The sequence below is a fragment of the Glycine max genome, chromosome 1, assembly GCF_000004515.6.
Source record: "Glycine max cultivar Williams 82 chromosome 1, Glycine_max_v4.0, whole genome shotgun sequence".
In the NCBI taxonomy this organism is placed as follows: domain Eukaryota; kingdom Viridiplantae; phylum Streptophyta; class Magnoliopsida; order Fabales; family Fabaceae; genus Glycine; species Glycine max.
Genome location: NC_016088.4, coordinates 36,451,879 through 36,523,967, shown reverse-complemented (window position 1 = coordinate 36,523,967; position 72,089 = coordinate 36,451,879). Strand labels below are relative to the sequence as shown.

At 34.4% G+C, this 72,089-nt stretch overlaps 3 protein-coding genes and 1 long non-coding RNA gene across 7 annotated transcripts; 3 read left to right on the top strand and 1 right to left on the bottom strand.

The window, feature by feature from the left end:
* Positions 1–23,455: 23,455 nt before the first annotated feature.
* LOC102664770 (uncharacterized) lies at positions 23,456–26,822 on the bottom strand. 4 transcript variants are annotated; one of them, XR_412811.4, is made up of 6 exons: positions 26,609–26,822; positions 26,465–26,508; positions 26,189–26,368; positions 25,802–25,908; positions 24,427–24,522; positions 23,456–23,860 (listed from the first exon to the last, which is right to left on the bottom strand). It is a non-coding gene; the product is annotated as an uncharacterized lncRNA (long non-coding RNA). The 4 variants fall into 4 exon arrangements; XR_412813.4 differs by having other exon boundaries at positions 26,189–26,349; XR_001387780.3 differs by having other exon boundaries at positions 26,189–26,508.
* A 22,349-nt stretch (positions 26,823–49,171) lies between these two features.
* On the top strand, positions 49,172–50,215 carry LOC121174691 (uncharacterized). The gene has a single exon (XM_041014491.1). It carries the CDS (start codon positions 49,172–49,174, stop codon positions 50,213–50,215), a length of 1,044 nt encoding a protein of 347 aa, XP_040870425.1.
* A 609-nt stretch (positions 50,216–50,824) lies between these two features.
* On the top strand, positions 50,825–51,625 carry LOC113002374 (uncharacterized). The gene has a single exon (XM_026129544.1). It carries the CDS (start codon positions 50,825–50,827, stop codon positions 51,623–51,625), a length of 801 nt encoding a protein of 266 aa, XP_025985329.1.
* A 17,120-nt stretch (positions 51,626–68,745) lies between these two features.
* LOC100499951 (uncharacterized) lies at positions 68,746–70,118 on the top strand. Its single transcript, NM_001251560.1, is given in 4 exon segments — positions 68,746–68,980; positions 69,129–69,238; positions 69,412–69,530; positions 69,956–70,118. Coding segments are annotated over 4 exon segments (495 nt in total). The 5' UTR covers positions 68,746–68,805; the 3' UTR covers positions 70,047–70,118.
* The last annotated feature ends 1,971 nt before the right edge of the window (positions 70,119–72,089 follow it).

Genomic DNA, 72,089 nt, shown 5'->3' with positions numbered 1-72,089 from the left:
GTATGTTCAAATTTGCAGAGGTTTAAGTCGTGCTTTAAGAAGAGTTATAGAAGAGCCCTGGGGAGAGAAGATAATTGTAATTCAGATGAAGCTCCTCAGCGGCGAAGGCCCACAACATCCACACGTAAGCAACGAGAAGCTGCCGATGTTGCTGAGGATGCTCCTCACGTGGATCACGCAACTGAAGAGGTCTTCAAACAACACAAAGAAGCAGTCGTTGATGACCAAGGTTTTCCAGGCAGGTCATGTGACACATCAGTTTTGACTGCCTATGGTGATCATGTTGCAGCCATTGTTTGAAATGGAGAGGTATTTATAGTTTTAAATTAATTATATTTCAAGAATTATTTGTTATTATTGTTTAAATTATTAAAATTGTGTTAATTTTTTTTAGGAACGTCCTAAATTGAAGCTATCCTCCCATGGAAGGAAGGTTCAAAAATTTGGGAGGCCTGCTGCTGAGATTGAAGGGTTAGTCGTTGTCATAGGATTAAGTCCTTTGATTGCATGTTCATTGGACACTAGCAATCGGGAACTTTTATCAGCTTTTATGGAGAGGTGCCATAAGGAGACTAGGAGTTTCCATCTTCCAATAGGAGAGGTCACCATCACCCTCGATGTTGTGGCCTCTTTACTTCATTTGCCCATCATAAGCGTATTCCACAACTTCAAGACTCTTCATGTCGATGAAGCGGTGTTGATGTTAGTGGAGTTACTTGAAGTTAGTGGAGATGAAGCCAGAGCTGAGATAGTACAGTGTCATGGGGCATATGTATGACTATCTTGGTTACGAGATATTTATTATAGCAAGTGTCAGGCCGGACACTGGACTGTAGCAGCTTTAGCTTATTTGCTACATTTGCTAGTTTGCACTCTTTTTGCTAATAAGAGTGCAACACACATGCATGTGGTGTTCTTGGATGCCTTTCGAGACCTCAATCAGAGTGGAAGCTATGCATGGGGAGCTACCGCCCTTGTGTATATGTACGATAATTTGAATGATGCTTGTAAGAGCAGCGACAGACAACTTGCTGGATTTATCACACTATTATAGGTAATTGTCATTGAATGTTATTTATTTTTGTTTTCAAATTTTTCTTACGTGTTCATTTTATTTTATTTTTTGTTTTGAAAATTTTTGTAGTGTTGGATTTATGAACATTTTCCTTCTATTGCTGAGGCTTTTACGGATGAAGACTATGATGAAAGGTCACCCCGTGCCTATCACTGGACCTCTATGAATGCATTACCATCATTGACGTATCGAAAGCGTCTAGATCGACTGACGACTACTGAGGTTTGCTGGATGCCTTATGGTGACCACCGTGCAGTTAGAGAGTTTGACCTGATTTCATGTTTTTCTGGACATATCCAATGGGGTTCTGTTGTTGTCATACACCAACCAGAGAGGGTTATGCGACAATTTGGGTATGTTCAGACGATTCCTCCACACTCTCTGGGTTAAAGATTATGCTTGGAAGATATTGACGACAGATGGATGCATTTCTCTTATCACCTTGCATCGGTGGGCCAGATTTGTGTTGTGCCTGGACAATGTGCATCGGACTACATCGACTGGTTATACATGATTTCACATCCATTCATGAGGCTGACATAGCTCGGGTATCCTCCCAAACATCCACCTGCCGTGCAAGATGAGACATATGTGGAACTAGATATGCCTCAGTACCCGGTGGTGGCAACAACTATGGAGGAAGCACCTGCACATGCACCTTCTGATGTGGAGCAGCCTAGACATGTAGGGGTAACATTTATATTCATCTTACTCTTAATTTCATTTAATCTAAACATGCAATCTGGTTATACCTAATCCGTTGTTGTGAATGTCATAGAAGGCTTGCCAAGCAATAGCTGAAAGGTTAACCTTGTTGGATCAAGTGGCCTTGGAATAATTAAGAAGGGGGGGTTGAATTAATTATTAATGAACCTTTACTAATTAAAAAACTTATCCTTCTTAATGTTACTAGATTCAATTATGCTTTTACTATAATGTTAAGAAAGTAAAGAACAAAAATAGAAACTTAACCAAAAGTAAAGGCGATAATTAAAGTGCACAGCGGAAATTAAAGAGTGTAGGGAAGAAGAAGACAAACACAAGAGTTTTATACTGGTTCGGCAACAACCCGTGCCTAAATCCAGTCCCCAAGCGACCTGCGGTCCTTGAGATTTCTTTTCAACCTTGTAAAGTCCTTTACAAGCAAAAATCCACAAGCGATGTACCCTCCCTTATTCTCTTTGAACAACCTAGTGGATGTACCCTCCACTAGAACTGATCCACAAGAGATGTACCCTCTCTTGTTCTCAGTCACAACAACCCAAGTAGATGTACCCTCTACTTGTACCACAAAGGATGTACCCTCCAATGTGTTAAGACAAAGTTCTCAGGTGGTTAGTCCTTCGAATCTTTGTGAAGGGGATACAAAAGATATCTCAGGCGGTTAGTCCTTTGAAATCTTTTGTATAAGGGAAAGGGAAGAATCAAAAGAATTCTCAGACTGTGTCGTATTGAATTCTTTGACAAGGGAGAAGGGAGACACAAAAGAATTTAGGCGGTTAGTCCTTCGTTCTTTTGGAAAAGGGAGAAGAGAGACAAAAAAAGAATTCAGGCGGTTAATCCTTGGCAAATTCTTTTTGGCAAAGGAAAAAGAGAATAAAAGATATAACACACTTCTGTTTTCAAGGTTTGGAAAACCAGAAAACTTAAGAAAAACTTTTGCAAAGGAAGAAGAAGAAGAAGAAGATGTTCAAAGAGATTCAAAGGTTGTAAAAGAATATGTGGAAAATTTGTTTGTAAAGGTTGTAAGTAATTTTTTTTAAAATGCAAATTAAGGTCTTGCTTTTATAGACTCTTCAAGTCTGGTCAAGAAAACCATTGGAAGAGTTATAACCTTTAGAAAAATCTGAAAACCATTAGAAGAGTTACATCTTTTGTTTTTGTTTAAAACTTGTCACTGGTAATCGATTACCAAATCCTTGTAATCGATTACACAAAGCATTTCATGAAAGGATGTGACTCTTCACAATTGAATTTGAATTCCAGCATTCAGATACACTGGTAATCGATTACCAATATCTTGTAAACGATTACACCATTTTGAAATCAATTGGAACGTTGTAAATTCAGTTAAAAGCTTTTGAAATCAAACTTTGCCACTGCTAATCGATTACAGGAAATTGGTAATCGATTACTAGAGAGTAAAAACTCTGGTAACTTAGAAAATTTTGTGAAAACTCTTTTGAAAAAAAAATTGTGCTATGTTTGTTTTTTGAAAAATCTTTTCAATACTTCCCTTGTGAAGTCTTCTTGATTTCTTCTCTTGGAACTTGAATTCATCTTTTCTTGAATCTTGAAATCAAACTTCTCTTGATTCTTGAATTTGTTCTTGATTTAATCTTGAAATCATTCTTTAGGCTTTTTGTCAACATCTTTGTCATTATCAAAACTTCTTGAATCAACTTGATTCATCATCATGAAGCTTGCTTCTACAATCTCCCCCTTTTTGATGATGACAACCCTGAAATCAAGAAACACATACACATACTTTTTCCTAGTCGATCACTCACTTAATTCTCCATATTCTCCCCCTTTGTTTTTGAGTTTAAGCTTCACTTGAAATTAAGTTATTTTATTATGTGAGTTCTTGAATCCCTATTTCTCTCCCCCTTTCGCATCAACAAAAAGCCAAAGTATGTAACAAATATAAAACATACATAAATAACTAATCATTCACAAGACATTCATTGAAAAATCTAAACCAATCATGAAGCAAGAAACATGAATAGTTCAAATATATAAAAACCACATAGTCATATAACATAATTCATAATTGTTCAGTCATATTATGAAAATAAAAGAAATACTAAATTGTTCAAATGTCATAATAATATAGCCAAATACAAGGCTAGAAATCAAAGTACTAATAATATTAATCATAATAGAAAACTAAGATGATGGTGGCGGTGGTAGTGGTAGATCAAAGCTTGTATGGATGTAAGAGACATCTTCTTCGACCTTGGTAATCCTTGACTCCATCTCATCGAATCGCATGCCCACTTGTAACTCCAAAGTATCAAACCTTTCACCAACAAAGGTTTGAAGACCATCGAACCTTTCCAAAATCTTTTGAAGAATAGAGGAATCTTCTCCACCTTGTAAATGTCCTTCTTCATCAATTGGTTGAGCACCATTTTTCACCCAAGAGCCATCATGCTCTTTTCGATAACCAAAGGATGCAATCACAGCAGCGCCTATTAGAAAGGATCTCTTGATTGGAACATAAGGTTCAGAATCAAGAGGGATGTTAAAGTGTTGAAAGAAGAGAGTGACTAGGTGTGGACATGGCAATGGAGCATTTAATCGCAATGCCTTATGCATGCGATATCGGACTAAGTCTGCCCAATCAATTTGTCGGCCTGTGTGAAAAGCCCACATGACAATAAGATCTTCTTCAGAAACATGTGCAAGGTTTGAAGATCTTGGAAGCAAGATATGCACAATGAGATAATGAAGGATGCAGCTTTCAAAATCCAATGAACCGGCAAGAAGCCTTCCGGTCATATCCGCTTGGTTGGTGCAAACCAACTGGCGGGCATCATGCACAGAGAAATCAAATTTCTAATCATCATTTAGTGTACCTTCAAATGGTACACCTTCACTAGATAATTGGGTCAAGTCATAGAATAGGGATTGGTCAATGACCATTTTAATCCCATAAACTTCAGAAATCAAAGTGCCTTCTTGAATTTCTAGGTTATAATAGAAGGCTTTAACCAATTCAGTGTAAATAGGAAATTTTAAAGACATGAAAGGAATGAGATTGGAGTTTTCAAATGCCTGAATGCATTCACAACTCTCATTGGAAAAGAAATCCATATCAATGAATTTTGGATCAATAATGGAAAAAGAAGAGAAAAGGTTTGTGTATCGTATCCGTTGTTCTTCGGATGAGAACAATGAGGAAGAGGAAATGGAGGAGGGAATCTGTGTCTCCTGAGTCTTGGAATGCCGTTGACTTTGACTCGAAACACCCTTTCGCTTCTTTGATGGTTCCGCCATTTGAAGGGGTTATTTGAAATTTTAATCGGTTCAAATGAAAGAGAATGAAAAAAGGTGAAGTTTGGGCTTTGTGGGGAGTGATTTGGACAAGAAATGAGTGAGATATGGCAGAAGGAAGAATTGGGAACAAGGGTTTTCGAAAAAGTGAGAAGTTGCAGATTTTTGATTTTGAATTTTGAATATATAGGGGCAGGGACGCGTTGTAATCGATTACAGTATTTGGTAATCGATTACACCTTTCTTAACTTCCTGTAATCGATTACACTAATGTGGTAATCGATTATCAGAGAGCATTTTAGCCAAAACTAAATGCTGATTGACTTTTAAGGGAAAAAGGGATTTGAATGAATATCAAAATACTTTCTTAAAGAAAATATATATTAAAAATACTTTATGAATGAATCTTAATCAAGTAATTCACATATCATATTCAAAATCATACATAATTATTTAAAGGGAACATATATATATATATATATATATATATATATATATATATATTCAATTTTATCACAATAATCATCACAAGTATTGAAGAATAAAGATCATAAATATTATCAAAATATTTAAAAGGAGACTTCATGCTTTGAGAAAGAAAAATAACTCAATCAAGAACATTTAACCACATAATCACAATTTCAATCAATCAAGACAAACAAATAAAAATTTGTTAGTCATCATAATCAAATTAATTGAAAGGAAAATTTCAACCAAAATAAATTTTAAAAAGAGAATGGTTTTGATGTTACCTTTTTCATGATAAAAATGTCTAGATCTTCAAAGATGGAAGTCATACTTTTACTTTTTGTTTAATCTTCTTGAGAAATATTCTCATCACTCTCATAGTCCTTGGTTAGAAGGTTGATCTCCTTCTCTGAACCGTCGGATGAGTCATTGTCATCCCATGCAATGTAGGCTTTCTTGGTCCTTCTTTCATCATACCTTTTCTTATCACTTTTCTCAGGCCATTCTTCATTTGAAGGACAATTTGCTTTGATGTGGCCAAGTTGGTTGCATTTGTAGCATCTAAGAACTTGAGAGTCTTCTTGAGATATTTTTCCATTGTTGAAGTTCTGACGCCTTTTGATTTTTCTCTTCTTGACAAATTTTTGAAACTTCTTCACAAAGAGTGAGAAGTCTTCTTCATCTTCTGATTCACCTTCTTCATTTTCTTCTTGCATTGATAAAGAGGCTTTAAGTGCTATACTTATTTTCTTTTTGTCAGTTTCTTCATTATGATTAAGACGTTGAAGTTCCATCTCATGTTCCTACAATTTTCCAAACAAAGTATCAAGAGACATAGAGGAAAGATCTTTACTTTTAGAAATAGCAGTTACCTTGGGCTGCCATTCCCTACTTAAGCATCTTAAAACTTTATTAATTAAATCTTCATTAGGAAAGATTTTTCCTGAAAAGGCAAGATGGTTGACTATATGTGTGAATCTTTTCTGCATGCTATGGATGTTTTCATTAGGGTTCATCCTAAGCAATTCATATTCATGTGTAAGGGTGTTGACTCTAGATCTTTTCACATCAGTGGTGCTTTCATGTGTAAGTTGGAGAGTATCCCACATCTCCTTGGCATTTGTGCAAATAGACACTCTAAAATACTCATCTATTCCTAGGGCTGAAGTAATAATGTTTTTGGCTTTAAGGTCATACTGGATTCTTCTTCTATCTTCTTCAGTCCACTTATCTCTAGGTTTTTGTGTTGTGGTGCTAGTACTTACATCTACTACAGTGGGTATGTAAGGTCCTATTTCTATTGCTTCCCAAATGTTTAAATCTATGTCTTCAATGAAAATCTGCATACGGGTTTTCCAATAGTGGTAACCCTCACCATTGAAGATAGGTGGCCTATGGAAGGAATTTCCTTCAGGAAACAAAGAATTTGAAGAGGCCATGAATCTTGAAGTGATTAAACTTTCTACAAGATACCTGCTCTGATACCACTTGTTGGATCAAGTGGCCTCAGAATAATTAAGAAGGGGAGGTTGAATTAATTATTAATGAACCTTTACTAATTAAAAAACTTATCCTTCTTAATGTTACTAGATTCAATCATGCTTTTACTATAATGTTAAGAAAGTAAAGAATAGAAATAGAAACTTAACAAAAAGTAAAAGCGATAATTAAAGTGCACAACGGAAATTAAAGAGTGTAGGGAAGAAGAAGACAAACACAAGAGTTTTATACTGGTTCGGTAACAACCCGTGCCTACATCCAATCCCCAAGCGACCTGCGGTCCTTGAGATTTCTTTTCAACCTTGTAAAGTCCTTTACAAGCAAAGATCCACAAGGAATGTACCCTCCCTTATTCTCTTTGAACAACCTAGTGGATGTACCCTCCACTAGAACTGATCCACAAGAGATGTACCCTCTCTTGTTCTCAGTCATAACAACCCAAGTAGATGTACCCTCTACTTGTACCACAAAGGATGTACCCTCCAATGTGTTAAGACAAAGTTCTCAGGTGGTTAGTCCTTCGAAACTTTGTGAAGGGGATACAAAAGATATCTCAGGCGGTTAGTCCTGTGAAATCTTTTGTATAAGGGAAAGGGAAGAATCAAAAGAATTCTCAGACTGTGTCGTTTTGAATTCTTTGACAAGGCATAAGGGAGACACAAAAGAATTTAGGCGGTTAGTCCTTCGTTCTTTTGGAAAAGGTAGAAGAGAGACACAAAAAGAATTCAGGCGGTTAGTCCTTGGCGAATTCTTTTTGGCAAAGGAAGAAGAGAATAAAAGATATAGCACACTTCTGTTTTCAAGGTTTGGAAAACCAGAAAACTTAAGAAAGACTTTTTCAAAGGAAGAAGAGGAAGAAGAAGAAGATGTTCAAAGAGATTCAAATGTTGTAAAAGAATATGTGGAAAAGTTGTTTGTAAAGGTTGTAAGTATTTTTTTTTAATATGCAAATCAAGGTCTTGCTTTTATAGACTCTTCAAGTCTAGTCAAGAAAACCATTGGAAGAGTTATAACCTTTAGAAAAATCTGAAAACCATTGGAAGAGTTACATCTTTTGATTTTTGTTTAAAACTTGTCACTGGTAATTGATTACCAAATCCTTGTAATCGATTACACAAAGCATTTCATGAAAGGATGTGACTCTTCACAATTGAATTTGAATTCCAACGTTCAGATACACTGGTAATCGATTGCCAATATCTTGTAATCGATTGCACCATTTGGAAATCAATTGGAACGTTGTAAATTCAGTTAAAAGCTTTTGAAATCAAACTTTGCCACTGCTAATCGATTACAGGAAACTGGTAATCAATTACTAGAGTGTAAAAACTCTGGTAACTTAGAAAATTTTGTGAAAACTCTTTTGAAAAACAAAACTGTGCTATGTTTGTTTTTTAAAAAATCTTTTCAATACTTCCCTTGTGAAGTCTTCTTGATTTCTTCTCTTGGAACTTGAATTCATCTTTTCTTGAATCTTGAAATCAAACTTCTCTTGATTCTTGAATTTGTTCTTGATTTAATCTTGAAATCATTCTTCAGGCTTTTTGTCAACATCTTTGTCATTATCAAAACTTCTTGAATCAACTTGATTCATCATCATGAAGCTTGCTTCTACAAACCTAAGGATAGTGACTGAAGGCACTGAAACATACAATGTCATGCAAGACTGCCTAAGGATCGCTAGAGGCGTCACTGTGGATCGCAATGTATATGTGCGGTCACGAATAAGGCAATGCACGGATCACGCATGAAGACATTTAGAAATTTTTAGGAAAATTTATAGACTATGTTTATCATATAATTTTATTTGGCAACATTTTTGTTTTAACAAATTTATTTGAATTTTTTTTATATTACTATTGACAAACGTAAATTATTTAACCCTAAAGAATAACACTAAACCCTAGTCTGCAAAACCCATAGTTTTTTTATGTTCTACTAAACTCTTGTTTTCACGTCACAATTAACACTAACAACGCATGTAACACTAAACCCTAAGTATTATAGTAACCCTAAACCATTTTAATGTAAGGTATAACACATAATTATGTGAATTTCCAATGAAACATCTATATATTATTGTAGTACATGACAATGTCATAGGTAACTAAATGTTCACTCTTCACTTAAATCAACATAGTCTCTTTTCAACATCATCAAATTTCTATACTGCTACATTCTACTAATATATGTAGTTGGTCACTCCCTTGCCCGAGGATGACAATTATTAGACCATAACAAAGCTAGAGGCGGTAAGGGACAACGGTGTCATAAATATACTTGTTACACATGCACAAACAATTTCAAGTTATGATAACACAATTAATTTTATAAAATTAAAAACAGGATTATGATGAATCTACCTGAACAAAAAGATTATCATAGACGTGACCAATACATATTACACGATGCACAGAAGAATCTGTTGGTGGTTGACTTCTGAGAGGAAAAAACGTCATGCTTTGTTGCAGAGACAACGATACAAGGATAACATTATATCTTAATGCAATGACATATCCCATGTCGGTTATATCCATCCACTTATCCATAGTAACCTGCATGAACCAGTTATACAGATTACATTTAGTTAAACTAAATTTTAAATAAAAAAAAAACAAAACATAAATTACATACCATGGATAATCCATCAACAAGTAGGGACATCTTTAATTCCTCAAATTTGTCTATGCCACCAAGGAGGTTGATATACTCATCAGATCATTTAGCAAGTTCTTTAAGCAAATGGTTGCACACCAACGACCATGAATCTTTACCCATACCTAATAAGACAACAATTGCATGATATCCACAGTTATCGTCATCTTTGACATTGACAATGTTTTCAATGAAATCGTGAATGAACTGATGAAATTGATCCAACATCGGCATAATCCTTCTTGGAATTGTCTGGTCAGATGATGATGCACTATGTTTGATAGAAGAATTACTATTTTGCACAAAATATAAAGCATCTACATACTCCCAGTAAGACGGATCACGCTTTGTTGACCTTTGATGTTTGGTCATCGGTTTCTTCTGAGCACCTTTGGTGTTGACCTTTTCTGGAGGAGGACACAGACTTTAGATCTAGGTAGGCAATTTCTCGGAGTTTACTCTTTAGAGTAACTTTGCCACAAACATCAAGCTCTTCAAATTGCTTGGATATGGTTTCCATATCTTCGGTTATGGTCTCTTGGGGCTCAGATAACCCTTGATTTGAAAAACTTAGCCTCCGCCAAAACATATGGATTGTCTCAAGTGGTATGGTACCAAGAACATATTTGGATAGCTCACATGCACATGGAAGACCATGAGTAGTTCTCATGACACATCCACAACAAGAAGGGTTTTTGCTAACATAATGTACATGCTCAAACTCAGCAGCAATCTAGTTTAAAGCATACATTGATACCATGTCAAGTAGCCTTTTGTATAAGGTAACTTTAAAAACATGTCCAACCACATATGTACTTGTCTCAAAGGATGCCTTAATTTTAGTGTTTTGCACCATGATCATGGTCTTCATGGCTTCCCCAACACTACATAGGTCTCCAAGGCTATTATGTAATAGTCTTTTTAAAACCCAATGAACAGATTCAACCCTGCATATGAAATACACAAAAAACAATAAACAAATACAAGTATTTTTTCCATTAATTCCTATACCCCAATAAAGAAATGAGAATTTTCATACATGTTTGTTGTTGTGTTTTCTAAGTGCATCACCTTATTCGTCCAGGCTTTAACAAATTTTTCTTTGTGGGGAATTATCCATCTTCAATTGACAAAGTCAACAAACATTGGTCATGGTGAACAAGCAATTTCAAACTTTTTAAGGCAATCATCGAACTAATCCTCAAAAGAACAATCAACCAAACTCCCCCAGGCATCCATGACATAATCCCATGCATTTTTTTGACCAATTAGGGATTTACATTCTGCCTTGACATTCTTGTCGATGTGAAACCTACACAACAAGTTGGTACACTCAGGGAATACAATTTTCACTACATTTATCAATGATAGGTCTCTGTCGGTAACAATAACTCCAAGGAGGGCATCATGCCTAAGAAAATGACCTCAAAACCGTTCTAGAGCCCAAACCACATTATTTAGACGTTCTCCCTCCAAATAGGCAAAACCAGCAGAGAATGCCATCCCTATTGGTGTCACACCAACAAAGTCAAGTAATGGGAACGTGTACCTGTTTGTTTTGTAGGTATTATCTATCAAAAATACCAAGTTACAGGCATTGCATAACTTCACTACTGAATCAGGATGACACCAGAATATATCACGTATAATGTCTTTATCCTTTAATTTATGCCAACGAATATATTGATCTCGTTCAAGAAGTTTCATTAGATGTTGCATTTCAGTATCACTGCCTTTTATCGAAGAACAGTATGCACTTCTTGCATTGTATATTTGTTTGATTGTTATACAACTATTGGCATTATGCTCCTTTAGCGTTAGCAAAATATTTCTTGGTTTCACCATTGACTTTTTCATATCAGTAATAATTGTCTTTTCTTCCTTAGTCAATTGACCAATGTATGGATGTCCAACTAATGACTTTGCCATTTCATGATTGTGACTCCCACACATTAACTTCACCATCCATCCTTGGCCTCTAACCACTAGTTTCCCATCAAACTTAAAGGGACACTCACATTTCCTACTGCCAGTATCTCTTCTTACAAAATCTTTCTTCCTATACCTATATTGATCACTCCTTTTACAACCAATTAAGACAAATGAAGTCCTTCCTCTCATACTAGCGTTTGTGTCTAGCCTCATAATCACATCCACAAATCCAATTTCATAAGCAACAAATAGAGCCTATTGCAAAACATAATCTCGGGTAGCAAACACCTACAATGCAATCCACACAAGTTTAGTCTTCAAAGGGACATTCATTTTATTAATTTAATAACAACAAATCACATTAATATCTGAGAAGTATTGAACACTTTAGAACAACCAACATGTTCTTCATTCACACCAGCTTTCTCTTCATTTTGTTCATTCATATCAACTTCTTCAGACATTATACTATAACGACCTGCCTCATCGCTACGATATCACCACTCTAAACTGCAAAAATTTCAATTTTTAATTGAAAAATAAGTTAATTTGCTTATGAAAAATGAAAGTAAAATTTTTATGATATACATTCACCAAACAACGCACCATTACTTAAATGAATACACACACACACACATATAGGTATAGTAACTCAGTATACATCATTCACATAATGGAAAGTAAATTTGTTCATACATATAATTAAATCTGTGATTTACATCCTCAATTCAAAAAAAGAATTATGGAACCAGCTACAGAGGAGTTGATTAACAAAACACAACTGGTTCGTACAAAGGTTCGTGATCATGCAGGTACCAATCACACGGTACAAAAATTTGCGAGGGGTGAGTTTATTACAAAAGAAATTAATACAAAAATCAAATAACCATAATTAGTAAGAAAACATTAACAAATACCATAAGCATACACAAACATCCATTAATCCAACATACACTCAATAAGTAGTCATCATCCATCCATAATTCCAATCAATCATGCTTAGTATGATGCATGCACCTGACCTCAACTCTCAAATGCAATGTGGTACCATTCATCAAGGAAATAACCTAAGTGTGTCCACACAACACTCTCACTTAGGAAAACTAGGCAGTAAGTGTCGAGGTCACCTTGTCATGCACAGGCAAGTCCCCCCTCCCCACAGTAATCAGTCTGAGTCTCAAGGGAGTTCCAAACCGAGTGGCATGCCCCCAAGTACAAGTATTCCTCCTCATGAGAAACTACAAGTACTTACTGACAAAGTTTATAATATTTCCATGCAATATGAAGTATGAAACATGGGCTCCATCAATGCATTGATTGTGGATAATTAAAGATTCTAAGCCACCCCCCTCCAGAGATGCTTAAAACTCTTTAACCACTCTATTTCCCCCACCAGGGATATCCAACATGGTCACTGCACCCCCCATGTACGTACACAACATACATAATCACAATGACATTTTTAACATCATCAACATCTCATCTCAATATCATTATCAACATCAACATTGTCTCATCTCAATGTCATTCTCAACATCAACATCATCTCATCTCAATATCATTCTCAACATCATCATCATCTCATCTCAATGACATTATCAACAATAACAATGTCATCTCATCTCAATGACATTATCAACAATAACAACATCATCTCATATCAACATAATCATCAATAACAACATCGTCTCATATCAACATAATCATCAATAACAACATCATCTCATATCAGTTAATATCATCAATAACAATATCATCAGTAAATCACATTCCACATATACATACATATACAGTTCATGCCTGAGATTCACACTCCCCAGGTCTTCAGACAACACAAGTCTAATAAAAACAATAATGTCATTGATGTTTCACTATTTTCTCCTATTTCTTAACCTTTTTTGTCACCATTTTAATTACTGATTAGCCTTAATTGTCAAATTAATTATGCAATTTTATCATTTGGGTCTACTTGACTAATTTTGTGTTTTTAATTTAATTTCAGGAGAATTATAAGCAATTGGGCTTGAATCCGGAATTGGGCTTGGACTTGAAGAGTGCAGACAATTTTATTTTATCAAATCTTATCTTATCCAGATTTTATTTCATCTAGATTTTATTTCGTCCAGATTGTATTTCATCCAATCTTATCTTATCTTGTCCAGATTTTATTTTATTTTGTTTATGGGCTTGGACTTAAAATAGATTTGTAAGCTTTGGGGTTGAGAACCTATATAACAGCACCAGAGTTTTTTGGAGAGGAGAATAATTCTAAGGTTTTAGAATTCTAGTTTTTACTGTTCATGCGCACTGTTCACGTAGAATAAAATTTGTTTTCTGCAATTTCATTTCTGCTTCAATCTACAATTTCGTTTTCTACTGATTAATGGAAGGCTAAGTCTCCAGTGTTGTTTTCTCTTGAGGATCAAGTACAGCTCTCTTTGAGGTTTTGTTATTACTATTGAATTCTGATCAGTTTTTCCTCTTCACCAATTACTCTGTATTTGTTGTTATTAATCCATGCATGCTTAGTGCTTGATTAATTGTCTATGTGCTTAATTTACATTCATGCTTAATGATTAGTTTCATTCATGATTAATTGGTGTATGTGTTGCTTAATCACATAATGACAGCCTTATGTTAATTTTCGCTTAGTAATTTAATTTTGGGTTGGATTAAGTGGTTGAACTGATTAGGGATAAATTCTCATAACCTAGGATAAGAGACTTTCTTGTGAATCAAGGGGAAACAACATGTTTTAATTCTGCTATTTCTATAATTCGAATTTTCTCGCTGTTTAATTTACAAAAACAAACAAACCCCCCCAATTCATTACTGATTTATTACTGTCTGCTATGAACGTTTGATTGACCATTGCTCGTTGGGAGACGACCTAGGATCACTTCCTAGATACTGCATTTTTAATGTTTATTTGATTCGGGTACGACCTCGATCAGTCATTTATCAATAACAAACATATCACATCCCATTAGTCAAAACATTATTTTTCTTGAAACCAGCATGCAACAGGGACAAGAATACATCCCCATTGTTAGGTTCCCTGACCCCAGCTATGGTATCCAAAATAGTAAATTATAATAAAATCCTCTCACCTATCGTGAGCTCTACGCCAGTTCCTCTTTGCATAGCTCAAAGACCTCCCTCGTTCACATTCGTCAGTCCAAACTCAAGGTTCTATATACCAAATTGAAGGAAATTTGGTATAGATTTCAGAAATAAGGTTAATATTTCACGCTGAAAAACATATTTATAATTTGCAGATATCGCTTAGTGAGCTCATCTCGCTAAGCGAGAATCTACTTTTGGCGCTAAGTGTGACAATTCTCATTGAGCGCAATTCCTCTTGCGCTAAGCATAACAATTCTCGCTTAGCGCAATTCCCTCTCAGGTTGGAATTGTGCTTAGCGCGCTACTCGTGCTAAGTGAGAGGTCAAAATTTGTTTTTTTAATATTCTCAACGGTAATATTGTGGGGACACATGTCAGGAACCTACAATCAAAATTTGAAGACGATCCAATGGTTAACGAATCCAGGATCATGATTTTACTTGAATAGGTTTAGGTGAAATTTGAAATCTCATAATTTCAACTTAGGTCAATAAAACTCCACATAACTCAACATACACATCAAGCAAATCATACATGACTAAATTTGACCATACTTCAACTCATTCAAGTCAATTATAAAATCAAATAACACGATAAATACAATTAAACATCGATTTATGATTAGCGATATTTCAGGGTATTACATATATTGTCATACATCCATTGATCTTCGTCTATCTTAACAACACATTCAAAAGTTTGAGCATCACAAACAGACAACCCACTGAACCATACATATACTATCACACAAAACCTTACGTAATTTTTTACTGCATATAATATTATAAAACATTAAATTTCATAACCCTATATTTTAAAAACCAATAACATAAAGTTTTTCTACTTACAATTCATAACCATATAATAAATAAAAAATTATAACCAAACCATATGTAGTAAAAGAAATTATTTTAATCAACTTAATTCTAATTCATAAAATTATGACCACACAAAACAATCAATTTTAGACCACAACAACTTAAATAAATTATACATAAATTACAAGTGTAAATTGTCTTACAATTAATACCATTTCCAAAATATAAAAATAAGTAATTACAAATTAATTATCAATGTACACTTATTTAAAAATATTTAAAACAATAATATGAATTACATTTCAAATACACAAATCAACAAATAAATATTTTATACATATTAATTTAATTTTTTTAACAATCATAATAACATATTTATAATTTAAAAAAATTATAAATTTAATATTTTTTAATTTTAAATAAAAATTAAAGATCCGTATGACTTATACGGATTTGGTAATCCGTATAAATTATACGGATTAGGTAATCTGTATGACTTATATGAATTACCTAATCCGTATATGTCACACGGATTAACTAATCCATATGAGTTATACGGATTAGGTAATCCGTATAAGTCATATGGATTAGTTAATCCGTAAGTTATAATAAAACTTATGGATTAAGTAATACGTAAGTTATAACTTACGGATTCTTTAATCTGTATACACAACAAAAAATAACGACAACGTATCTCTAAAGTATCTCCTTTAATAGCCAAAGTAACCACCGCAACAACCACCACCGGCGTAACTCCCTAACACTATCACCTTGACCAAAGTGGCACAATGCACCTCTCATGACAATGAAAAAACTAGTTGAAACGGACCGAGAAAATGAAAGAATGATTGTGTAAAAAACTTAAAGGGAAGAAGAAAGAAATAAGGGCATTTTCAAAATTAAATTTTTTTGCTGGCTGCACTAGCAACAACAACCTGTTGTGTTTGATGACAAAAAAGAAAACTTTATTTTGTGGATAAAAAGAGTCATATTTTAGACCGAGAAAAAGTTATAAAAGGCTTAAGGGTTTCTTCTTCTTCTTCTTCTTTTTCAGCTCTAAATACTAGATCAATTTTGGTTTTTTTTCCTCTCATTATGTAACCTTTATGTTAATGTTATATATTAAGTCTCATTTCAGAATAAAAATATATATTAACTGAATTTTGATAAATAATCTAATTAAATACTTAAGTAACAAAAACTTCATATATGAGACTTATAGTTTATTTTATTCTACTAAACTTTACACCCGTGAAACTTATTAAAATATATAAGGTAAAAAAAATATAGGTTAAGAGTATCTTTAGCAAAGCACACTTAAATGCTTTTACAATGCGGCCAAATAAACATTATAAAAAAAACTATTCCTAATACTGCTTTATCTATATAATTAGACTCTTAATTACTTGTGTGCAAGTGTTGCTTCTTTCTAGCGGTTGCAAGCAATGTAGCGCAGAAGTGCATACCAACAAAAGGTGCACTGGCACTTAAATCTGTCGCAACCTATCCTTCGGCGGGTGTGTAAAAAGGCCAATCCGTTTGTCTCCAAGAGAGAAAATGAGCTGAGTCGCCACCAACGTTTATTCGAAGAAAACGTTAGAAAAACCAAAAAGACCAAGGTCTACGAATTTTGAAAATGAGGGTTCGGGAGTTGTTTACGCATGGGGAAGGTATTAACACCCCACGCGCTCGTCACATGGGACGGCGGCCTCTAATCGAGTGTGCAAAACATGACTTCAAAATTATGTATTTTCCCTTTTTATGTTTATTATTATTATTATTTCTTTTTATGTTTTTTTACTTTTTGGGATCGACAAGGGTATTGTCCTCGCTCCTACATATCCTCAGGTGTGATGAGGAATTCAGACCTACATAGTTCTTTAAGTCTGAAAGTTTGTGTGTTACATTGATTTTAAGTTTTTTGAAAGATTGATTTTAATTACGAACAAAATTCATTTAAGGCTTGGACCTTGAAACGATATTTTAAACTTATTCGAAAAGCGGAGAGAATCGTTAAGGCGTTGGACCTTGAAACGATCTTTTGATTTTTTTTGAAATGAAGAAGTTTATGAGTTGGTTTTATTTTGGTTTTTTTTGTTTATTAACCTTCAATCTTCTTCTTTTTTTTAAAGATAAATTGCCGCACTAACGATCGGTTAAAACTCACTTTACAAAAGAAAAGCGATCACCAATGATAGGAGACAGAGATAAAGATGCACAAAACAATAGAGAGGACCCCTAAGGGTCCATGAATCATGTTCAAATCCTTAAAGGCAAACACTAACCAGATGAAGAACGAAGAACGACCGAAGAACGATGTAGAAATTGATTGCAGTTGCGATTCAACGGTGATTTAGCTTCTTTTTCTCTTCTTCCTTCTTCTTTTCTCTTCTTTTTCTCCAATCCTTCACCTATGGACCTCTGAACCTCTCTCTCAGTCCCCCTTCACGCTTATTTATAGCAAAACAAAGCATTTGGGGTCATGACAACTCGTCCAGGCGAGCTGTTACTTCATTTTGAAGCAACCTTGCTCGCCCAGGCGAGCTAGTTACTTCACCATGAAGTTATTTGGTGGCCCAGGCGAGCCAGAGACTAGCATGGGCAAGCCAGGGTCAGAAAAAGCTTCCGAATGACCCTTTTGCCCTCCCTTTTGGGTATTTTTCTGCATTCCTTACCGAAACATCGAAAAACCTTTCGTATTGCGTGGCAACTGGTGTCAAGCAGCTCAATTCGGCTAACAAGAATCAAAACTTTAGCAAATGATAGTCCCCGAACGAAATTAGGATATGACAAAATCAATTGGTGTTGTAATAGAGTAACAACTACTAAAAGAATGTGAGATATTTATAGGCATATACAGAATGCAACAAGTCACAAACATATGATAGAAACCAAATTGCATATTCCATAAACACACTCAACTGTCTTCACAGGATGGGAAAGCTCCTTAGCACCAAAGTGTTTTAATGAAAGGTTGGAATATTTTAGAACAAGATCTCATTGTATCTCAAACATGATTTGTCTCTAAGTAAAAGTAGTTGTGAAAATAACACATAAGTGCAGATTTTGATTTGGGTCAATCTATTCAACCTATGTTGAATGGAAATGGACTTCAACCTAATAAAGTGAATACACCCAAATATAGGCTCTAATGATTTGAGAAAATTTCTATAAAACAGAAAACCATAAGGAGAACTGACAATAAGGCGAAGGTTTCTTATTTTTATAGTACCTAAACCTTTTAAGATTTCCGATTTTAGTTTCTAAATTTTTTAGTTTTGTTTTTAATCTCTTAATGATTTTTCCATCCTTAGTTTTAGTTTTTTTTAAAGGGACCAGAAGTAAAATAGAAAAAAAAGTTAAGAAGCTAGAAATAAGAAAAAAAAATAGTAAGACTAAATAGGTAAAAAAGTTTAGAAACTAAAACTAATTTTTTAAAAAAAATTAAGAATTAAAAAGATTATAAATCCTAAGGTGGATGAAGAATGTGCATTTTTTTTCTGATAAAAAGGTGGGTCATCATCATCATTATTTTCTCGATCTATGTTATTTTGAAGGATTTTTGGTAAAAAGAGAGAAAAGGCACGATTAAGCAATCAGATTTAAATATCCATATACTCATTAGTTAACACTCTCATAACACTTAGGATGGATTGAATTTTTTTATATAACTAGTATGCAACCCGTGCACATGCACGGGTTGCTTGGTAAGCGTTTTCTAAATGTTGATGGACACCAAAATAATAAAGTTGATTAACAGGAAAATGGAGATTAACAACAAAATGTTGATTGAGAACAAAGTTGATTAACAGCAAAATAGGATAAGTAAACATTAACAGAGTTTGTTGGAACTAAAGGTAGTCTAGTTGTTGTTAGTATCCTCCCAATCCTCCTCCCTCCTAATTATGATATCCCAAATTTTTTCATAATACCTATAGTAAATAGAGATTTCATCTCCATCATCAAAATCCATTTCTTCAAGAAAATCGTACCATGGTTGGACAACACCTTTTCCACCAATAGCAGAATTCAACTATATAAGGTTCAATTGCAAACAGTATAGATTTTCATTTTCTGAAATGGAGTCAAATTTCATTAGACATTAAAATTTGCTAATTTAATTTGGGGTCTTCTTTTCTTTCCCTAAAACATGACTTAATAATAATAATAATAATAATAATAATAATAATAATAATAATAATAATAATATACATAAGAGAAAAAAATACAATTAGGGTATTCTTCTTTTCTTTCCTTACAAAGAAGTTGAACGACCAAAGCAGTCTAAGATTATATAAAAAAAAATGGTCTAACTTAATGACAAAATTAGATAATCTCAATTATCACAAGACATGACATTCTAGAATCTAGAAAAGATGAAAAATAAATGCATCAGAGCATGTGCACTCATAATGCTTTTATCTAATAAGCACACTACCCTGTCAATCGTAGCATAATCAGATATCACCAACTGAAACTCGGCAAGAATCAGGTTTAAATTAAATGCTTAAAAAATATTAAGCAAAAAATTAAGATGAGTAGAATTTAAATAATGCAGGAAAAAATGGTGGACAGCTAAATTGAATTAAAGCTAGCAGCAAATAGTAAGTATGAGAGAAGGTTAAAGCCTCAACAGCTGGGGAAGTTGCACCATCAGATCCTGCAATTTCCTAAAACATGACTTAATAATAATAATAAAGAACAATAAATCCCGAAAACAGGATACCTACTTATTTGAAACTATTCTTCTTTTCTTTCCTTACAAAGAAGTTGAACGACCAAAGCAGTCCAAGATTATATAAAAAAATGGCCTAACTTAATGACAAAATTCAAAATTAGATAATCTCAATTATCATGAGACATGACATTCTAGAGTCTAGAAAAGATGAAAAACAAATGCATCAGAGCATGTGCACTTAGAATGCTTTTATCTAATAAGCACACTACCCTGTCAATCGTAGCATAATCAGATATCACCAACTGAAACTGAGCAAGAATCAGGTTTAAATTAAATGCTTAAAAAATATAAAGCAAAGAATTAAGATGGGTAGAATTTAAATAATGCAGGGGAAAATGGTGGACAACTAAATTGAATTAAAGCTAGCAGCAAACAATAAGCATGAGAGAAGGTTAAAACCTCAAACAAAGCCTCAGTCAGCATGATTATTCTTGAAATACTTGCTTGAGTGCTAGATTCCTCAGCCATTGGGGAAGACTCACATATTTAAGAGTAAATTAAATTAATTTCAATATATAAATTAATACAATAAGGGTACCAATACAATAAGGGTACCAACAACAGTGCTTGAATAGATGCTATGAAATTAATTTCAATATATACATAAGAAAATACAATTAGGGTATTCTTCTTTTCTTTCCCTTCAAAGAAGTTGAACGACAAAAGCAGTCCAAGATTATATAATAAAAATGGCCTATTTTAATGAAAAAACTCAAAATTAGATAATCTCAATTATCAAGAGACATGACATTCTAGAGTATAGAAAAGATGAAAAATAAATGCATTAGAGCATGTGCACTCATAATGCTTTTATCCAATAAGCACACTACCCTGTCAATGGTACCATAATTAGATATCACCAACTAAAACTCGGCAAGAATCAGGTTTAAATTAAATGCTTAAAAAATATTAAGCAAAAAATTAAGATGGGTAGAATTTAAATAATTCAGGAAAAAATGGTGGACAACTAAATTGAATTAAAGCTAGCAGCAAACAGTAAGTATGAGAGAAGGTTAGAGCCTCAACGGCTGGAGCCATCAGATCCTCCAATTTCCTAAAACATGACTTAATAATAATAATAATAATAATAATAATAATAATAATGATGATGATGATGATGATAATAATAAAGAACAATAAATCCCGAAAACAGGAAACCTACCTATTTGAAACTATTCTTCTTTTCTTTCCTTACAAAGAAGTTGAACGATCAAAGCAGTCCAAGATTATATAAAAAAATGGCCTAACTTAATGACAAAATTCAAAATTAGATAATCTCAATTATCAAGAGACATGACATTCTAGAGTCTAGAAAAGATGAAAAACAAACGCATCAGAGCATGTGCACTCAGAATGCTTTTATCTAATAAGCACACTACCCTGTCAATCGTAGCACACTACACTTGCTAAAGTTAAATCAACAACACATGATAATAATAATAATAATAATAATAATAATAATAATAATAATAATAATAATAATAAATTAATTAATTAAATACAAAAAGAGAAAGTAAGGAAAATTTCTAATTTTCATTGCACTACCGACGTGATTTGTCCCGTGTGAATCTCAGCATTAAAGTTGGTAGAGTATTTTCAATTACAATAAATAAGAAATTCAGAGTATAATTTGTTTTCACCCATAAATATAAAAAGAAATAATTAAAATACACAGAAAAATCAAAAATATATTATGTAAATAAAAATGCAGGAAGCAATCAGCAAGATAAAAATAGAAACATTATTAATTAACTAAAAAAGAAAAAGGTGATTTAAAAAATAAAACATCAAAAAGGATATATAATAAGTTGAAAAGTTAATAAGATAAAAAATAAACACACTTGCTAAAGTTAAATCAACAACGCATAATAATAATAATAATAATAATAATAATAATAATAATAATAATAATAATAAAATTAATTAATTAATTAATTAAATACAAAAAGAGAAAGTAAGGAAAATTTCTAATTTTTATTGCACTACCGACTTGATTTGTCTCCCGAGTGAATCTCAACATTAAAGTTGGTAGAGTATTTTCAATTACAATAAATAAGATATTCAGAGTATAATTTGTTTTCACCCATAAATATAAAGAGAAATAATTAAAATACACAGAAAATCAGAAATATATATTATGTAAATAAAAATGCAAGAAGCAATCAGCAAGATAAAAATAGAAACATTATTAATTAACTGAAAAAGAAAAAGGTGATTTAAAAAATAAAACATCAAAAAGGATATATAATAAGTTGAAAAGTTAATAAGATAAAAAATAAACACACTTACTAAAGTTAAATCAACAACACATAATAATAATAATAATAATAATAATAATAATAATAATAATTTTCAGAGAATGACAAGGTGGTGGAATCTTGGGATGTGTGTAAATCAAAGGGGAGGAAGAAGAAGAAGAAGGGGGATGAAGGGGGTGCGCCTGAGGCTGGGTGTTGGGTTAGGTTGAAGTTCATTGGGAGCTACATTTCTTCAAGATCCAAGGTTGATACCTTAGTCAGTGGCACTAGCACCAGCACTCATTATGGTAAATTCATCACTATTTTACTCTTATTTCATGTTTTTATTTATTTATTTTTATATACATCTATTGGTTTTTTAAAGTATACATTGAATATTTTCCTTGTAACCAAAGGATCATGTGCGTGGAATAATGTTAAAGTTGAAAATATTAATGCTTTATGACTATTATTATGAATAATCTTATGACAGAAACTTGATGTAATGTGTAGGATCCAAGTGCCACAAATACAAAGAAATTTCTAGTCCTTTCCCGAAAGTTGATATCCAATTCCAAGCTCTAGATTTAATAGCAACTATAATAGAATCCTAATTACATCTCTCCTGTTTGAAAATAGTTGCATTTCTATCCATTTCCAATCAACTTGTTGGTTACTCATGTTTAAAGATAGAAATAAAGAGAAGTAACCCCGCAAAGCAAATAATTCTGCTATAAGATTATATAGTTTTTTTTATCAGCGCTATAGGATTATATATAATTTGTAGTATAATCAAATTTTAGTGTTAATTTTATTGCTATAACAGATTTGTAATTCCTTTTGGGCTATTGAATAACTATTCAAAGGTGTAGTATAAGATGCTAGCAAAATGTGTTTCAACCATAAAGTTAAAATAACAATCACATTTCAGATCATGCTTCTATTGAGAAAATAATCAAGATATTTCAATTTTGATCATAAGGTTCAAATGACATATTCATGTTCAATTATTCTCTAATAAGTCCCCTAGCTAGCAGCAAATAACTCCTAAAATTAAAATTATATAGCAGTTAATTAGTTAGAATCAACTAAGCAAATGTCTCTTTAACATGATCTCATTCTAATTCTTGCTGAATGGAATAGGTGTGGTAGTCCTCTGTGGGGTCAAACCAAAGCATGTGCCTCATCTTATGCCCACGAGTTCCATTCTTGTATACATTAGTCTGAATCAAATAAGGCTCTCTTGTTTTGTTCCCCAAAAACTCAAAATCAAGCTCATCTCTTTATGGTCCCGCACCATTTTCTGAGCACATCTGCAACAATTCCCCACTCATCACAATGGAATAATAGAAACATAGAGGGAAACTCATTAAAAAAATAAACAATGTATAAGTGGACAAAACATAGAAGCATTCTCAAAAAAGATAAAGGCCCTAAATAATAAATAAATTGAAGCAAGCAGTTTATCCTTGTACCATGTAAATATACTAATCATTCAAAATTAATATGCATTCTCAAAGTTAACAGCAACACACAAAATAGTAAAAAGTTATTCATATTCACAAAACTTATCCATAAAACTCGAGCCCTAAAGACAAAAATGATCATTTTTTCAAGAACATTACACATATCACAACCAATATAAGTAATCCTGTTACTGAAAAATGTGTTCCACCACAAACGTTCGAGACAAAAATGATGTAGAAGAAAGCCACAGTAAAGAAGCGCAATCACAGAGAAGAAAGACAAATAATAATAATAATAATAATAATAATGATGTTGATGATAATGATAATAATAATAATAATAATAATAATAATCATGATGATGTTGATGATAATAATAATAATAATAATAATAGAGAAAAGGCATCATGAACCTGAAAGAGGGATTCTGCATAATCATTGATATTGTTCATTGCTCTGTGTTTCGCTTGCACCCTTCTAAACCTTCTCGAGGTATGGTTGCTCCCTCTCTACAATTAAACTGTTCTCAGCAACAAAACATGTAAACAACACTTTTCACGTAACCAAATTACATTGAACCCGTACACCTTCTCATTAATTCAATAAAAATAATATTGTTGGGTTACACAAAAATGATGCAGAAGAAAGCCAAAGCAAAGAAGCGGAATCGCAAAGAAGAAAGACAAATAATAATAATAATAATTAATCAAAACAAAAAAATAACAAAAATTAAGAAAGAGTACAAAGAAGACATGTGTTTGCTCTAATAATAATTAATCAAAACAAAAAAATAACAAAAATTAAGAAAGAGTACAAAGAAGACATGTGTTTGCTCTAAACTTCATTTTTTTTGCCCCACTGAACAAAGATAAAAGAAAATACAACAGCAAAGCTACCATTAAAAAACAGAACAGCAAAAGTACCATGAACAGAGAAAAACGATAAACTAACATGCATGTAAGAAAGGATGCATGAAAACAGCACCGGAAGAGAAGCCAAACCTCGTCCAACACAAACAAAATGAAAAACTAACATGCATGTAAGAACGCATACATGAAAACAACACTACTCTTGCTTTAAAAAAAATGAGATTTAAGGGTAAAAATGTTGAATCTCAAGTACCCGTAAATTTATTTCAGTTTTTTTTTTGCTTGTTGCAAAAAAATTGAAATTTTAGGGGTAAAAATGTTGAATCTCAAGTACCAAAAGAAAAAAGGTTTTCTAATATAAAATCTTAAATATAAGATTATATACTTTTTCCTCTTAAATTAGGCATGACTCAATGTTAGGTTATTCTTTCTACAATAAATAGGAAAATTGTCATAAGAGAACGAATGAATTGTGGCTTTTAAACCTTAGAAGAGAACCGACGGAATGCACAAACTTGTTTACTCCAAAAAAAGCCATGTCCTTTGAAGTTGCAGAAAATCTGATATGCATATGTATGAGGCATCCTTGCTGCATTCCTATTTTCCTTTGTTAACTAATTGTTCACTTTGTTTCTCAACTTTTGACTAAGAGAACAAAAAGAGCCTAATTATTAAATGCTGAAAAGAGACAAAATCAGATAGTGCATCAACAAAGGCAAAAAAACAAAAATGCACATGGCAAAATGATTTATGAGTAGCTTGATATGGCATTTAAAGGAAAGGAATGTAACTTAAAATGCATGCCCCTTGCTGCACGCTTTAGGGGAGTACCCAAAGTAAATATAAATTGCAGAAGATTGAAAGATGTCGCAAGCCAAGAAGGACCAAAAAGAGAAGGCGGATACAATTTGCAACTCACATGTCATCTCCAAGTATGCCTCCATGATCGTTGTTGAGAAAACCATGTCAAAACCTCACTCCCTCTCTTTGATCATCAAGCAGTCTATAGTTTGTAGATATAGGAATCTGAAACAACAAATAATGATTCACAACAACATTCAATCTTGTTTCCAATGAAACTGGATCATCAATTATTATGGTTATTAATAAATATCCTATAAAAATCGCTTCATTGTGCACAGAACTTATGCCGTCAAGTAATTTTGATAGCCTATCCATCCCATCCTGTACATTAGTAGCATTTTCAATATGATTGGGAAAACCTTCAAGGCCTGGAAACATTTTCTTTGTCTTGTATTTTAAAGACAATATATTAGAAGAGAGTGGTAACCAATGTCATTGATACCTAAAGTTTGATGCGGTAAATCTTAAAATACTCTTGCATTTTCGATTTCCAGCTAATGGAAGTTTCCAAAGCCAGGAAATTCCCTTCATGTGTTGCCACTGCAGAAGAAACTCCACCTTAAACTAATATACCTGTGGTTCCCTCCTCTCCAAATGCCAAACCTATCAACATGTGGACACACTGCAATGGGCTTAATTTTTAACAATTGAAAATAAAAGCCTCCGGGAAATTTTTTTTGGAAAAATTTAACATTTTGAAACAATAATCCACGGTAACCTGAACTGTCTTCTCCATGATTTCTAAGTGCTTGATGAATTGCACTACACAAAATTATTTTTAAAAAATAGTTGATTACACGAATGCTCATTGGTAAACCCGGAAAGAAAACAAACCAACGCAATACAAATAGAAAACACTCACCAATAGTCGTTTCTCTCGCTAAACCCCCTATGAATATCTTTCTGCAATCAATGGGTCCAAGGTAATTAGATAGAACCAAATCTAAGAAATTTGGAGAAAGGGAACAAAAACAAAGTTGAAAAATCAGTAAGAAAAAATAACTATTATTAAGATAAAAACATGCATAACAACAAAAAAAATTAAAACCTTGCAAATAGAAACAAATAGTAATGAAACAAACATGCATAACAGCAAAAGGGAAAAAAGTTTCCTGGTGGATGCTTCTTCGCGATAGCCCGGGAAAATAAAAAGGAACAAAAAACAGAGTTGTAAAAATCAGTAAGAAAAAATAACTATTATTAAGAAGGAAACACGCATAACAACAAACAAAATTAAAACATTGCAAATAGAGACAAATAGTACCAAAACAAACATGCATAACAACAAAAGGGAAAAAAACTTGCCTGCATGATGCTTTTTCGTCGATAGCCCGAGAAAAAAAAAATAGAGTTATAAAATCAGTAAGAAAAAATAACTATTATTAAGGGAAAAAAAACATGCATAATAGCAAACAAAATTAAAATCTTCCAAATAGAAACAACTTGCCTGCTGAATGCTTCTTCGTCGATAGCCCGGGAAAATAAAAAGGAACCAAAAACACAGTTGAAAAATCAGTAACAAAAAATAAATATTATTAAAGAAAACATGTATAACAACAAACAAAATTAAAACCTTGCAAATAGAGACAAATAACAGCCCCAAAAAAGGGGGGAAATAGTTCAAAATGATACCTTTATTATTCAACACCGTCTTGACCTTCACCACCGCCGTTGTTACTGTAGTTTGTCCCAAAAATCAAACCACAAAAAATCAGACCAAAGAATAGAATGAAGATGAGAAGAGAATCATATTAAAAACAGAAAATGCAACATGCACAACACAAAGAAAATGACTTTCTTGCGACTGGTTGTGTTCGAATCAGAAGAGAAAAGAAGAAAATAGAAGAAGAAAGAAAGAAAGGAAGGAAGAGACAACCAACTCTACGGGAGAAATAGAGAGAGAAATGCAATTGTATAATCCCTCAACCTACGCGTCAACAAATGAAGAAGGGCAAACTGCAGGTGTCAACAAATGAAGAAGGAAAAAATACACGTGCCAACAAATGAAGCAAGGTTAAACTGACCATAAACTCAGGAAAAGGGACAGATGTCAATTTTCTAAGAAGAGGCACACCAATAATTTTCCTGGGTTCTCTTTTATAATATAGTAGATTAGATTATTTAAATATCCATATCAAAGGAAGATTGAATTTTTTTTATATAATTATTTAACTTCTAATAAATAATTATTTGATAAATAAAAAATTTCACAAAAATATTTATTATTAAATTTATGTGTAAAATAGAGGTAAAATCTTTTGTTAAAAGAAAATTAAACTAACATTATCTTTATACTCTATTTTTTTTCAATTTTTCTCTATCAATATTAATTTATTTTATTTTTATTTGAACTTTCTTCTCATGTATACGAAGGATATTGAGGGAGCTTCCCCTTAAATCCACCCCTCTTTTAACTATTATATCTCGTGCAGAAGTTTTTCATACTTATGGGGCTAAACAAATCATACGGCACACGGACAGACTCATATCATCATTTGTCACGAAAGGGAGGAGAAAATTATATGGGAATCATTGAAATTTTTAAATTCATTATTCGTCCCTGCTAATATGCTCCTCTTTATCCTTTTATTTCTCCTTTAAACAGCTGTATTTTATTTTCATATTTTAGTTTTTGGCCTCACTTAATGATACACCGATAAAGAAAATTATATTAGCAGATAACATTATGATAGTCAGGTTATTAAATGGGCAGCTTTGATGCCAACAGTTAAGATTTAAGTACAAATTAAGTTTCAAAATAAACGTGTGCTATTTTTTTTTTCTTCATAAAATTTGTTTTTCTATGTCTGGCTCTTCTATATTGTAATACTCTCCGTATTAAGTATGAGTTGGCATTGATTCATTGAAAACTCTAGGCGACTACGCTACATCATTTGATTAAAGAAGAGGAATTCCCTTCCACTCTTTGCCTTTCTTTTCAAGGATCCTCACTCAAGTTTTATTTTATTTTATAATCCAAAATTGATAACTTGCACGTTGCGAAGAAAGATTGCAATTCAACTATTTCCCTGCCTTCTCTCTATTGGAATCAAAACTGATAAGAAGGAAAATTTATTCCATATGATTTCTTATCCAGAAAATGAAGGGGAAAAAAACAGTATTTTCCTATGTCAAATAAAAATATTCTATTTTATTTTCATTGTAAAAATTAATGGACTCTTAGTCTTCTAATTCATTGTGTTTACATTTGTCTTTTGGTAGAAGCATGTGTTTAGATTGTCTCCACTGCAGTTTTAAGTTTATACAATTTTCAATGGTAATGATTAAAAGGAAATTCATATGCATACAATTGTTTGCAGACTTTATTTGTCAAACTTCAAATATATAGTATAAACAAATTTTCCTTTAATAAGCAAGGGGGCATTTATAAGAGCTCCGTGGAAAGATTGTTTAGATTTAAAACAGTTCGTGATTCTCATAAACTCTTTTAATTTATTTTACTAAGTAACTTATAAAAAATATGAATTTTAATTTATCTTAATAAATTTTTGGAAAAAGGAAAGAAATTGAAAACAAGGTGACAGTTTTATAATTAAAAAGTGAAAAAAGAAATTAAAACATAAAAATGTACAAGTAAATGCCCCTCAATTTCTCGATCTCAATCCTAATCCTAATTTTAATTCTAATTTATTTTTTTCCAAACGAATCCAAATTAATTTAATTGACACTTTTATTCCAATTTGAAATGAAAAATTATCAATTTTCTCCTACTGCAAATAATTCTCAAAATCCTCCATTTTTCCAAGTTTCCACCACCACGAAATAACTCACAAATGAATTTTATGCAAAATTATCAATTCTCTTCTACTAAAAATTAATTCTTAAAATTCTTGAACTTTTCCTACATTTCCACTACCACCAAACAACTCCAGCATGTGTTGATAGGCTTTAAATTGTACTAGTGTTGTACAATCTTCTAATAAAGAAATTGAAACGTAAGTTTTGAAAATTTCTAGCCAAATTGTCATAGAAAACATTACACTTCATGAAGAAAGAGAGAATTCTATGGAAAAAAAAGAATCACAAGTCAAGTTTACAATTGAAGAGGATATAAGTAAGACTCCTCTTTGTTATCCATTTAATATACTAATACATTAAAAGTCCTATGAAAATACATAGTAATTTTTTTTCACATACATATAACACATATACATACAATCCAGAACATAATATACATCATTAGGATATTAAGCCTTATGACTTTAGAAAACATACATATATAAGTATATACAATCCAAAAAGAATCCTCAGTTAGAGGACTAGAACATCAAAATATAAGTATGTATCGTTAAGTCCTAAGTTAGTCCCCACTATTTGCTTCAGTCACGAGCGACTTGAGAACCTGCATCAACATCACTATCTACTCCTATGCCAACTACCACATGATCATCAATGTCACTCGACATAACATAAAACATACTAAGCACAAAGGTAGGCATAGTTATTTAAAGAGATAAGGATAGAATTATAATAATTCCAAATAGAATTCTAGTAAAGCAATCACAATCCAAACAATTTCAACATCATTCATTAAACAATCAAATCATACTTTAATTTCTTATGAAACTACACCATGAAATGTCATGTAGACTCAATTTCCAGGAGATTTTCACCTTTGGGAGAACAACATAGATACATCCCTTAACATAGTCTCACTCCTTGACCATTCAATGATGACATACAACTGATCCAGCGGAAGAAGTATAGTTGTATCGAAAATAGATAAGTGTGGGTGTTGGCTTACTCCTATAAGGTTTGCAAGACCTTACATCTATAGGGATTTACATACTCATCTATTCTTTAGGCCTATTTTTGTTAGCCACCACGAAAACCCCTAACACTAGGTTGAAAGTCCACCTAACACCCTCAACTTACATGTCAACCCATATGTAATGCCTTCTATGCATTATGTATAAATGAGCATGACAACCAACACTATAACACACACTTTATGCATACAAACATTCATGAACTTTTCATTCATAGGTTCACCATGTTATAAATTCATCATTCATATTTTATCAACTTAGGAACCATTTAGCAGTTCTACAAGTCTAGTAAGGCATTCAACACCATGAATCCCTACAAACTTCACTCCAAAATCCTCATGAACAATGAATTTCATAAAATCAATAGAAAATCAACTATACTTATTCCATTTAACTCAAGAAACAATTATATATACACTTGGAATTGGTTAGGGAACTCTCAAGAAAGAATTCAAGATAAAATACAACATTTTCCCTTAATTTAGCTTAAGCCAAAAAGTTAGCTTGAGATAAATTTGTGCAGTACCAACACCATCGAGGTTTAGCTTGGGCTAAAAATCGTGACTTCATCCAAATTTGTACAAATTCTTATTCTACTGAGTTTTAGCTGAGCTAAAAATCGTGGTTGGGCTAAATTTAGGTAGATCCAAATCTATTTAATTTTAGCTATGCTAAAATCGTGCCTAGGCTAAATTTGAAAAATCTGCATGAAAATTTCTCCACAAATCCAAGATTTTGACACCATTAATTGTTACCCAAGCTATTCAAATGAATGTAAATGATCCCTACAACTTCTAAACACCAAACCAACATTAAATAATTCACGAATCATGTGAATTTATATAAAAAAAATTCCCAAATATTGGGGGTTTAAGATTTCAATCCCTAAAACAACCACAATGAAGCAAAATCAAGAAAGGGAAAAGGAAGAAAGGTAAAAAGGAAGCATTTGACATTCAAGGATCATACAAATCATAGAATCAATCATAGTTTAGCTTCCCTTACCCCACAAATTGATTTTTCCTTGATGAAAAAGCTAGAGAGGAGACTTTGTGATTTAAAAGTGCTCTTCTCCTAACTTTTGCTATAGATTCAACTAATGGAGTCCTATACCAAGATCAGAACAAGCTTTAATCAAGTTTTCATAAACTAATTAAGATTTCCTATGATAGCTTCATGCTTATTAGAATGCTCAATAAATATTAAAATTATGATCTAGGCTATACTAAGAAAGGTAAGATTATTGAATAACTTTTTCATTGCTTTCATTCATGAGCCGTAGTAGCTAAATACAACAAGATAGGAACAATGACACCTACTTTCCCTACAACTGGCTACCATCTAGAAGCCTGATAGCTCATGCAAGGCTATAATAAAAAGACATAATAAATTATTCAAGCACAAAATCCTTAAGATGTTTTGGAACTTTCTTCTCTCTTATGGGCCTCTAGTTAATATTGGGCTCAATTGGTGGTTTGGGCCTAACAATACTCCCCAACCCAGAATTGTCTTTGTCCTCAAAGACTGGAGTAGAAACAAGAGGATCTAGAAGGTTCTGAGTATTGCCTTCCCCAAGGCCCAAAATCAATAGTTAGGATGAATATGGTGGATAGCTCGAGGGTGAGTGGGTGCCAGCTGTTATAGAGTTTAGTGTTGGAATTGAAGAGTTTATGTCTTCAATTGATGGGATGAGTGAAGGGTATAAAACCATTGGAGTTGGGTTGAAGTGATTTAAATCCTCTGGAGAAATGTGAGGAAGAATGGTAGGGTTCGGCAGCGGTGGTTCATTGTAATGGTGAAGTATGGAAACATGCACCATAGGATGAATCCAAGCAGAGCCTAGAAGAGTGAGTTCATACGCCATTGTCCCTATATGACACTTAACTTGAAAAGTCCCATGGAAATGAGGCCTCTACTTAGTGGCAAGTTGGCTTCTGACCAAGGTTTGGTAGTACATTTGGAGTTTCTGCCAAACTCATTCTCCTTCAACAAAGGTAAGAGTCCTACTATGTTTGTTAGCTTGTGTCTCCATACTCTGACAGATGAAGCAAAGGTTATCCTTTGTTGTATTAAGGATTTGGGCACGTTGTTGCAGGTATTGTGACACAATGGTTGGAACTGGGTCATTTTGAAGTCAACAATGGAAGGAGGAGTGTGCCCATACAAGCTTGGAAGGGGGACATTCCAATGGTGGAATGCATGGACGAGTTGTACCAAAACTATGAGAGGTGAAGGAAGAGAAACCAGTGTTTCGAAAAGTCACTAACGAAACACTTCAAGTAGGCAACCAAAGTTTGCTTAACCTCTTCTGTTTGCCTATCTATTTGGGTGTGGTACACAGTGTAAACTGGAAGGGTTTATGAAGACTTCATAATTCATAGTATTTTTTTGTTGATGATGAGTTGTAAAATTTATAAACATTAGTTGATTAGGATGGTTGTTATTGCTTTAATACTTGATTGTGTATGATATCATACATACATCCATCCTACACTAGGAGATGTAATTGCTTTGATTCATGGTTGTTAGCCTTGAAGAGTTGAAACTCTTGTAACTTAGTTTAAAATCACTAAGTTTCAACTCCGCATCAATATAATCAACTAGATGCTGATATAGTAGACTAGATCAATCTTTGTTCTTTTAGAATTGGAATTGATTCACATTTAGTAAACTATCCTTAGTATCTAATCAACTATATCAGGTTTCATGAGTTTCTGCTTTTGCAAACAGTAGACTATATGGTAATATAAATGACTCTCTATTCATCAGGAAACCTAGGTGATGCGAAGAACAATTTAGTCAACTATCTCTAGGGGACAATCAACTATATTTGTTCTGAAGCTATTAAAATTAGTTTTTCAAAGGACTTTGAGGGTGACACTTTTTCTCTCATATTTTACATTGTGATTTTCATTGAGAGAGTTTTTAGAACCTTTAAGTGTCATCACCACTTTGGTCCTTATTTGGAAACATCATTTTGCATCGGGTGCAATGGATCTTTGTAAAGAATCATGAAGAGAAGCTGATAATACAAGGGAAATATTTTCAAACTTTCACATCTTTCACATATCAGGTGAAATCTTTCCTTAATTTGTGTTTTTTTTTCATTGAGTAGGTTTCTTATTGGTGTGCATGTAGTGGGTTTTCAACATGTAAGTTTAGTTCTTGATAGGTTTTCAAGAGTTTAGGCATTTGTGGTGTGCATTTGCTTGTGAGTTTGATTGTAACTCAAAGATTATAGTGAAAAGATCGTAATGGGTTACTATGGATCAACTGGATGAAGATTTCCTAGAAATCGAACAAGTAGAAATTGTGTGTGCATCTTTTTCTCTATCCCTTTAACTCTTTATTGCTTATTGGTTAAGGTTCTTAAAACTTGGTTTTTGATATTTGCTTGGTATCTTTGTTTAAACCATAATGTGTTAAAAGAAAACATAAAGGTATTTACAACATATCTTACTCTATTGCATTAATTGGATTAAAGGACAAGGTTTTGCGAAAAAACTTTGATTTGGGTCTAAAATTGTTTTAAAACAAATTCACCCCCTTATTGGTTTGTGGTTTCATGTGCCATTGTTTTTAACATGCAGTAGAGAATTTGAGAGTGGTCCCTTGTAAGCAGAATAGGTCACACCAAAATCTACTCAGAAATAAGCTATCGTGATTTGAAACAATTGATTGAGGCATTCCGTGAAGGTGGCAGATCTCTTTCGTGAAATGGGAAGCTGTGAATTTTGTTGGTAGTCCCCCAAAATGGCCATATTTGGTAAAAAGGTCAACAATCACTCATATTATAGTGTGCCCTCTGGAGTTAGGAAAATGGGTGATAAAATCCATGCTTATATCAGACCAAGCTTGGTGAGGAGTTGGAAATGATTGCTACAAACCCAAAATTTTGGAAGGAACATATTTGCTTTGTTGGAAAATAACACAAGATCAAGCAAAAGTCTTTACTTGTGTGGCCATTCCGAGCCAGAAAATAATCACGCTTGGCAATGAGGGGTTTAGGACTTGAATGTTCTCCAATGGAGGAAGATTGGAGTTCAGTGATTACCCTAAAATAATCATCCCTAAAACATTACTATTAACTCTAGATCTGATTAGAATTTGTTTAAACATGCTTGGCATTCCGGTGTGCTAGTGTAAAATTGGCAAAGTTCAGCCAATAGAGAACGAATGGTGGATGAGACTACAACCAGCAACATATGAGTTTGTGGTGGGGAACCGTCAGTATGGCATTTAGACAGAGCATCGACGACTCGATTAACTTTCCTAGGCCTGTAGAGGATCTCATAATCAAATCCTTAGAGTTTAGTGGCACATATGTGTTGCTATGGTGTTTGATATACCTCTGATAGTAAGTATTTCAAACTATGTTGGTATATAAAAATGCGGAATTTGCTGCCAATAAGATAGTGTCACCACTTCTTCACTGACTCGGTAATTGCCAATATTTCCCTTGCACAAGCTGATGCGGATTGCATTTTTGTGCAGAGTTTTTTTTATACTAAAATATGCCACTAGGTGACCTTGCTAAGAGAGAATAGGCTTGATGGTAGAGGATGAAGCATTGGTCTTTGGATCAAACTGTAAGGAGAAGTTAGGGAGTTGCAACATAGGGGTGGTGACTATAACATTTTTTAACTCTGTAGAGCTGTATTGGCCCTTCGAGACCACTCTATCTTGTTTGCTTTCAATAAATTTATGAGTGGCACAACAAGGTGCATGTACTGTTAGATGAATCGATGATAGAAGCTTGTGAGGCCTAGGAATCCCCAGAGAGCTGAGAAAGTGGGAGGAGTAGGCCAGTCAATGATGGCTCTTATCTTTTCTGGGTCAGAATGTACCCTCTCTGGTGATATGATATGGCTAAATAAGCAATGGTGTTAACAACAAACATACATTTAACTAGCTTAGCCAAGAATTGGTGGTCTTGTAATAATTTAAAAACCACATCCAAATGTTGTAAGTGTTCACTTAAGGAAGGACTATAAATTAAAATATCATTAAAAAAAAAGCATGAAACAATGAAGATAAGGCCTGAATAAGTGGTTCACCATAGCTTGAAATGTGGTTGGTGTGTTAGTAAGCCCAAAAGGCATTACTAAAAACTCAGTGTCCCTTAAAGGTGTGAATTATGGTCTTGTGGGTATCCTTAGGTGGTAAACGTATTTTGTGATGCTTTGAATGCAAATATTTCGAGATGTAAGAAGCTCCATGTAATATATCCAGAGTTTCATCCAATGTGGGTGGGTATGGGGTAGAGGTCCCAAATTGTGAATGCATTAAGAGCCCTGTAATCTGCACAGAACCTCTAAGATCCATATTTTTGTATGACCAAAAACACAAGAGAGGAAAACGGGCTATGACACAATTAATCCATCTTTGAGGATTTCTTTGATTAACTAAGACATTGCATATTTTTAAGCATGCAGATACCTATAGGATTTCACGTTTACTAGTTTAGAATTGGGTGCTAGAGGGATATGGTGGTTATGGTTATGAGGCGGGAGTAGGCCATGAGGTTCACTAAAAATGGACAAGCATTGATCTAGCAAAGGTTGGACTATGAAAGGAAGGGAATTTGATGGATTGGATAGTGTTTGGTCTTTGATGGGAAGGGTGGAGCTAAAAGAGATAAGGTGGAAAGATGAAATGAAATCTTCATGAAGGAAATTCCTAAATTGATTAAAGGTGGCAGGTTGAGGTTGGATGGTTGAGTCACCAGTTAGGGTAATTTTGGATTCGTGATGTGTGAATGTCATACAAGGGATGAAAAAGTCATAAATAATGGGGCCCATTGTTCTAAGCCATTCAACTCGTAAAACCATATTTGCTCCTTGTATAGGCAAAAAATAAACAAGTACCACAAATTCATGCCTTTGATTTAGTAACATGTGGGGACATAGGCCTGCACAAAGAATATGCACACCATTTCCAACCATTACTGGAATTGATGAGTAGGTGAAATAGGTAGGTTGAATTTAGTGGCCAAGTCGGGATGCAAAATGTTATGAGAACTCCCTAAGTTCACCAAAATCTCAACTTTTTGGCCCTTAATAAAACCCTAAAACCTGAGTGTTTGAGGGAAAGGAATTTCGGTCAAGGCTTTAGGGGATATTTGTAAATGAACCAAGGTTGTTTCCTTATGAGTGTTTTGAGAGGTTGGAGTCACAATCAAGTGAGCAAGGAACTTGGCCTGTGTTGGGTTGATGTCCTTGTCATCTTCCATTATTAATAGAAGGAATTTAGGATTCTGACATTTATGACATATGACATACTTTTTGTCACAATAATAACAAAGTCTTAGGGCCTTTCTTTCATTAATGTGGTCTTGGGATACACGTTTGATAGGTAAGGATGATTGAGTGGATGCAGTGGGTATGGTTTGTTGGGAAGAGGAAGAAATTGAACTGGTTGGGCAAAAGCTAGGATTAGGTTTTGAGTCCTTTAATTTGGATTCCAGAAATCAGGCTAGCTCAATAGCTTGGTGGACTAAAGTGAGGCAATGGATGACCAACTCTTTTCGAATCTCAGTATTGAGTCTTAAAATGAAGCAGTTCAAAAAAAATTTAGCATTGAGACCATACACACGATTACATAGTTGTTTGAAATGGTGTTGGTACTTTGTAACAATGCCATATTGATAGAGCTTGAAAAGCTCTACTTGATGTACGGTGATGGTCCAAAAATAGATCTCAAGCGCCCTCATGAAAATGTCCCAATCTACCAATTGGTTGTTATGGTGCATCCATTTAAACCAACAAAGAGTTTCAATTTTTATGTAGAAAGCAATCATAGAGAGATGTTGGTGAGGAGGAATCTGATAGTAAGAGAAGAACTTGTTTGCCTGAAAAATCCAATCAAGGGCATCTTGGCCTTCAAATGGGGGTAGTTGTAGTTTAGGTGGTCTGATGGGCGAATGAAGATAAGGAGTAGCCACATGGCCACCAGGAGGTGGTGGAGGGGGAAATGGTGAAGTAAAACCTAGGGGAATGGAATAGGGTAAAACAAGGGTAGGATGTACGTGTGGAGTGGCTCCAGGTGATGGTGTAAAATGGGCTAAAGTGCCATCTGGGTAGACATAGATTACAGAGGGAGTGGTATGAAGGACATTACTTGCGGTGAGTACATCATCCATGGGTTATGATAGGGTAGGCTGGTGAGAGGTGGGCAAGGTCGTAACTTTCTTGGCCAAGTTGTTAATGATGTTGTCTAATCCATCTATGCGAGCATTCATACTTGATTGTGAAAGATCATAATGCATCTCGCGTTGGATCTGAAAGGCACCCAAGTGTTCAAATAATCCCTGGAGTATTTCTTCAAGGTCTTTGCGAGGAGGCATGGTGATGAAAGCACCAACGGTAGATCTGTGCTTATCAGATTGCTCAATAAATATTAAAATTATGATCTAGGCTATAGTGAGAAAGGTAAGATTACTGAATAACTTTTTCATTTCTTTCGTTCATGAGTCATAAAAACTATATACAAAAAGATAGGAATACTGATAGCTACTCACCCTATAGCTAGCCACCATCTAGGAGCCTGACAACTCATGCAAGGCTTTAAATAAAAAGACATAATAAATTATTTAAGCACAAAATCCTTAAAATGTTATGGAATATTCTTCTCTCTTGTGGGTCTCTAGTTCATATTGGACCTAATAACTTCCTATCAAACACATAAATTAGCTCCATGGAGGGTGAAGAAGATGAATAAAGAGAGTAAGATGAGAGGAAGACACACCTACAAACAACTAATAAACTCTAGTAGATGAAAGAAAAGGTCTCTAATAATGGTGCCGGGGGGGGTGTTGGGGAGGATAAATGAAAGAAGAAGAGTCTCAGACGTAAAAAGAAGGGGAGATTTTTTATTTTTACTATTTGTACCCTAGAATCCCCTAACTACACCCTCTTCATAACTTATAGCTTACTTACAAGGCTCATGACTTAAGCTCAACCTCATCTAAACCCATCTAAAACACATCAAGAACCAAAAACATCATATATATTTTTAATTAGTTAATATATCAAAAACATAATTTAAATTTAATTCCTCTTACATTATTAATCAAACCCTTAGTCACGAAATAATGAAAGAGAACTTGTACAAATAAAAGTAAGTGGAATAAAAGTACGTGGAATAAGATAAATGGTGGTGTGCAAAAGTTCAATGGGTGTTACAAGCAAGTTATTCAATGGAAGAAAAATGGGTGCTCAAAGAAAGATGTCATGACTAGCGTGTGTGTGTATATATATATATATATATATATATATATATATATATATATATATATATATAGAGAGAGAGAGAGAGAGAGAGAATTGGTTCATGAACCAGTTCAATTGAGTTATACTTAGCTCAAGTGTAACGAGGTCAACTTTTAATTCTTTTTCATAAGGCTCAAGTTCAACGAGTCAATTATCGAATTGAGTCTTGAACTATGTTCAAGTTGGTTCACTTCATTGTTAGCCCTACTCGTCATCTTCTAACCCAAAGACACCAATTGATTATTAGAATATCACCCAATATAACCAATGGTCATCCTAATAGGACAAAAGGCAACCAAAAGGAAAAACAAGAGGAAAAGAGATATATGCAATGTCTTCTAGCAATGTAGATTAGTCTAATATGAAAAATACTATTACCTCCATCCCTATATATAAGACCCTTTCAACTAAACGCACCTTTAAGAAAAATGGTTAATTTAGTTAATAACATTAAACTTGTCAATTATTATATTATTCTTCCAAAACTACCCTTCATTTCTCCCTCCACTATATTGTTTTTCACCAAGGAGTAATTAATGTTTGGAGAGAAATTACTGTAATTAATTAAGGGTATTATATGATAAAAATGATTATTACATCATACTTTTAGAAGAGGGTCTTATAGAGAAGGGCAAGTAATAAAGTGAAAAATGTCTTTTATATAGCACGAAGGTAGTATAAGGGAAAATATACTATCACAACAAAATTAAATAGTTGAGGCAAAGGAGACAGAGAATGTGTGCATGTTATTTGAAATCCTCATGAAGTACATTATGCGTAAAAATAGTACTCACACAAGGACAAGTGTATCCCACATAGTAGTATCATGAACCTAAGTCCAGATATTGTACCCTAGAGACCAGTTGTATTCCTAAAATAGTCAAAATTATTAAACTAAACAATCAAGATGATTAAAAGAAGATTGAAGTATTTTTATGCTTTTTGATTTTAAGAGAAAACAAATCAACTATCCCAAAAGAGAGATTTAAGTAATATTAAAAGCGACTAGGGACTAGGATTCAGTAGTACCAATTTTCCCCTAATCCCAATTCTTATGAAATTCCTCCCACGGTTAATTACTGATTCCCAAGGTCAACCAAAGCCTATGATCAAGGTCTAATGATACTCTTTGCCTTAAATCAATATTTCAACGATCATAGATATATTAATTTAAGTCAAAGGATATATTCAAATTCAGGGAAGATTAATTAAGGGTTAATTAATCTATCAGAGATTATCCAAACAGTTTAATCGTACAATTTGGTGTAAACCGTTATCTACCTAGGTCTACCAAATATAGATAGATGATTACCACAATACATTTGATTAAACACAAGAATGATCAGTTGCCAAATAAATAATAGAAATAAGGAAGATAACTAATTAACATAAAACACTGAGGAATTCCATTAAGAACAATGAAAGGAGTACGATTTGACACTTACATCATAACCCCTGAACTAGAGGGACTAGCCGCTTATAATCAAAGCACAATTAGAAAGCCTATAGGAAATTGCCATAGACATATCAAAAAGGGTAGAACAACGATTACGATTTGTCCTCAATGTGTTGCCTACACATAACAACCCTCAAAATACTCTCTAATTCGTAAAAATGTCAAAAGTCTTGTTTACAGACTCCAGCCCCCAATTTATAATTTCCTAAGAATAATAACTCGTATGAGGCACACTATGGCCGTGCTGAAATCCACAATGACCGTGACAAAAAAACTATGACACTAAAGCTCTCGAATGTTATGGAATGACTACGACCATCCTAGTGTGAACTACAACCATAGTGAATTCATCATGATTGTTGTTGGGAGGCAGACGTTGTTTAGAAGGGGAGTCATCATATTACCATGGTCATACTAGTTACCATGACCATGTTGAATGTACCATAGTCGTGGCCAAGTGACATAGTCTTCAAATCTTCAGATAAAATGTAAATTTTGACTCTTTTCACTCAATTGAGCGGCACACTTAAGATTTTCCACTATCTCTGTAAATCCTTTACAGACTTTGAACACACCTTGGGATCCATCACCCTTGTGTTCAAAGATTCTCCAAGAGACAACCCATCTCTTGATTACAATTCTCACAATCCAAGAAACAACTAGTCTCTTGATTACAACTGACTTTCTGATATGAACAAAAAGATTTCTCTCCTTCAGAGTGGATGATAATATTTGAAGTTCCTAGAGGAATTTCTCTCCTTTAGAGATGATGATACAATTTGAAGTTCCTAGATGAATTCTCAATAAATTTGCAAGTGTTTGCCCAAGAGTTGTTGAGAGAGTATTTGGCAATTAAGTACACTTTACAAAAATATATTGAGGAAGGAAGACATGCATTTGGCAATTAAGTACACTTTTTCAACAGTTACTTATGAGTACGTCCATGTTTACACTATTATTTCCAACCAATTAGAGGTTGCAAGAAAAAAGTTACAACAAGCCTTACAAAAATATATTGAGGAAGGAAGACATTGATTTGCCAACTTTCAATTTTTTGTCTTAGCTAATGCCATTGAAAATTTTTCATCAGTAGTTTTGCTTATAGAAGATGGATTTGGATCTCTCTACAAGTGATAAAGAAAAATGATATCTAGAACTTCTCTTTTCCTTAAAAAATTTCTCTAAGTTTCTAACTATAGTCCATGATTATTTTTCAGGGATCACTGATAGAAAGGAAAGAGTTAGCTATGAAAGGGATTTCAAAAAAATCTAAACAAGGGTTGGCATAAGCAGCATAAGCGTTTCAATTTTAAAATTTTTAAATACTGCTACAACTTTTTGGCTTTGCATATCCTTCTTCTCCCATGTTAAAGTCCTTCTCACTCTATCTATGTATTAGTGATTTTGTAGGTTTTCATCCCAACTCACTCTTACACATTTTTCTATTTTTAATTTCATTCACTTATTACTAATATTGTTTTAATTATTTCACCAGGCCTAGCCAAAAATAATTTCATCTATGGAGTTGGAGACACAAACAATTTCAATATATACTTCTAAATCATTACTTGGGTTTTGTGAGTCATTGAAATAACATTTAAGTTGGAGTTGAAGACACAAATAGGTTCGAACATCTTTCTTTGGAGTTGGAGACTGGCAATGTTGCAAGAACTTCATCTATTTTTTTGTTGATTATTTAATTATATGGATTTACTATTTAACAATTTTTACTTAAGTTTTACAAGGAAGATTAACCAATAAATGGGAGGCAAATTGGGGAAAAGGATTTGGGAGAAAAGAGGAGAATGATCCAATCCTACCCCCCAAGGGCATTGGAAAGAAGACTCCAAGAAGATTTGGCCAAAGATACAAGAGAAGGCCCAAGGGTTCTCATAAGCCTTAGGATAGATTTCGAGCCCATGGGCTAAGTATGAGCCCACTTATCATTGTACATATTAGATTAAGGTTTCATTATTTTTGGGCCTTGTATTTAGGGCTCCATAATGTAGGTAGGGTACCCTAGAAATGTAGGATTTTTCAGCCTTTGTATTTTAGAGCACCCAGACTAGTTTTTGTATTTGGGGTAGTTTTGTAATTTTGCATGCATTAAGTAAATATTTGATGTGTGTGTTGGGAAATAAATTTAATTGAATTGGGAGAAACCCAATCTGATTAAATTTTAGAGGGGGAGGTGAGCATTTGCTTTCTACACTTCATTGCCACATCATATAGTCACACTTTGTGCATGTCCTTCATGCTTTACATGCCTCATGACACCTAAGCACACTTAGTGAAGAATCTTGGACTTGATCTTGGATTAGTGGGATGAACCATAGCTAAAATTCACTAATCATAATTAGAGAAATTTTGGCTCCAAAATTTGACTCCACAAATTCAATTTCAAATTCAAGTGAAATTTGAATAGAAATTCAAATTTCTCTCCAATTTTGTGTGACACTCAGGCTATAAATAGAGGCCATGTGTGTGCATTTTTTTCAACTTTCATCATTAGAGAATTACACTTCAAAGTTAAGACCTCATTTGAGACACAAAATTTTGTGCTCTTTCTCTCCCTCTCCCTCCATTCATCTTCTCCTACCTTCAAGCTCTTATCCATGGCTTCCTATGGTGGTGAGCTTCTTCTTGACTCATCTTCTCTTTGAAGTGGCGTCTCCAATCATTTTTCTTCCATCTCTATTCCGCTGCCATTGATCTTCAAGAAGCAAAGGACTTCATTGATGAAGAAGATCCAAGGCCTACAAGCTCCACATGGAGCTACATCATGTGGTATCAAGAGCATCTTCATCTAGGTGATGTTCTTTTGCTTCCTCTATCTTTTTTGTTCAGTCAATTCACTTTAATTCTTTGTTCTTCATCTTATTCTCCATGTATCTCCTCCATTGTCTTGTGGTTTGGTGTTGTTTAGAGTAGATACAAAAAAATAAACCAATTAAATCTTAGATCTACACTTGTTCTTGCATTTCTATGGTTCAAATTTTATAGATCTACTCTTGAATAATGTTTTTATGTTGATTTTAGGTTCTATCATTGTTTAGTCATAATATTCTTGTGCTGAATCTTTAGATCTCAATTTTCTTGCAAAATATTGATTAGAAAAAAAAACTCAAAAATCTAAGTGTAAATCACTTAATCCATGTTGTCTTAGAGTCATGTTTAGTCATAATAATTGTCCCATTATGTTCTAAGTTTGTGTTGAATTTTGATTTTGTTGATTGAATTATAGATACATTGTTCATGTATTCTTGATATTCTTAGCCTATCTTTCGAATTTTGAGTCTAATTCATGCATGTTATTTAGTTCATAACATGTTCTAAATCAATTCCTAGAAGTAGTATTGTTATTGAATTTTATTTTTTTTGTTTTCTAAGTTTCCTATATGATGCCTATGAGGAAATTGAGTTGTGGTGTTGAGTTGTGGCTGGATTTGTGAATCGAAATAAGTCTTAAGCTCTCTTGAACTGTGTTATTCAAGACAATTGAGCATAAGCAAATACAAATTGTAATTATCCAAGCCTTTTGATTTCTAGGTTGAAATCGTTGGTGCTGACAGCTTGAACATACGAACTTGTAAAAATCATACACGTTGGGAGGAAAATTAGTGTCCAGAAAAAAAAAGTGAAAGGGAAGTGTGCTTGTTGTTTGGCTCAAAATTTGTTCTATAATTGGTGCCTATTTTATACCAATATTAGTTATGAAATTTCAATTGAAAAGTAGTGAAAACAAGTGCCAAAACTAGAGGTTTCTTGAGTTTTTTTTTATATAGTTTTTGTACTCTACTCTAGAGTCATTCTAGGTTTATCTTTGAATCCTAGCTTGCTTTTCATTGCTTTAATTGTTGAATAATCCTTGAAAATTTGTCTTGTTAAAACTCTATTGGTTTAGCTTTCATTTCATTTTTTTGGTCTTTGGTTATTGCTTATCTCTTTGTTTCCTTGTTTGTGAGTTACCATATAGGGAATCAGAAAAAAGGATTGGTGCCATCCCTTGAAGAATTTGAGTCAAGAAGCAAGGGGTCAACCACCTTAAGAGCTATTGGACTAAGAAGCACTCCAAATTGAGTGAATCACCAAAGAGAGAACAACCACCAAAATTGATGACCGTTTTGTAATTTTGTAATTGGCAATTTACTTACCTTCATTGCTTTCAAGTTTTGTAACAAAAAGGCATTTCATTGAAAGTGTGTTAGGAGCCTCCAATAGGTTACCAAACTTCTATTTGTGTGTAATAATTTTAGGCAATATTTCCTTAGGATAGTGAATGCTTTGTTGGGAACCTTAAATGCGGTCATCCATACACTCCTAGGATCCGCCTAGTTTACATTTCTTGCACTTTGATTTCTTGCTTACTTTCATAGCTTATTTTCTTTACTATTCACACCTAGTTTATCTTTTAATTACGTAATACTTTCTTCTTACTTATCACACTTATCTTGAGTTCTTTTGAACACTAACTTTTACCTTTTACAAACCCCCAACAAGAAAGAACCACAACTTAGGAACCAACATGAGTCAGAATTCATCTAGTGTTAATGGTGAGGGTACTAGTCATAAGGATCATCTATCTAGAATCTTAGATGAGTTTAGTTCCCTCAAGTTATGGAAAGAAAAACTAGAAAGAAAAGAAAAAGGAAAAGAGATGGTAGAAATAAATCAAGATAAGATAGAACAAATAAGAGAGGAAGAAAGAAGAAAAATAATGAAAGAAATTAAAAGGGAAAAATATGCCTGATAACTGCTAAATAATAGTGAATTAATAGTGGAAAATCGGTCTGAAATTAACATAGAATTAATTATATAACAATTATTTGTGCTTTAATTTGGAAAGATTTAATTAATTTCGTATTTTGATTGCAGATGTGAAAAAGGGAGGTACAACAAGCAAAAAGGAGCAGAAATAAAGAAAAAAAAGAAGAAAATCAGAAGAAGCCCAAGTCCAGCAAGGCGCTAAGCGCAGGACGCGCCCAGCGCGCAAGAAGGCAAGGCGCTAAGAGCACGACAAGTGCTGAGCGAGAGGTGGCGCTGAGCGCGAGGCTTCGCGCTCAGCGAGACTACGAAGGCCCAAAGCCTAGGGCCTGGAAAGCCTAAAAAGCCAATGATGTATGGAGCATTTTAAGAGTTATCAATAAAAAGAGGATTTCCTTCCAGGTTCTTTTATTTATCGTTCTTTCTTTTTTATCCTGTATCTCAGACCTTATTTTCTGTTAGGGTTTAGTCCACTCGGGAGAGGGTAAAGCCTAATTAGGGGTAAGGAATGAATACTTGAATCTGTTTTGAGGGTAACACTTAATAGAACAATAAAAGGAAGAAATTATCGGGTTATCATTAGAGGGTTTTCCTTCCAGGTTCTTTTATCTGCTTTTCTTTCTTATTTATTCTGCATCTCAGTCTTTATTTTCTATTAGTCTTTAGTCCACTCGGGAGAGGGTAAAGCCTAATTAGGGGTAAGGAATGAATGCGTGAATCTGTTTTAAGGGTTAGTCCACTCGGGAGAGGGTAACGCTTAATAGAACAATAAAAGAAAGAAATCATAAGGTTAGCATTGACCCGATGCCCATGCTTTAGCAAACATCTAGAATTTAATCTTAATGCATCTTAGTTATTGAGTCTTCGCAAAGGGCATTTGGAAGATAGGTAATTAAGGTAGGCTTGTCATCATGAGGCATCAGGGGCAAGTAGATGGATAGATGTGGGGCAGAATCAGTTCACTGGTATTGATAACAAACAAATCCTGAATCCATATATCTAGGCTGATTAGACTTGTTAGGTTTTAGCAATTTTATTATATAGATTTTATTCCCTATTTTATTGTTTGAAGTTTCTTATTATATTGTTGGGTTTTCTTAGAAGTAGTTATTCCTTATTTTACTGTTGGGTTTTATTAGGAGTAGTTATCTCCTATTTAGGAGTAGGTATTTAGGCTTATTAGATTTAGTAACATTTTATAGACTTTATTCTTTATTTATTGCTTTAGTTTCCTTTAAATTAGAAGTAGTTGCTTAGATTTAAATTACCTTTTTCTTTATCCTTTAATTTTATTCTTAAATCTTTTATCTTTTCTTTATCTTATCTATTATCTTTCTTTATCTTTTATTTTAAATTTCTTATCCCTTGCTAGATTTAAATTGCATTTAATTTTATACACTAAATTTACAATTTGCAAACTGAAAAGTACTTCACATAAGTGCAACAAAATCTCTGTGGTACAACACTCGGCTTACCGAGAGATTATTACTACGAACGATTTGGTACACTTGCCAAAAAGCTAACAAGTTTTTGACGCCGTTGCCGGGGATTTTGTTTTCGCATTTAAGTGCCATACTACCATTTTGTAATTTGTTTCTGTAACATCCCAATTTTTCGTAAATAAATTTAAAAAGCTTTTTAGTAATAAATAAATAAATAAATAAATATAGAGCAAATAATAGGCTGAGTACCCTAGGTATAAATGGTTATGTTAAGTCAGCTGCCTCCTTTTGGCCTCATTTTCGTTTTTCCCCTTCTCCTCTCAAAACCCTTTCTTTTTCCCGCAGCCCACCAAACCAGTCTCAGAAAAACGACGATCTTGAACCCGTTCACCGTTGGATCGTCGTGAAATTTGAGTATCATGTTCGCAACACAATTCCGAGAATTCTCACCGTTGATAATTTCGATATCATTTCTGAAATGAGAGAAAAACCCTTCGCATTGTAGCCTTTTTCTTTCCCGCAGAAACCCAGAGCTGTCTTGGTAAAACTACGATCCCGGTTTCGTTAACCGTTGGATTATTGTGAAATTTGGATACGTTGTTCGAAATTCAATTCCGCACACTTCCACCGTTGGGATTTGCGAGATAATATTCGTGGAGGGAGAAAAAGGAATCGTATGAAGATAGTACAAGTGGAGGTTTCAATCTCTTCTCCGTCTCTCTGACGTTTGGGAATTCTATCGGAGCAGTCGGATGAATAATTGAAAGAATTTCCGGGAACCGCTAGAGATGTTGCTATCGTTGGCTGAAGACACGTGAGCCCGCTTAGAGGTAAGAGATGAGTTATTCACAGTTGGGGATTAGTGAGAACATGTGTAGGGATCCTTAGAGGATTAAATTGGGATTTTATTTTGGGATGTTTGTTAAATTGCAATTTTTCCTTTATGATTATAAATAAAATATTGATGTCCTGATGAAAATTGCTTGATAAATTGTGCTCTTGATATTTGTATATTTGGACCTATGATTTGGATATAATTGTGTAATATTATTTGAGGGGTTTTAGTCCTCATGTTGTGATAGTCTTTTATATAAATTGTTATATTGAGGATATGAAATGATAATTCAAATTGTGAGTATGTGATGAATTGTAGAATAACATGTTGCTTTGAGATTATAATATTGTTATTGAGATTGAGTATAAGTGTAAAGTTGAACATGTGTTAATTTGTGAGATACGTGTAAACATGTGATGGTGGATTGTGACACTATGAGATGTGAAATTGTGAATGAGTTCTAGTTGTGGATAAGTGTGTAGTTAACACTTGATGTGAAATTACTTGTGTTGTAAGCTATGAATTGTACAATACCCGACCAGCGTTATCTTGAGAAAAGCGTTGATGCACAGTGTTAAAGAGAAAATGTAGGTTTCCTATTTAGGAACCAGTGTTAAATCGTAGCGCAATTGTGTTGAACGTGTTTAAAACACGAGTGTAAGGTCGTGGGTATTGTATAATTCATGAACAGTGTCTGCATGTAAAAAAAATTATTTTAGGGGTTGGACCTGAATCAGGAGGGAGAGGCCCTGACGGACTCTTCGGAGTGTAGGTCTTGGGGGTCACCGGGTTTGAGTGCTCCTTTAAGCCTATGCTGATCTCATATGGTTGGAGCATTCTCGCAAAACATCGTGACCCTGACTGGTCTCCCTATGATCTTACTTAGTGAGAGTGACCTAACAAACCCATTGTGTGGTGTATCTTGTTATGTACTCCTAAGAGCCCCAGGGTGGTTTTTCACTGACATGGTACCACATTGCATATAGAATTGAGTCTTAGCATAACTATTACATATGCTTGCTAATTGATGTGTTATTATATCTTGATCGAAGTGTGGGATTCTTGTGTAATGTGATTGATAATTGAAAAGTGAATTTTGAATGACGAAGTGGTGAAGTTACGTGAGCTATGTTTAAGCAAGTAGTATCTCATTTATATAATATGTATATTTAATTGTCTTGTTTCTCTATTAGCTAGGAATGTGATAACTCACTCCCTGTGTGTTGTTGTGCTTGGATCCTGTGATGATCTTGAACTTGTGTTCGGGGGAGCAGATGAATAGGTGGATGACTATGAAGAACCTCATGCTAGAGGACACGGGAACACCACGCTCTGATAGGATGTGACATTAGGATATAGGTTCTATATTAATTGTATGAGACTTATATGACTTTCTTTGAGTCGAGATGACTTTATTATTTATTTGGACAAGTTTGAATATGATGTAGAAGAAAGTGAATGTGAGCCTTTTACCCATTTGAAAAGCTTGTATTTAAAAATGTTTTAAAAATACTTTTAATTAATATTTGAATTTTTATTCCTTTATTAATATATATGTGAGGGGTAGAGGGTGTCACAGTTTCCCTCTTGGCCATTCTTTCTATCACTCTTGGCCATTATGTTGGCCATTATTTCTTTCACCCCTCCTCTATCCCTTGGCCATTCTTTCTATCACCACTCCTCTTTCCCCATTCTTTCCTTCTCCATAAATTGCACGGGTAGAACCTTGTGCTTTTATGCGAGGTAAATCTACTATCGTTCCCATAGACTTAAAAATCGAAGCTACCTGTCGGCGTAACAACGCTGCAAGAAGACAAAGGGAGCAAGACATAGATACTTCACCTCCTCTTTCGCCAAATCACGTTCAAATGGACGGAGAACCAGCACGTAGGGTTACATTAGAGGATTTCTCTCATACTACGACTCCTGAATTCTTCACAAGTATCACACCGCCGGAGGTTCAAGCGCCTAATATTTCGTACCGTCATTCTCTCATTCAGCTGATTCAGGGGAACCTCTTCCACGGTCTCCCAAGTGAAGATCCTTATACGCATCTAGCCTCATTTATAGAAATATGCAACACGGTTAAGATAGCGGGAGTTCCTGCACAAGCAGTACGCCTCAACCTCTTTTCTTTCTTGTTAGCGGGAGAGGCAAAAAAATGGTTGCATTCTTTTAAGGGCAACACCTTTAGGACTTGGGAAGAAGTTGTAGAGAAATTTCTGAAAAAGTACTTCCCTGAATCCAAGACAACTGAAAGGAAACTAGAAATCTCATATTTCCATCAATTCCCAGATGAATCCCTTAGCGAAGCCTTAGATCATTTCCACGGATTGTTAAGGAAAATGCCCACTCATGGATATAGCGAGCCAGTACAATTAAACATCTTCATTGATGGATTACGACCTCAATCGAAGCAATTACTGGACGCATCTGCGGGAGGAAAGATCAAGTTAAAGACACCCGAGGAAGCGATGGAACTCATTGAGAACATGGCAGCTAGCGATCAGGGTATCCTTCGTGACCGTTCTTATGTCCCAACAAAGAGAAGCCTCCTAGAGCTTAGTACACCAGACGCAACTCTGGCACAACATAAGCTGTTGTCCAGACAACTAAAAGCTCTTACGGAGATGCTCAAAAAATTGCCCCAACAACTGCAAGCAGTGAATACTTCTCATTCCCCTGTTTTGCAAGTAGAGGGATGTCCCACATGTGGAGGGACACATGAGCCTGGACAATGCACAATCCAACACGAGCCCTCTCAAGAAATAAATTACATGGGCAATCCTAATCGCCACGGTTTCCAAGGCTACAACCAAGGAAACCCGTCTGGATACAATAACGGACCGCCAGGATTTAACCAGGGAAGAAACTTTAACCAAGGCTCCGGTTGGAGAAATCAAGGAAATTAGTACAAGGAGCCTAGGCCTCAACCATCGTACCAGCACCCTAGTCAAGGTCCGAGTCAGCAAGAGAAGCTGTCTCTCAGTATAGAGGAAATGCTCTTAAGTTTCATCCAAGAAACAAGGGCAAGCACTCAGGAGACAAAGGCATTCATCCAAGAGACGAGATCACACCAAAAGAGCACAGATGCAGCCATCAGAAACCTAGAGACACAACTGGGTCAACTAGCCCATGAAAGAGCTGAAAGGCCCACAAGAACTTTTGGGGCTAATACTGAGAATAACCCAAGAGAAGAGTGTAAAGCGGTAATGACTCGAGCATAAAAGAACGCTCAAGAAGCAGGAACGATGACAGAAGAAGAGGGAACTGAGGATAAGAAAGAAGAAGAAACAAAAGAGGAAGAGAAGCTAGAGGAAGAAGAGAAGGTGGTCTCACCACCTAAAACCAAGAGTCAAAAGGCAACAGAAGCTAAGAAGGAAGAATCGCCAGTCTTGCCGCAGGATCTTTCGTATCCTAAGGTACCGACCAAGAAGAATAAAGAGCGCTACTTCAAGCGTTTCTTAGAAATATTTAAAGGACTGGAGATCACCATGCCATTCGGGGAAGCCTTGTAACAGATGCCCCTCTACTCTAAGTTCATGAAAGACATCATCACTAAGAAGGGGAAATATATAGATAGCGAGAACATTGTAGTAGGAGGCAACTGTAGCGCAATCATTCAAAGGAAGCTACCTAAAAAGTTCAAGGACCCCGGAAGCGTTACCATCCCATGCACTATAGGAAAAGAAGCGGTAGATAAAGCCCTCATTGATCTAGGGACAAGCATCAACTTGATGCCCTTATCAATGTGTCGACGAATTGGGAATCTGAAAATTGATCCCACTAAGATGACACTTCAATTGGCAGACCGCTCAATTACAAGACCATACGGGGTGGTAGAAGATGTCCTGGTCAAGGTTCGCCACTTCACTTTTCCGGTGGACTTTGTTATCATGGATATCGATGAGGACACAAAGATTCCCCTTATCTTAGGTAGACCCTTCATGTTGACTGCCAACTGTGTGGTAGATATGGGGAACAGAAGCTTGGAACTGAGTATTGACAATCAGAAGATAACTTTTGACCTTTTTAAAGCAATGAAGTATCCACGGGAAGGTTGGAAGTGCTTCAAGATAGAAGAGATTGACAAGGACGATAATGTTAGTATTCTGGATACACCACACACTTCACTGGAGAAAGCAATAGTAAATAAGATGGACTGTCTCACCAGTGAAGAAGAAGAGGATCTCAAGGCTTGCTTGGAAGACTTGGATCGACAAGAAGTCATTCCTGAGAAAGAAGCTTGTTTTGAGATATTAGAGAATGAGGCTCTGCCCGAGAAAAAGAAGGTTGAATTAAGGTATTGTCTAAACATTTAAAGTATGTGTTCCTGGAGGGTGACACCAAGCCTGTAGTAATTAGTAATGCAGTAACACAGGACGAAGAGAACAGGTTGGTGGACATCCTGAGGAGGTATAAGGAAGCAATCGGATGGCATATATCTGACTTGAAAGGAATCAGTCCTTCGTACTGCATGCATAAAATAATGATGGAGGACGATTACAAGCCTATTCGACAACCTCAGAGACGTCTGAATCCAACTATGAAAGAAGAAGTAAGGAAGGAAGTGCTTAAGTTGCTAGAGGCTGGACTCATATACCCTATCTCTGATAGCGGTGGGGTCAGTCAGGTACAAGTGGTCCCCAAGAAAGGTGGAATGACAGTCGTGAAGAATGAAAAGAATGACCTAATACCCACACGAACTATCACGGGCTGGCGGATGTGCATTGACTACCGCAAGTTAAACGAAGCCACCCGGAAGGACCATTTTCCATTGCCCTTCATGGATCAGATGTTGGAAAGACTTGCAGGGCAAGCATACTACTGTTTCTTGGACGGATACTCAGGTTATAATCAAATCGCGGTAGATCCCAAGGATCAGGAAAAGACGGCCTTCACATGCCCTTATGGTGTTTTTGCTTATAGGCGAATGCCATTCGGATTGTGTAATGCACCAGCTACATTTCAAAGGTGCATGTTGGCCATATTCTCATATATGGTGGAGAAGAGTATCGAAGTTTTCATGGATGACTTCTCGGTTTTTGGACCCTCCTTCGACACTTGTTTGGAAAATTTAGAAAAGGTATTACAAAGGTGTGTCAAAACCAATTTGGTATTGAATTGGGAAAAGTGCCAATTTATGGTTCGAGAGGGTATTGTTTTGGGTCACAAGATCTCATGTAAAGGAATAGAAGTTGACCCAACAAAGATAGACGTCATCGAGAGGTTGCCACCACCACTGAATGTCAAAGGCGTCAAAAGTTTCTTGGGGGCATGCTGGCTTTTATAGGAGGTTCATTAAGGACTTCTCAAAAATCGCCATGCCCCTAAGCAATCTGCTGAACAAAGACGTAGCCTTTAAGTTTGATAAAGATTGTTCAACAGCATTCCAGACACTGAAACATAGGCTCACCACAGCACCAGTAATGATTGCCCCAGATTGGAGCAAGGATTTTGAATTGATGTGTGATGCTAGCGATTATGCAGTAGGTGTAGTTCTGAGACAAAGGCATGACAAGGTTTTTCACGCCATATATTATGCCAGCAAAGTCCTAAGCGTGGCACAATTAAATTATGCCACTACAGAGAAGGAGATTCTGGCCATTATTTTTGCCTTAGAAAAGTTTCGGTCCTACTTGATAGGATCAAGGGTCATCATCTTCACTGACCATGCCGCCATCAAGCATTTGCTAGCTAAGGCGGATTCGAAGCTGAGATTAATTAGATGGGTCCTGTTGCTACAAGAATTTGATATCACCATCAAGGATAAGAGAGGATCCGAAAACGTAGTGGCTGACCATTTGTCCAGATTGAAGAATGAGGAGATCACCAAGGAGGAACCAGAGGTAAAAGGTGAATTCCCTGACGAATTCCTCTTACAGGCCGACACTCGACCTTGGTTTGCAGACATGGCCAACTATAAAGCCACCGGGATCATTCCAAAAGAATTTGATTGGAATCAGAAGAAGAAATTCTTGCATGATTCACGCTTCTATGTCTGGGATGATCCTCAATTATTCAAGGCAGGGGCTGATAATTTGTTACGAAGATGTGTTACGAAGGAAGAAGCGCGAAATATTCTTTGGCACTGCCACAGTTCACCCTATGGTGGTCATCACAATGGGGACACAACGGCGGCAAAAGTGCTACAATCGGGTTTTTTCTAGCCCTCCATTTTTAAAGATGCCCACGAGTTTGTGCGATATTGCGATAGATGCCAAAGAACAGGGGGAATCTCACGAAGGAATGAAATGTCATTACAAAATGTAATGGAAGTTGAGATTTTCGACTGCTGGGGCATAGACTTCATGGGGCCTCTTCCTTCTTCATACGGGAATGTTTACATCTTGGTAGCTGTGGATTACGTCTCCAAATGGGTGGAGGACATAGCCACACCAAAAGATGGCGCCAGGGTAGTGATCAAGTTCTTGAAGAAGAACATCTTTTCCCGTTTTGGAGTACCAAGAGCTCTGATTAGCGATGGGGGCACGCATTTTTGTAACCATCATATGAGAAAAGGCCTGGAGCAATACAATGTGCGACATAAGGTAGCTACACCTTATCATCCGCAAACAAATGGCCAAGCAGAGATCTCTAATAGAGAGCTAAAGCGAATCCTCGAAAAGACAATAGCATCATCAAGGAAGGATTGGGCTTTGAAGCTCGATGACACACTCTGGGCCTACAGGACAGCATTCAAGACTCCCATTGGCTTATCACCCTTTCAGCTAGTATATGGGAAGGCATGCCACCTACCAGTAGAGTTGGAGCACAAAGCATATTGGGCTCTTAAATTTCTAAACTTTGATAATAGTGCATGCGGAGGGAAGAAGAAGCTGCAGTTACTGGAATTGGAAGAAATGAGGCTGAACGCTTATGAATTCTTTAGGATTTACAAGCAGAAGACTAAGGCGTATCACGATAAGAAGTTACAAAAGAAAGAATTCCAGCCAGGGCAATAGGTACTACTCTTCAACTCCAGGTTGAGACTATTCCCAGGAAAGCTAAAGTCAAAGTGGTCAGGACCGTTCATTATCAAAGAAATCAGACCTCACGGAGCAGTAGAATTGGTGGACCCTCGAGTAGAAAATTATGAGAAGAAATGGATTGTCAACGAACAACGCTTAAAGATTTACAATGGAGGACAACTAGAGAAGTTGACGACCGTCATGCATTTAAAAGATCCGTGAAAGAAGCCCTATGTCTAGCTAAAGACATTAAACTAAGCGCTGGTTAGGAGGCAACCCAACATATTATTTAAGGTAATTATAGGTATTTCTATTCTGTCTTTATTTTGCATTTTTTATTTTCTATTTTGTTTCTTTTAAAAAAAAACAGGGGCCCAATAGGTGCAAACAACAAACAGGGGGTACGAAAAGCAAAGGCCCAACAGGTGAAGATAGCAGCAGGAGGGGTACCAATAGCAACACTGAAGTAGGCTGCACGAAGTCATGCGCTTAACGCGAGACCTCGCGCTAAGCGCCCAGGTAAGTTTTGAATTTTTGAATTTTAAATCTGAGGGGCAACCAAGGGACGATTCCCTTGGTGCGCTTAGCGACCACATGCGTGCTAAGCGCGCAAGTCATAAATTCCTGGGGAGTTTTCAAAACTCCCCAACCCCTCAGTTGCCTCCCAGGGGGTTTTTAATCTCTGAAACCTCATTTTTTTTCTTTTTATGCCTTCCAACTCTCCAAAAACCCCTCTTCTCTGCATTCTCTTCTTACCCACAGGCTTTCTTGTGACTTTTTTCAAGTTGTTTTCACGAAAAAAAAGGTAAGATTTGGGTCTGGAATATTGTTATAACTGAGTGCAGGTATCATCACGCAAAGCCTCACACATAGGCTTAGCGTGAACACATAACATGGTACAGCTACGACGAGCGCGCTAAGCCAACAAGAATAACAGCAGAAGCACGAAGCACGCGCTTAGCCGGCACCTCCGCGCTAAGCGCACTCATGAATCTCAGTGAGCGCGCTAAGCTCGTGCCCCAAGAGCTAAGCGCGTGCATCTGCCATCAGCCTTCACGCTTTACTCTTTGCACCCCAACTTCTACTCTCCACATCCCCCTTCTAGCTACTTTCTGCACCCTTCTTTACTAACTGCACCTCCCATTTCTTTACTTTATGCACCTCCCTTCTTTACTAACTTCACCCCTATTTTGCTTACTTTTTGCACCCCCATGTTTACTAACTGCAGTATGTTCTGCTATTTTTTTTTTGTTTTTTTCAGATGGCCTCCCGTAAACACCAAGCAGTGCCCACACCTGGGGAAGCGTCCAACTGGGACTCTTCCCACTTCACTTCAAAGATTGCCTGGCACAGGTACCAGGACAACATTCAGCTCCGGAACATCCTTCCGGAGAGGAATGCTGAACTTGGACCCGTGATGTTTGATGAGTTCCTCCAGGAACTCAGGAGGTGTCGATGGGACCAGGTGCTTACACGACTATCGGAGAAGAGGATCGATGTGGCTCTGGTGAAGGAGTTCTACTCGAACCTTTATGATCTAGAGGACCACAATCCCCGATTTTGCCGGGTGCGAGGACAGGTCGTTCGCTTTGACGCGGACACGATTAACGACTTCCTCGACACCCCAGTCATCTTAGAGGACGGGGAGGAGTACCCAGTCTACACCAGATATCTCAACACTCATCCCGATCCAAACACCATCCCCGCCACATTATGTACTCCAGGAGGGCGTTTTGTTCTAAACGCCGATGGTCTTCCTTGGAAGCTGCTGAGGAAGGACATGACGACACTCGCTCAGACATGGAGTGTCCTCTCTTATTATGATCTTGCACCCACTTCTCACACATATGATGTTAATCTTGACAAGGCACGCTTGATCTACAGCTTGGTGAGCCGGATGGATATGGACGTGGGCAACTTTATATCTCAGCAGATCAGTCAGATTGCCCAGTCCAGTACCTCGAGGCTCGGGTTCCCGACGTTGATCACAGCGTTGTGTGACATTCAAGGGGTGGTTTCTGATACCCTGATCTTTGAGTCACTCAGCCCTACGATCAACCTTGCTTATGTGAAGAAGAACTGCTGGAACCCCGCCGATCCATCCATTACATTTCCAGGGGCCCGCTGGACTCGCACCAGAGCACCAGCGTCCATATCCGAGGCACCCCCTACTTCTCAGCCTTCCTCCCAGTGACCACAGCCTCCACTTCCATCCACTGCTGCACCTCCAGACATGCAGGGACAGATGCTCAGGTCCTTATACCAGGGACAACAGATCATCATTCAGGACCTGCATCGCTTGTCCCTCCACTTGCAGATGGATCCGTTGCTGACGACTCCGAAGGCCTATCGTCAGCAGGTCGCCTGGCCAGGAGACCAGCCCTCCACTGACATGGGGGAAAGGCCTTCTAGAGCCGCCGCTACAGAGGATCCTGTAGTTAATGAGGACCTCATGGTCAACTTGGCTAGCGCTGATTGGGGCCCATGGGCAGATTTGGGAGGTGGCGCAGGACACTAGTTTTATTTATGTTTTTTTTGTTTATGTTTTATGTTCTTATGTTTTATTAGGTTTCTAGTTTAAGTTATTTTGTCATATTTGTAGCTTATGTTCAAAATGAAAAGTAGTGGTAATAATATTAGATTTGAGCATATGCGTGAATAAATAAATTGCATGATAACTTGAGAAATGACAATTCTGAGTTTGTTCTGAAAGGTCCAACACTTGAAAGGCTACTAGTCATTGGAAAACACTGGTCTTGGAAGCAAAAGTCAGATCAAGGATTGAAACATGACTCACGGAAAAGGAAAGGTTAGCTTGATGGAATGAAGACACATCTGGTACGCTAATACTGAATTAATCTCGGTGAGAGTGTGACCTTAATTGTGAGAGAAAACGCCTGTTTTTAAGCTCTTAGTTTTGCATCATTCTTGGACTGTTAAAATTAGTTACTTAAGGTGGATATGATCAAGGCCATGTTTGTTTTATTTTACCCACTCAGCCAAAAAGCCAACCCAACATAATTTTATCCCTTGCACCCATATTGAGCCAAAGAATTATAATAATTTATTTTGAGTAGAACCCTAAGCCGACCTTGTGTAGGATTCTAAGAGAGCAGTAGGGTTCCAAATGCTAATAAGGCCTTAATTTGGGGGATTTTGAACAAATGGGTAATGAACAAATGGGTAAAGTAGCCAAGGTAATAGCACACACTAGAACACCTCTAAATAATTGTGAGCCTATTATTATTATTATTATTATTATTATTATTATTATTATTATTATTATTATTATTATTATTATTAAAAAAAGAGAAGAAAAAAGAAGAAATAAATAAGAAGAAGAAAAAGGGAAAAAATGAAAAAGAGAGGTGTCAGTGGAAAGTGCTAAAGGCAAAAGGGGCTAAGTGGGAAATAGGTCTTGGCAAGAACTTAAATTTTTGGAATGCATGCTCTCTTATAATCTTATATTTTGAATCTCCAAGAAAAACCATGATTCTTTGTTAAACAGACCCCATTACAAGCCAAAAAAGTCCTTAGTGATCCACTGAAGGTAATTAAGGCTAACCTTAACCGAGAGAAAGTACAAAACTCTTGAGTTTTATTTACAGGTTGTTAAAATTGCAAACACTTGACCAGACACTTGTGAGCAGAGAGAAACACCAGCTTTGTAAGGAAGTAAGGCAAGCCAGACCTGTTGGAATTCCAGATAATTGACTTATTTCTGCTCTTGTGTTTATGCTTTTATTTAATATCATGGCAGATGCGAAGGGACCTGTCAAGGGATCAAGGAATTGAAGTCATGGAGAGTGTTGGAATGATTGGAACTTGCTTGAGAAATTTTTGCTTAAGAATGGAATAATTTTATTCTTTTTATTTGCTTGGGGACAAGCAAAGTTTAATTTGGGGGATTTTGATAACTGCTAAATAATAGTGAATTAATAGTGGAAAATCGGTCTGAAATTAACTTAGAATTAATTATTTAGCAGTTATTTGTGCTTTAATTTGAAAAGATTTAATTAATTTTGAATTTTGATTGCAGATGTGAAAAAGGGAGGTACAAAAAGAAAAAAGGAACAGAAATAAAGAAAAAAAAGAATAAAATCAGAAGAAGCTCAAGTCCAGCAAGGCGCTAAGTGCAGGACGCGCCCAGCACGCAAGAAGGCAAGGCGCTAAGTGCACGACACGCGCTGAGCGCGAGGCTTCGCGCTCAACGAGACTACGAAGGCCCAAAGCCCAATTTTGCACCTATAAATAAGAGGGTCAGCCTAGGAAAACGAAGACACTTCTTCAGAGCTCAGTTTTCAGACTTCTGGCACTCAGTTCTCTCCTTTTCCTTCCCTTTTTTTATATTCTTATTACCTTTCTTTCACCCCCCCTTCTCATTGTAAAGCCCTCATGATTATGAGTGGCTAAACCCCTAGCTAGGGCCAGGCAGGCCTAAAAAGTCAAAGATGTATGGAGCATTTCAAGAGTTATCAATAAAAAGATGATTTCCTTCCTGGTTCTTTTATTTACCGTTCTTTCTTATTTATCCTGTATCTCATACCTTATTTTCTGTTAGGGTTTAGTCCACTCGGGAAAGGGTAAAGCCTAATTAGGGGTAAGGAATGAATACTTGAATCTATTTTAAGGGTTAGTCCAGTCGGGAGAGGGTAATGCTTAATAGAACAATAAAAGGAAGAAATTATCGGATTATCATTAGAGGGTTTTCCTTCCAGGTTCTTTTATTTTCTTTTCTTTCTTATTTATTCTGCATCTCAGTCTTTATTTTCTGTTAGTCTTTAGTCCACTCGAGAGAGGGTAAAGCCTAATTAGGGATAAGGAATGAATGTGTGAATCTGTTTTAATGGTTAGTCCACTCGGGAGAGGGTAACGCTTAATAGAACAATAAAAGAAAGAAATCATAGGGTTAGCATTGACCGAATGCCCATGCTTTAGCAAACATCTAGAATTTAATCATAATGCATCTTAGTTGTTGAGTCTTCGCAAAGGGCATTTGGAAAATAGGTAATTAAGGTAGGCTTGTCATCATGAGGCATCAGGGGCAAGTAGATGGATAGATGTGGGGCAGAATCAGTTCACTGGTATTGATAACAGACAAATCCTGAATCCATATATTTAGGCTGATTAGACTTGTTAGGTTTTAGCAATTTTATTATATAGATTTTATTCCCTATTTTATTTTTTGAAGTTTCTTATTATATTGTTGGGTTTTCTTAGAAGTAGTTATTCCTTATTGTTGGGTTTTCTTAGAAGTAGTTATTCCTTATTTTACTGTTGGGTTTTATTAGGAGTAGTTATCTCCTATTTAGGAGTAGGTATTTAGGCTTATTAGATTTAGTAACATTTTATAGACTTTATTCTTTATTTATTGCTTTAGTTTCCTTTAAATTAGAAGTAGCTGCTTAGATTTAAATTACCTTTTTCTTTATCCTTTAATTTTTTTCTTAAATCTTTTATCTTTTCTTTATCTTAGCTATTATCTTTCTTTATCTTTTATTTTAAATTTCTTATCCCTTGCTAGATTTAAATTGCATTTAATTTTATACACTAAATTTACAATTTGCAAACTGAAAAGTACTTCACATAAATGCAACAAAATCCATGTGGTATGACACTCGGCTTACCGAGAGATTATTACTACAAGCGATTTGGTACACTTGCCAAAGAGCTAACAATGCCTCCTATAGTAGTCATGACTCTTGCAAGAGTTTAAGTGAAGAACTTAGCGACTATTAGAGAGGGCATCATAGTTCACATACGAAACATCATTCCCAAAGAAGAGAAAAGGATAGAAGGCCTCAAGAGGTTAACATTAGCCTCCCATATTTCCATGGAAAAGATAATGTTGAGGCCTACTTAGATTGGGAAATGAAGGTTGAACAACTCTTTGCTTGCCATCATATTAGCAAAGAGAGAAAAGTTCCATTGGCTACCCTTAGATTTCAAGGGTATGCCCTCTATTGGTGGGCTTCCCTTGTTAGGGAATGAAGGATTCATGGGGATCCTCCAGTAGAGTATTAGAATGATCTTAAGAGTGCCCTTAGGAAGAGGCACATTCCCTCCTACTATGAAAGGGAGCTTATGGACAAGCTCCAAAGACTTAGACAAGGGAGTGCAAGTGTTGAAGAATATAGACAACAAATGGAACTACTCCTTTTAAGAGCTGGACTTAGGGAGAAGGAAAGAACAAGCATATGTAGGTTCCTTAGTGGACTTAATATGGAAGTGAGGGACAAGGTTGAACTCCTTCCATATAGGGACCAAGATGAGCTAGTCCAACTTTGTATAAGAGTGGAGCAACAACTTAAAAGAAAGTCTTCTTAAAAATCTTATGGCTTTCACTCTTATCCAAGGAAGGACCAAGCCCAAGGAATTTTGGGGGCCGGACCTTCAAAACCCAAGGAAGATAAGGGTAAGACCATAGAGAAATCCACCCCTAAGACTAGTTCCCAAGAAAGGACTAGCAACATTAAATGCTTCAAATGTCTTGGGAGAGGTCACATTGCCTCTCAATGCCCCACAAAGAAAACCATGATTATGAGGGGTCAAGACATTTATAGTAGTCAAGAGGAGACTACTTCTTTCCCTTCCTCTAGTGGAAGTGAAGATGAAGTAAGGCGTGAAGAGTCTAGTGAGGAAGTCTACCCCTATGAAGAAGGTGACCTCCTAATGGTTAGAAGGCTCCTTGGAGGTCAATCTTGTGATCTATCTCAATCCCAAAGAGAGAACATCTTTCATACAAGATGAAAAATTTTAGATAAAACTTGTTCTCTCATTGTGGATAGCAGATCTTGTTCGAATTGTTGTAGCACAAGATAAGTTTCCAAGTTGAACCTCACTATCATTCCCCACCCAAAACCTTATAAACTTCAATGGCTCAATGAGCAAGGGGAAATGATAGTTAACCAACAAGTGAAGGTACCTTTCTCCATTATGACATATAAGGATGAAGTTAATTGTGATATAGTTCCCATGGAGGCAGGGCATATTCTTTTAGGAAGGCCATGTCAATTTGATAGGAAGATCATTTACAATCGCCTAACTAATGAGATTACTCTCACCCATCTTGGCACTAAATTTTGTTGCATCCTCAAACACCTTCACAGGAGGCCAAAGATCAACTAACTATGAAAGATAAGAGGGATGAGGAAGAAAAACTAGAAAAACAAAAGAAAAATAAGGATAACAAGGCCTTGTCTTCAAAGGCCAAAGGGAAGGAAAAAGAGGAAAAGGATTCCTCCAAGAAGATTGTTAAGAAGGAAAATCATTTTGCAACAAAAGGTGATATCAAAAGAGCACTCCTTCTTAAACAATTTTTCTACCTTCTCCTATCAAGGGAAACATCCCTTGGCACTGCCATACCTCTTGAGCTTGAGGTTATTCCTCAAGTAAAGGAGTTGTTGGATGAGGGTTTGGTTCGTAAGAGCTTAACTCCTTGTTCTTTGTTGGTGCCCAAAATAGGTATTATGAGGCACCGAATCCCTATGATAGGTGGTATGATGAATGTGTTGAGTGGTGCAACCCTCTTTTGTAAAATCACTCATGCATCCAACATCTTCATGATTCACATACATAGGGACTCATTAGGTAGGTTTGTTCTTATTTTTAGTTTCAATACAAACTTAGGTGCTCATATGGGACACCTTAGGTTTGTCGTACTTTTTGGTGGGAATAATCAGCGTGAAAATACAAAAAAATGTATGTTTTATTGCATTAATTTTCTTAATTTTTTAAATAGCGATCAAGGGGTTCCCACGAACCCTAAGAGAATAAACGTCATTCCTGAGTGGCCCGCTCCACCAAGTATAAGGAAAATTTGGGGCTTCCATGACTTAACAAACTTATACAAAAGGTTTGTCCCATATTTTTCTATATTTGTAGCACCACTCATTGAGTTGGTGAGGAACCATGATCCCTCATGGGAAGATGCCCAAGAAATGGATTTTCAGACCTTACCTTACTCCTATATACCAAACACCACTAATATATATGTTTTTATTCTTTTTACAAGTGTTGAGGGAAGAAGCCCAGAGTTTCAAGAACCTATGGATTTGAGGTCATATCCTTTTCAAGGGGGAGGGAATGATGCAATCTTATACCCCAAGGGTATTGGATAGAAGACTCCAAGAAGATTGGGCCAAAGATGCAAGAGAAGGCTCTAGGATTCTCATGAGCTTTAGGGTAGATTTCGGACTCATAGGCTAAGTATGAGCTCGCTTATTTTTGTACATATTCGATTAAAGTTTCATTATGTTTGGGTTTTATATTTAGGGCTCCATAGTGTAGGTAGGATACCATAGAAATGTAGGATTTTTCAGCCCTTGTATTTTAGGGCACCTATACTAGTTTTTGTATTAGGGGTAGTTTTATAATTTCATATGCATTAAGTGAATATTTGATGTGTGTGTTGGGAAATAAATTTAATTGAATTGGGAGAAGCCCAATCCAATTAAATTTTAGAGGGGGAGGTGAGCATTTGCTTGCTACACCCCATTGCCAGATCATATAGTCACACTTTGTGCATGTCCTTCATGCTTTACATGCCTCATGAAAGCACACTTAATTGAGAATCTTGGACTTGGTCTTGGATTAGTAGGCTGAACCATAGCTAAAATTCACTAATCATAATTAGTGAAATTTTGGCTCCAAAATTTGACTCCACAAATTCAATTTCAAATTCAAGTGAAATTTGAATAGAAATTCAAATTTTCCTCCAATTTTGTGTGACACTTAGGCTATAAATAGAGGTCATGTGTGTGCATTTTTTCAACTTTCATCATTTGAGAATTATACTTCAAAGTTCAGACCTCATTTGAGGCACAAAATTTCGTGCTCCTTCTCTCCCTTTCCCTCCACTCATCTTCTCCTACCTTCAAGCTCTTATCCATGGCTTCCTATGATGGTGGGCTTCTTCTTGACTCATCTTCTCCTTGAAGTGGCATCTCCAATCATCTTTCTTCCATCTCCATTCTGCTGCCATTGATCTTCAAGAAGAAAAGGACTCCATTGGTGAAGAAGATCCAAGGCCTACAAGCTCCATATGGAGCTACATCAGAGAATATGATGAACCTTTCAATTAAAATGCATAGAGAATGATGCTTCTCTATTGGCTCAACATATATTTTTTTAAATTTGGATATTGAATGATAAATGTTGATGGGAAACTTTGATTCTTTGTCTTTTCTATTTTATATTCAACTTTGGTTTTCCCTACCTCCCTCCTCTCTCTTTTAAGTTTCTCTTCTTTTGCATGTATCATTGTCAACATCTATCAAGACCATTTTGAAAATTTTTAACTTGTTTAATATATTGTATGTTGTTTCAATAGCTTACAAAACTCAATTTTTTGATTTGTTTGTGTTTCAACATTTGGAAGTATATATTGAACATTTTTGTGTTTCAACACTTAAAAAAATAACCTCAATGATTTCTACCCAGGCTTTTATCTACCCAAAAAAACCTTCTGACACTCATTTTTTTTTTATAATTTTTTGAACCTATCTAATTTATTATGTTTGTGTTTCAAGTTGCACCTGGTTGTGTTTCCCTAGCTGAATAAATAACCTCTGGTTTCTAATTTTCCAAGAAAACCCATTTTTTGTGAGTTCTTGGCTCTTATCCGCTTGATTTTTAGTTCAGTTATTTTTCATCCTCAACTTTTGTCAAGACCAATTTAAAAATTATTTTAATATTTTTAATAATCAATGGCTCACAAAATCTAACTTTCCTATTCGTGTTTCAACACTTGAAAGGAAATGTTGCACTCTCTTGAATAACGGTTTGCAACCAATGAAGCAAGGCTTCTATCTCTTAATTTGTTTTCTTTCTCCTCCGTCTATGGGTTAATCAATGGATGAGAATAGTGAAATTTCCTAATTTCATGCCAATTTGTCAATGCTTAATTAGGGTAACAAATAGTTTCTATTTTATCTAAGTTATATGTGAATTTTTTAATTAATATTAACATTGTTTTAATTAAAAATAAATTGATTTCACTTTCATGTTTAACGTAATATCAATTTTTTGTTTTACATATTTAATTCATTGTATGTTACTTCAATGACTCAAAAATCCAATTTTGTTTTAATTTTTTAAACTTATCTAATTAAAAGTATGTTACGTCAATGTCTCACAAAATTCAAATTCTATGTGTTTCAACATTCGAAAGGAGACACAACAAGTGATTCTTTTTGCACTTGAGGAATGATTTTTATTCAGTGAAGCAAGGCTTTTATATATTTTTTTTATTGAGTTATTGCCTCTTATCTCTTTGTATTGTACTATTGGTTTTTTGGACTTACCTAATCTATTATATTATTTTGTTTCAGGTGTGTGTGTTTCTGCACTAATCTGTTTAATTTCATTAGTTTATCAAATTCAATCTTTCTAACTCATTCTTTTCCCAGATAAAAATTAACGTTGGAGGTGGGACATTTTTTATGAGCCATGACTCATATTAAACAAGTGTTCAAACTATGTATGTTTATAATTATTAATGTCTTTTATTGTTACTAATTTGAAAATTTTTATTACATGGTGCAAAAAATTATAGTATATTCATGTGAGATCAATTGTTACTTATCTTAATTTGAGTATAACCTATCCAATAATTTAGAAATTGATAGAACCACATATATTTCTTGGTTTATTTAAGGTGAATGTTTTTTTGCTTTCATATGCAATGAAATTTAATTGTGTATATTAATTTAATAAAGTAAAATAAATCTATAACCCATAAAGAGGTATGCATTTCACCACACACATTTTGTCTCATTTTTTTTCCTTTTTACCAAGCTTTTTTAAATCTATATTTTGTTCCTAAATACTTAATTATGTGGCCAAGTAAATAATATTTTTTTAAACTAGCTACCCATTTTTTGAATTTTTAAATATATCATTAATAATAAACTAATCATTTAAAATGTTGGTAAAAACCGTATTTTTAAAAAAAATTGGTAAAAACTGTATTTTAAAAAAAAAATGGTTAAAACTGTATTTTTTTAAAAAAAATCAACCAAATTTTTATTTATGGATGCTACTTTTTCTAACACTCAAACTATTCCTTTTCTTTTACAATCACCAATTCCTAACTCATTTGTTCTTAAGTTATACACTAATTTTTTTCATGTATAATCTATAATTTATAAACTACAATCTATATCCACAACCTATTTATCCAACAATATATAAAGGTATTTTTCAATTTTGGTGTACACAATTGTTTGGTCTCATTTTATGCCTTTAAAAGAGGCATGTAACAAATATTTTTATCTATCTATAATTCATGTTAAATATTTTTCTAGCCAAGTATCCAATGTTTTTGAAATCTATCCATTTTTTAATTTTAAAAGTATACCAATTAACAATAAACATTTTTAAAATCGACCATTTTAAAAAAATTATAAAAATATTTGTTTTAATTATGGGTCCTATCTTTCTTAGCACCCAAACTATCACTTTTCTTTTCTATCTACTAATTCCAAATTCTTATTTCATTTGTTCCATTTTAAGTTAACTTACCAGTTTGTAAAAAAAAAAAATTAAGTTATCCAAAAATATTTTTCATCCAATAAATTTAGACTATAAGTAATCCAATTATTCTAATTTTTAGTTTCTAATGATAGGACACAATGATAATACCAAATATTTTATACAAGTTTTGCCAATGCAACTAATATTATTAATTGAGTTTTGATAACATTTTTAAATACAAATGTTCGAATTAGAGATATTGACTTAGATCTCATCATTTGTACATAAGAACAAAATAGAATTGAATTGAATTGCCCATCCATAAAATTGATATGTTAATTGAGTTTTAACTAGAAAGAATAATATTTTACTATAAATTAGTCATTCTTTATTTTTGAAATCAAAAAATTCTTTTATATGTTTTTTTTTATTTGTATAAATTTTCAAGTAGAAGATTTAAATCCAACCTGGATACAACTAGAAAAAGTTTTTTTTATATGTTTTTATCTATAAAATTTAACAAGTTTTTATGTATAAAACTAATGTCTTATCTCATCAAAATTGTTAAAATATGATTTGTTTTACTTCAAATTTAAACCGAACTGATTATAATTATTTAATTATCGTTTTTTTTTTCAATCTGATGACCTAATCAATTATTTTAGATTAATAAGTTTGGATAAAAAGATAAAAATGATAAATATTTCAACTTTAACACACACAAAAATACAATAAGAAAATAAAAAGACCACTAATTCATTTTCAAGCACACCAAGAAGTAAATAGTATAGTTAATATTAATAATTTTTCAATAAAAGATATAGACATATTAAATTAATTAGTATAATAAAACACGACAACTTAACAATAAATGTGAATCTCATGTGTTTTCAATAATAATAATAATAATAATAATAATATATTTTTATTCTATATTAATTTCTCATCTTTTCTTATCTATCTAATAAATTTAATTCAAATATTTCTCTTCTATTCTTACTATATTTTTCTTCGATCAAACAATTTCTATTTTTATTTTATATATTTTTTTAGCCCTTTTTATTTTCTTTTTTCATCTGTTCACTTCTGTTATCTCCATTTCATTCCTCACAATCAAGCATACCCTTAAGTAGGTACATGAATAATTTTTATGACCATCTAAGTAATTAACTCATTATGTCATTATTTGATTAGTTGTTAAACTGATGATATTCACCAAGAATAGATATTATAAGCTACATTTGGATCAAATCTTAGGCGCTCAATACTTAATAGACTTCAATTGAGTCAAATCTGGATTCAAATAAATGAAATAAAAAGACCATTAATTCATTTTCACGAGGTTCTGATCGCACTGCACAGATTAGTCGGCGTGATTGCCAAAGTGGAACCCAGGTTTCGTTCAAATCGTGAGTCCAACCTCATGTTACCACAAGAACCATTAACGTAGTTAGCATGGTTTTATATAAACAGCATGACTTCCGGTTTTATATTACCTATTAAAAAACGTAGCATGATTTTCGGGAGTATGGATTATCTCCGAAGAATTTAAATAATAAAAAGACTTAGTTTTAATGAAATTGAAAAAAAAAATCCTAATATTGTAATTCGCTTTATTTAAATCTCTAAATTGAACAATTTCTTTTGTGACTTTAGTATCGGAATAAATGTTAGTATTATTAAGAAACGGTAACAACAGTATTTTCTAACACTTTTTATTAATACTTTCTCTACTACTAATTAAAATTTATTAAAAATTAAAAATTTTAGTAAGTCTTATTTCTTATATAATTAATCTTTCTCTTAATTTAAAAGTGAGACTCACCAGTATTTATATTTTAATAAAATTCAATCAATTATAAAAAAATTAAAAAGAAAATGTTAGAAATGGTATTCCTAACCCTTTTCTAATATTATTTTTTTAAGTTAAATATTACATATAATTTAAGACTAAAGTGAATGTGATATTATTTAAAAAACTTTTTAAAAATTTCTTAATTTTGAAACGAAAGGAAATTTTCCATTTACTCTAAAAAGACACGCAGAGAAAATTAACGTGTCAAAAAGTTTTAACTTTTAACACGGTTTTAGGTTTCCATTTTTGACATCTTTCGTGATTTCCTTCATTCAAAAACAAAAACAATGTTTTGCTTCACTCAAACAATGTTTTGGTTTTTGATTGCGGCACGGCAAGTAGTTAACTAACTAGTTATCTGTTAAGCAAAAGCATCATTACCCACATGTGGGGCAACTAATATAGTAATATACCAATAATGAACCGCTGTGATTCAAGTAAATCTCTGATGAGGATGTCAATGTTGACACATGGCATCATTAATTGCAAATAAAACCGTCAAACAGTGAAAGGTACAGAGCTTCGAATTTCAATCAAATCATCAAAACCACGGATTTATCGCTTTGTCCCATTACTTAATTAGATTCTCCGTGTGTTGTGCCATGTCTTCCTGTTTCATTTTCTTGCTCTTATAATTAAATTGTTTAATATATCTTTGCTGTGATAATTTTTTGTACATATATCTTCACTTTAATATATAGAATTTAATTAACTTAAAAGAATTCATGATATAAAGTTATACTGCATTTATATATGTATATATGTATGTGTAAAAGTAATTTATTTAATAGAAGAATTTATGTTTGATTTATATATATATAATTTTTTTTAATCAGTGATAATGATATCTGGATCTAATATGTTGAAGACATTCTGATCTTTGAATTTTTTTTTAAAAAATATAATTTAATTAAAATACTTTTTTGTGTAAAAATATTTTACGCTACATATTTATTTTTCTGTGAAATCCTCACACAATTAAATGCCGGCCATGCATAGTAAAAAATTAAAATAAGATAAAAGACTACAAAAAAAAAAAAGTGTTAATGGATTAGCTGGAGCAAATGTTGTCATTGCATATACATACACGCGTCATCAATGCCCATGCTTTAGATTACCTTGTCCAAAACCAAAACTTTTTGTCAATTCATTTCTTGTTGTTAGACTCTGCTTCTTTCTCCAACTTCACACACAAAAAAACATGGCAAAGGATAGAACAATTGGTGTGGCTCTAGATTTCTCCAAAAGCAGCAAGAATGCTCTGAAATGGGCATTTGAGAACTTAGCCGATAAAGGTGACACCATTTATGTCATTCACATCAACCCAAACTCTCTAGACGAGTCCCGCAACAAGCTATGGGCAAAATCTGGTTCTCGTGAGTATCAATTTTGTGCCAATTTTATTTATTTGGGTTTTTATATTTTATATTTTATATTTTTCTGTGAACATTTCTTTTATATCTTTTGATCTGGGTTGATCTGATCTGATCCGATTTTATTTTGTTTAATGTTAATTTTTTGCAGCTCTTATTCCTTTGGTAGAGTTCAGAGAGCCTGAGATTATGAAAAAGTATGATGTTGAAATTGATATTGAGGTTCTTGATATGCTTGACACTGCTTCAAGACAAAAAGAGGTGTTTTTTTTTTATTAGTTTTCTTAAAAAAAACATTGTTTTCCTTCTCTCTTTCTACTTAGTTTCTACAAAATTTAATTTAATTTAGACAACGATTTTTTTTGTGTGCGGTGTGCTATGTTTTACTATGTATTTTGTCTGAAATTATTATTGCTATTATTAATTTTTCTTAGATCCACATTGTTACAAAAATATATTGGGGGGATGCAAGAGAGAAGCTTTTGGATGCTATTGAAGATCTGAAGCTGGATTCGCTGGTTATGGGAAGCAGGGGCCTCAGCACAATCCAAAGGTGCCTACTTTTTTTGTCCCTTAATTTCTTTATTTTACTGTTATATTCAGCATCTCTCATCAATAATTTCATGAGAATTATTCGCATAGATATTATTGGAGTTAATATATGTGGAATTTTTTTTTTTGAAAGATGATATTTGTAGAATTAGACAATATAACACCTTTCTTATTTTATTTTCTGGGGTGAGTAGGTTAGGACCTTGTAATTTGATTTCTCGCTGTTACATCTATTATTGCTTTTCTTTTTTTCTTTTGCTATGAGTGTGGCTTTTCTGTTCACTTTCATAGAGATTTTTGCTTAGAATAATTGCCCCCTAATTCATTACTGCTTCTTTGTTGTGATGGAACTTTATTATCTGCATTTATTGAAATATGGGTCTCATTAACGTGCCTTTTTTTATTCCAAAAAAAAAAAAAAACCAGGATCATATTGGGAAGTGTAAGCAACTTTGTGATGACAAATGCTCCTTGCCCTGTGACTATCGTCAAGGAACCACCTAGCAGCAGCAAGTAAAGATGATCACTTTGGGAGAGAACATTTAAATTTCATATGATATTTTTCTTGGATTGTACCTGAACTAGTTGGGTCAATTCCCTTACAGTTCGCTCCTTTCCTAAGTATTAGTTTGGTGTCTAAGACGAGAATTTGAATTATATATAAGATTTACTGTACTTTATAACTTTCACTGCTTGACTTTATTGATGGAATAATTTAATTTGAGTGCCATATAAGGTCATCAGTCCTCCAAAATTTTCTTGTAATAATTGAATTTCTGTGATTTATATTAATTAATCTTGTGGACAATTAACATCTCAAATTAGTCGTACGAATCCCAAGTAATAATTTCTATATTCTGATTCTTATTTTCTTGATAAGTTTGGAAGTTTGCACGGCATTGCCATTGTGAAAAACAATGGGTAAAAGAAAAGAAGGCATGACTTGAATGAAAAGTTAGAAGTTAGAATAACCAACCCGAAGGGCAAATTGAAATTAATATGCTATGCCTCTTTCTTTCGACTATTGGAAGGGAATAAGTTCCCTTATCTGTTTCCAAATGCAAGCCACTTCGCTTTCTCTCTGGCATCCACTTGTAATTAATATGCTATGCCTCTTTCTTTCGACTATTGGAAGGGAATAAGTTCCCTTATCTGTTTCCAAATGCAAGCCACTTCGCTTTCTCTCTGGCATCCACTTGTAAATGTTTTTGGTGTAAAGTTGAAATATTTTTGAACCTGGAAGCGCCACTATCATGTGAGCATAGGTTGGTAGGTCAGAAAAAAACAGAAAATTCTGGTATGGATAAGGGAAAAAGAAAACAGTGCTCTAGAAACTACTTTTAATATCAAAATACACTTTAATCTTTTATATTTTAAAAAAATTAATTTAGTCATTTATTTTTTAAAATATTAAAAGATAAATGACTCATTAAAAACTACTTTTATTCTTGACGAAAAAAATAAACTTTAATCTTTTATATTTTTAAAAGTTAAGTTAGTCATTTATTTTTTTTAAATGTTAAAAGATAAATGACCCATTAAAAACTACTTTTATTCTTGACAAAAAAATACACTTTAATCTTTTATATTTAAAAAAAATCAATTTAGGCATTTACGTTTTAATGAGTCAAAATAGTTTTTCCAAAACAAAGATGATTATTTTCAATTTTGGAACTAAGATTTTTATTATTTTTATCATTCAAGATGGATATGAAATTATTCCAATTAAATTTATGTACAAGAAAACTATAGATCCAATTGACGTTCCAACTAAAAAAACATAAATAAGATGAAAATTGTAAGAAAAATAAATCCAATAAACAATAAAAAATTGAAAAATTTAATATTATATTTATTTTTTCATTTGTTTGTGAGATTTACTTTTCATTAAATTTTTATTATATTTATGACCCATTTTGGTCTAAAATAAAAAATACTCATTGTTTTGAAAAGATAATTTTTAAATCACTTTAAAACATAAAGATTTAAATTAAATTTTTTAAAAGATAAAAAAATTAAATAAAAAATATAAAAGACTAAAAATGTATTTTAAGGGTTAAATAGCCACTTTTGTCCCTTAATGTATAATTCACTGACAAATGCGTACCTGAAAAATGAAAATACAAAATTTAGTCCCTGAAAGTGTAAAAAGTACAAAAAATATATCCGGTCATTAATTTCCATCCGTCACCATTAATAAAATAGCCTACGTGACATAGAAGAACGAATTTATCATTGAAATGATTGCCAACATGACCATGTTGACTAGATTGGACAAAAATGTCACTAAGATACCGTTTTTGAACATAATTGTCAGTAATTTTTTGTTGGACGAAAATGTTAATAATTTTTTATTGAAGGAAAATGTCAGTAATTTTTTTTGGACCTAAATGTTAGTGTGTTTCATTGAACCAAAAATGTTAATTGTTAGACAAGTGGCCTCCATAACTTAAGAGGGGGGAGTGAATTAAGTCTCACTAACAAACTTTTAACCCTCTTCTAAATGATAGACTCAGAATGCAGAAGAAGAAACAACAATCAATTTAATAATGTTCTTTAA

Coding starts and splice junctions, on each gene's coding strand:
- LOC121174691 (XM_041014491.1), top strand. CDS start 49,172: ATGGACGGAGAACCAGCACGTAGGGTTACATTAGAGGATTTCTCTCAT.
- LOC113002374 (XM_026129544.1), top strand. CDS start 50,825: ATGCCCCTCTACTCTAAGTTCATGAAAGACATCATCACTAAGAAGGGG.